This window comes from Malania oleifera, chromosome 9, assembly GCF_029873635.1.
Source record: "Malania oleifera isolate guangnan ecotype guangnan chromosome 9, ASM2987363v1, whole genome shotgun sequence".
Lineage (NCBI taxonomy): Eukaryota > Viridiplantae > Streptophyta > Magnoliopsida > Santalales > Ximeniaceae > Malania > Malania oleifera.
The window spans coordinates 86,445,856-86,517,944 of NC_080425.1; the positions used below are offsets into that span (position 1 = coordinate 86,445,856).

At 36.6% G+C, this 72,089-nt stretch overlaps 3 protein-coding genes across 3 annotated transcripts; 2 read left to right on the top strand and 1 right to left on the bottom strand.

Annotated features, from left to right (window-relative positions):
* Window positions 1-12,418: 12,418 nt before the first annotated feature.
* On the top strand, window positions 12,419-14,306 carry LOC131164300 (uncharacterized). Its single transcript, XM_058121392.1, has one exon. It carries the CDS (start codon window positions 12,656-12,658, stop codon window positions 13,829-13,831), a length of 1,176 nt encoding a protein of 391 aa, XP_057977375.1. The 5' UTR covers window positions 12,419-12,655; the 3' UTR covers window positions 13,832-14,306.
* A 14,390-nt stretch (window positions 14,307-28,696) lies between these two features.
* LOC131163749 (transcription initiation factor TFIID subunit 9) lies at window positions 28,697-31,692 on the top strand. The gene is made up of 3 exons (XM_058120456.1): window positions 28,697-29,182; window positions 30,269-30,546; window positions 31,218-31,692. Exons 2-3 carry the CDS (start codon window positions 30,289-30,291, stop codon window positions 31,488-31,490), a joined length of 531 nt encoding a protein of 176 aa, XP_057976439.1. The 5' UTR covers window positions 28,697-29,182; window positions 30,269-30,288; the 3' UTR covers window positions 31,491-31,692.
* A 270-nt stretch (window positions 31,693-31,962) lies between these two features.
* Window positions 31,963-37,093, bottom strand: LOC131163748 (probable GTP diphosphokinase RSH2, chloroplastic). The gene is made up of 6 exons (XM_058120455.1): window positions 35,928-37,093; window positions 35,652-35,837; window positions 33,965-34,425; window positions 33,371-33,529; window positions 32,945-33,296; window positions 31,963-32,488 (listed from the first exon to the last, which is right to left on the bottom strand). The coding sequence occupies exons 1-6, from the start codon at window positions 36,591-36,593 to the stop codon at window positions 32,174-32,176; spliced, it is 2,139 nt and encodes a 712-aa protein (XP_057976438.1). The 5' UTR covers window positions 36,594-37,093; the 3' UTR covers window positions 31,963-32,173.
* Window positions 37,094-72,089: the final 34,996 nt, after the last annotated feature.

Sequence of the window (72,089 nt, forward strand, 5' to 3'; positions counted from 1 at the left end):
AGTGCGTAAGGGGACCTCATCGACGAAAAAATACCGAGAAAAGAATTTGAGCTACTCTGAATTTCTTCAACGAAGGGTAAGATTCGTTGATGAAATTACTTAAGAACTCATTGACGAGATAACGTGGCTCGTCGACGAATCCCGCAATATAAATAGCCCTAAATTCATTTTTAATCATAGAAAATCAGCGCTGCTCTCTCTCTCTCTTTACCCCTACGGCTCCTCCCTCATCTCTCTTCGATTTCGGTCCCGTTAGTCACTGGATCGACGATCTGAGGCCACCACGATGCTCCTGACAAAGTTCTTTGCAAGTCTGCCGGAGCGGATCGTTGGTGAAATGAAGTTGGAATTCATCCCAAATCCAAGGTAAGGTCTTTTATTCAGTTTTTGGCATTCTAACAGTTGTAGGAAATGATGTAGGCCAAGAAATATTGATATTTTGTTATGAAAAATGTGGTTTACAGGGTGTTGAGTGGAGAACCTTATGGGTGTAGGACCCGTTACAAAAAAAGGGATTTTAGCAGAAATCAAGTAAGGGAAATATGCTATGCTGGGATTTTAAGAATATTAATAGAGTTTTCAAAAATACATATATACCAGTTATTATGCAGTTTCTACAAAACGAATGTTTTAATGTTGTGTGGTCTGAGTAGATATTTACCTGATGTAAAATTTATACAGTACTTCAGCATATCATGTTATATAGCATGTATATACAGTTATTGACAGATAGTTAACATACAGATTTATATAGATTTTATTCAATTCAGTATATCATAGTTTTTATAGAATGCTATGTTTTCTTGAATACCATAACACACAGTTTATAAAGACAGATTATACATTTATAGCATCGAGATGCTACAGTTACTCCAATTTTACAGTATTTACAATACATAATTATAGCGTTATGATTATTTTGGAAACGTAATGAAGGTATATATATATATATATATATATATATATATGTGTGTGTGTGTGTGTATGTATATGTACTTATATTGTATCAGATCCCTATGGAGTTATTACAGACAGATTCAGTTTACAGGGCACGATACCATTGCTATATACAGATAGAGTGCAACCACATATCTCAGATAGTGTGTAGGTACCGTCTAATCGTGCTCGAAATGGATGCAGCTCCCTAGTACGCTGGGTAGAGGGGGGTCGGTTAGACGAGGTAGCAGCTAGTCCCGCGCTTAGGAGTGGATGCAGTTTGGCCGAGTTGAGGTAGTGTAGAGTATGATGACTTACCTAGAGGGCCGACCAGGTTAAGTCCTGCCTACGGACCGCACAACCCTGTCATGAGAGGTCAAATCATGACATACAGAGTCCTAGGGAAAGAACATAATTATGTATATGTATACAATTTTATAGCTTTTATTGTATATAGTATGATGTAGCACTATGAATGATAGAAAGTTCAGATGATACAAATGTTTTAAGATATTAGACATGTGTTGTACAGAATTTCCAGATTATGTAGTTTTTAAATACTATTATTATTATTTTATGACTCGTTCGCCACACACTAGTAATAGCATATTTCTACTTACTGAGCGTCGTCTCACCCCATTACTTTACCATTTTTCAGGTGAGCCAACTAGGCGAGCAGATCAGGCTCGCGGATAGAGATCACTTGGTCACCCTAGTTATAGGGTATGTTTTGGTGTAGGGTTTTGTATTTTTGAGTAGTTGACATTGGAGAGAGAGATGTATTATGTAGCTATGACGGAAAATACTGAATTCTGGTATTGTATATACATGTATATGTGATTATGTGATTTATGTTTTCCGTTGCATAGGGGTGCCCATTACATGCAGATATTGGAGTAATATAAAAAAAAATGGTGAAAATTTTGAGGATGTTAGCTCTGGTAATCCAACAGACCTTACCAGAAAAGATTAAGGTTGCACAGATGGAAGATGCATAGCTAGTGAAGATTATGGGTAAGGTACAGAGTGGACTGAAGGGAGACTTTAACATATCTGACGATGGAGTTTTGAGATTCCAAACTAGATTGTGTGTGACCAATGACAAAGATATCAAAAGAACAATCTTGGAAGAAGCTCATCGATCTCTTTATACAGTGCATCCAGGAAGCATGAAGATGTATCGGGACTTGAGAGAGTCTTTTTAGTGGAATAACATGAAGAGGGAGATTACACAATTTGTGGAACAATGACTTGCTTGTCAGGAAGTAAAGGCTGAGCATCAGAGCATCAGAGACTAGCAGGACCACTGCAACCACTCCACATTCCCGAGTGGAAATGGGAGCACATCTCCATGGATTTTGTAATTCGGCTACCTCCAGCACTCCATGGACAAAATGTCATTTGGGTGGTTGTTGATCATCTAACGAAGACTGCTCACTTTATTCCAATCAAAGGTAACTACTCTATGACCAAGCTTGTAGAATTATATGTTCAAGAGACAGTTATACTACATGGCGTGCCTGTGTCTATCATATCAGATCGAGATCCACGATTCACATCACAATTCTGGAAGAGTTTGCAAAGAGCCTTGGGATCACGACTTACTTTTGGCACGATATTTCATCCTTAAACTGATGGACACTCGGAGAGAACCATTCAGATATTGGAGGATATGTTGAGAGCTTGTGTACTGGATTTCAAAGGAAGTTGGATTCAGTATCTGCCATTAGTTGAGTTCGCCTATAACAATAGTTATCAATCCAGCATAAAGATGGCACCATATGAAGCGTTATATGGTCGAAAGTGCCGATCCCCATTATATTGGGATGAGGTTGGTGAATGACGAATTTTAGGTCCTAAGATTATACAAAGGATCTCTGAGAAAATTAAGCTCATCCGGGACAAAATAAAAACTACTCAAAGTCGGCAAAAGAGCTATGCAAATACCCATCGAGGTGAGTTGGAGTTTGAAGTGGGGGATAATATATTTTTAAAAGTCGTTCTCAGCATAGATACGTGAAACACATCATAGATCCTCGAAAGTACCGGAGGTAATGCAACTCTATAGGCTACTGGACCCACTTGCTCAAGTATCTCAAATGGTCCGATATACCTCGGGCTCAACTTGCCCTTCCTGCCGAATCTCATTACTCCCTTCATCGGAGTGATACGCAAAAATACCTTACCTCCCACTTCGAACTCTAACTCATGGCGGCGAACATCCGTGTAACTCTTCTGCGACTTTGAGCTGATCTAATCCTCTCCCAGATCAAACCCACCTTCTCAGACGCCTGCTGCACAAGTTCAGATCCTAAAACCTGACGTTCACCGACCTCATCCCAATACAAAGGAGATCGACACGTCCGACCATACAAAGCCTCGAACGGTGCCATCCCTATACTAGCTTGGAAGTTGTTGTTAGAGGCAAACTCCACTAGTGGCAGAAACTGAATCCAACTACCACCGAAGTCCAATACGCAAGCCCATAACATATCCTTCAAGATCTGTATCATCCTCTCCAAATTTTCATTAGTCTGGGGGTGGAACGTTGTACTGAAAGTAAGCTTCATCCCCAATGCCTCCTGCAAGCTCTTCCAAAATCGAGAAGTAAACCTCGCATCCCAATCTAAAACAATGGACACTGTTACCCCGTGCATTCTCACAATCTCATGCACATACATATCAGCTAGCCTACTCAAAGGATAGCTAACTTTCATCGGTATGAAGTGAGCAGATTTCGTCAACCTGTCCACAATTACCCAAATAGCATTCTGTCCGTGAAGCGTTGTCGGTAATCTGGTAATAAAGTCCATGGAAATATGCTCCCATTTCCACACCGGAATAGGCAAAGGCTACAACGGCCCTGCCGGCTTCTGATGTTCAGCTTTCACCAGCTGACACGTCAGACACTACTCTACAAACCGGGCAATATCCCTCTTCATACCACTCCACCAGAAGGACTCGCGCAAATCCCGATACATCTTCATACTACCCGGATGTACCGTATATAAAGAACGATGTGCTTCCTCCAGAATCGTCCTTCTGATCTCATCGTCATTTGGAACACACAGTCTGATCCCAAATCTCAATACACCTATGTCAGAGATGTTAAAATCCGCAGCCAAACCCCGCTGCACTTTCCCCACAATCCCAACTAATTCTGCATCATTTGCCTGCGCGGCTTTAATATGTTCAAACAAGGTTGGCTGAATCACCAAGCTAGAAATGAAAGCCTGATGATCACCAAACACCATTTCCATGCCAAGACTTTCTAGATCTCGTTTGACATGATGCTGGTCTACAACTGTAGATACTGCTGCATGTTTTGACTTCCGACTTAACGCATCAGCTACCACGTTAGCCTTCCTTGGATGGTAACTAATCGTGCCATCGTAGTCCTTAATCAACTCTAACCATCGCCTCTGCCTCATATTCAACTCCTTCTGCGTGAAAAAGTACCTGAGGCTTTTGTGATCCGTGAAGATCTCACACTGCACCTCGTACAGATAGTGTCGCCTGATCTTCGGTGCATACAACACGGTAGTTAACTCTAGATCATGCGTAGGGTAATTCTTCTTATACTCTTTCAATTGTCGAGAAGCATACGCCACTACCTTACCCTGCTGCATAAGCACACATCCCAAACCCTTTAGAGACGCGTCGCTATAAATCACATATCCACCATTCCCCGAAGGAATGGTCAACACTAGAGCAGTAATCAGCCGATGCTTCAACTCCTGAAAGCACTGCTCGCAATCACTAGTCCACTCAAACTGAACTCCCTTCCTGGTTAATCGTGTTAGAGGTTCAGACAGTTTAGAGAAACCCTTTATGAACCGACGATAATATCCTGCCAGTCCCAGAAAACTCCGAACCTCATGCACACTCTTCGGTCTAACCTAGTCAACCACAACTTCGATTTTACTAGGATCAATAGAGATATAACCTTCAGACACCACATAGCCTAAGAACGCGACCCGATTCAACCAGAACTCACACTTCTTCAGCTTAGCATACAACCTCTTCTCTCGTAGAATTTGTAGTACTAACCTCAAATGGTCCACATGCTCTTCCGTACTTCTCGAGTATACCAGAATGTCATCAATAAACACCACTACAAACCGATCCAAGTACTCATGGAAGACCCTGTTTATCAGATCCATGAACACTCCCGGCGCATTCGTCAACCTAAAAGGCATGACTAAGAACTCATAGTGACCATATATGGTTCGGAAAGTAGTTTTCGCTACATCCTCTGCTTTAACCCTCACCTGATGATATCCTGACCGCAAATCGATCTTCAAAAAGACCTGCATCCCCTGCAATTGGTCAAAGAGATCATCTATACGAGGCAAAGGATAACGGTTCTTCACCGTCACTTTGTTGATCTCACGGTAATCAACGCACATCCACATCGACCCGTCCTTCTTCTTCACAAATAGTATTGGAGCTCCCCAGGGCAAAACACTAGGTCGAATGAATCCCCTGTCCAGTAATTCCTGCAATTGCTCCTTTAACTCTCAAAGTTCTGCTGGAGCCATCCGGTACGGAGCTTTAGAGATCGGTGCCTTACCAGGCAACAACTCTATCGCAAACTCCACCTCATGGTCCAGAGGTAAACCTGGTAAATCATCTGGAAACACATCCAAAAATTCGCTGACTACCCGAATGTCCTCGAGTCTCAACTCATCCCGCGGTGATTCCTCCACACAAGCTAAGTACCCTTGACATCCGTCCAAGAGTAGTCTCCTCGCCTGTAATGCCGATAAGATCTGTGGCGTCGGATGCACACGCGATCCCACGAACTCATACTCCTGCTTCTCAGGAGGTCTAAACACTACTACCTTCTTACGACAATCGATCACCGCATAGCTGGAGAAAAATCAATCCCTTCCCAGTATGACGTCAAAACCCGACATGTCGTATACCACAAGATTTGCCGGAGCAGCCTCTCCTGAATCACAATTGGGCAGTTTTCCAACATCTTACTACAAATCGTTACACTCTCAGTCGGCATAATCACAGACAACATCTCATTCATCACACAAATTTCTACCTCACACAACTTCACAAAACTAACAAATATGAACGAATGGGTTGCCCCCGAATCAAATAAAACAACAGCTCTATTCGAAAGCAATAACATGGTACCTGTCACCACGTTCCTAGCGTGTTCCGCATCTGCTAGAGTAAGTGAATATACCCTCGCCGAAGCCATTGCCGGAGCCGTGGTTGCCTGATAATTCTCCCGAGGCACCTGATTACTCCCACAGTTCTAACTCTGTGTAGGCATAATCCTCCTCTGTTCTTGAGAACTCTTCGCCATCTGACCCGTTTGGCCACAGTTGTAGCAGACACCCCATAATGGCTGGCATTTGCCATCATTCCATTTACGAAACTTTGCACACGGTGCGGAAGATGGATCCCCCTAAGAACTCAGCCGCTCGGTGTTCTACTGATACCTGGAGCTGTAACTCTTCTTCTTCTTCCACAGTCCCTGCCGAGGACCATTATGAGGACTAGAAGATACTTGCCTCTTCCCCTGTACCTATACTAGCTCATCTCCTCGAAGGTCGGTCTAGACTATGGTGGCTTTATCCACCAGAACAGAAAACTCACGGATCTGCAACATCCCCACAAGACGGCAGATGTCTTTCCTCAGACCCTTCTCAAATCGTCAAGCCTTCTCGTGCTCATTTGGAACTAAATATGGTGCAAATCGAGATAACTTAATATATCTGGAAGCATATATCTGCACTGACAAAGTCCCCTGCGTCACTCCTGAAAACTCATCAGCCTTCGCATCCCGAGTGGAGATCGGAAAGTATGTCTCGAAGAATACCTCCTTGAAACGGCCCCACGTCATATCAGATGGACCAGCTCTCTGCCTCTCAAGCAAACTCACCGCCGTCCACCATCGCCCTGCCTCCCCAGTCAACTAGAAGGTAGCATACAAGACCTTTTGCTTCTCAGTGCAGTGGAGGACTCCCAAAATCCTCTCAGTCTTCTTGACTCAGTCCTTTGCTACAATCGGATTAGGTCCTCCCGTAAATGTCGGAGGGTGCATGCGTGTGAACCTCTCAATGGTACACCCCGCATCAATAGGAGAGCTCTCGCGTCTCCTAACACTCTGCCCAATCTCTCAAATCACCTATCTCGCTATACTACGAGACACAGAAGGAGACTCATCACTTGCCGTCTCCTCGAAGCCACTCTCCAAGTTATTATCCTTGGGCTCCATACTGAAAACAGAATAGGAATCGGTTAGAATCCCTACAAAACATACAGTTAACACAATTATCTACACTAATCGTGTTAACTACTTTCTGCCAGGTCTAAGTTTGTCCTATCACACCGACACGAAAGCCATCAATGATCTGCCCTACTTTTACTGGAATCGTCATCCCAGGAAAAAAAACATGGAATATCGTCGACAATTCCTGGTTTAGCAACCGAACAACCTTTAACCAACTCTACCCATATCCATATCCTATACTCTGGTATGTACACATCAATACTCCTAACCAAGTCTACAAGACCTAACAACCTGGTTAGCTCTAATACCAAACTGTCACGCCCCAGGGGTGAATTAAGTAACCTAACCTGTCCAATATAAAACATACATGATACCATATATAAGAGAGTCCGACCCCGTAGGGTAATGGATGCCCTATATACATACATACACATGTCCATACTCATCAACATATGCAGCAGAATACAGTCTTTCTTTACATCAAATTGTACCATACCAGAGTTTATACCATACAAGATTATACATCCCTACACACACCATACATACTACGGGCGTCTGCAAAATCGATCACGACAACCCGGTTACAAAATTCGTACCTATCAGGTACTAACAGTAGCTAAACACACCCCCGCTTCCGAATGATAGGATGTTAGTTTCGGCTACCCGAAGGACCTGAAAAACATTTGTATATATTCGAGGTGAGACACCTCTCAGTAAGGGAGAAAACAGGTTATATCAGTGTGTGGCATACCAGTGTCATTTTCATACTTCATAACATATACATACGATACAGTTTGAAACAATACGTACAGTTTCAAAACAATTTCCATACATTTCCATACAGTTCCAGTATTTTTACAAACCCATTCCAGTTCATCCATACCATACTCAAATACATACGTACATACATACATACAGTCAGTGTCGTCACACTATTCGCAACTACACTAGGTCACCTTATCTCATAGCGATTACATTGCCACATACGCAACTACGCTGCGACGATCAAGGCCCAATGGTGAATCCATTGCTACATACGCAACTACACAAGGTCACCCAGTCTCACAGCGGTTACGTTTCTACACATGTAACTACAAAGATCTCTGACTCAGGCCCAATAGTGAATCAATTGCTACATACGCAACTACACAAGGTCACCTGGTCTAACCCCGATTACATTACCATGTGACAACTACGCTGCGTCGACCTAGGCCCACTGTGAATCCATTGCAACATACGGTGTAGATCACACCTTCGGTGACCAGCCAAACCATACTGGTGATATTTCACACCTTGGATATAGAGCCAGCCGCTCTCGGTGTATGGTAATTAGCCGCCACTAGCTGATTTCACAAAACCTGGAATCATTTTGGGAACTCACGTCCCTATACATTTCAGCGTACAATAATAAACCGCCACATAGCTGTTTTACAAATACCTGGAACATTTACATACATACACACATACCACACTTATTTGGTTTACGGCAAATCCTATCGTTTACAATTTCAAGTATACAGTTTATGCAAATATGGATTACGGTCATCTCAATAATACAGTTTAAAGCAAACAAACAATTTTCCAAACAAACAAGAGATGATACCCGAAATCCCCCATTTTCCAGAAAACTGTAACCCAAAAATCCCGTGTTTTTACCTAATAGATTTCTCCAGATAAGTAGCCAAAATGTACATACGATCGTAGCCTACAGGCTTACCGATCCCGATTTCAAAAATGAACTTATATAAACAGAATCTCCTTACCTCAACCCGAAACCAAATCACGAACTCTACGGCCCTCAAAACTACAAACCGAGACTCCGAAATCTACAAACCACAGTACTAAACATGCTTATGATCCATACTACTATACATATTCCAAATCAGAAATGAAAACCAAGCCTTACCTCGACTTTGACCTGAAACTCGAAAACGCTCGAACCAAGATTCCGATCCACAAAAGTTGTAAAGAATCCTTCCACGATCATCGTGGTAACCTCAGATTTCTGATTCTATTAACAACCGACGAGGAAATATAGAGAGAGAGAGTAGAGAGAGTTTAGAGAGAGAGAGAGAGAAACTTAGTGAAGAAGAAAAGGGAAAACTCCTTTTATACCCCCTTTTACCCACCCGGTTTTCATCGATGAAAAGTAACTTCGTCAACGAAAAATCCAAGATTTCATCGTGGATGTCAGCAGCCTTGTCGACGAAGTCTGATATTTAAAATTTTCTAGACCTCTCGGCTTCTCTTCATCGATGAACCTCTGAATTTCATTGATGAAAAGTCTACTACCTTCGTCGACGAAATCTGCAGAAATCCATTTTATATTTTTCGGGTTCTTACATGCACGATACCATTGCTATATGTCTATGGTCTTCGTGATCATGATATTTGTGTTAACGTCGCTGTACGGAGTGGTGTGAGATTGGATGGTCGATGTGGTTTTAAGAAGTGTGTGATCGCCCCTAGTGCACGGACCAGGTTTGACAGACTCATCGAACTTACAGATTGTATGATTGACTTGGCAGTGGTCAGCCAACCATTGTCAGGTCCCGCCTTCAGGCCACACAACCCAGTCATGTGGGGGTAATACATGACAACAGCCAGCTAACCTACCAAGAATGTTTTTATGTTATTATTATTATATGAGATGAGATTTGTTTATGAAAATGCAGCTTGTTCTACCATGATTTGGTATATGTATGTTTTCCCAGATTTCGACAAAACAGTTACTGAATATATTATGTATGATATATGTAGAGCACAAAATACTCATGTTGCCACACACTGGTATTAGTTATTTCCCTTATTGAGAGGTGTCTCACCTCAAAATTTTATAAATTTTTCAGGAGCCCTAGATAGGAGAGCGGGAAAAACCCCGCTGATCTAGTGCTGTTTATTTGCTCTTTTTGAAGGGTAAGTTTTGTAGGGACAGTTAGATTTTATGGGAAATGTCTCTAGGTTTTATTTTTGAGATGTATATATGGAAATATAGTGGATGTAGTGACTCTGGTAGTTATGGTATGTGATGGATGTTTCAGTATTTATTATATTATAGTTGTATGTTTCCTGCTGCTTAGGCTTCCGATTGTGTTATGATGTATCCCTAGTACCCATGGGTCCAGGTGGATTATGATCTGTTGAGTTGGGTTATGAGATATGTGATAATATATTTTATAAAAATAAAAAGAAGTAAAAATTAAGCAGGTCGTCACAGATATAATTGGTCCTGCTAGTCCAGTGACAGCTGTTTGGATAACAAGAAGCAATAGTCGATCTTGACGAATCCAAATTATATACTTTTGATCATTAACTGGTGAGCATGGATAAGTTTTATTTACAAATCCTATGAGATTATACCCACGAAGAAGATTTATCATCTGGGAGTTCTACATTGAATAGTTTCGACCGCTTAAAGTTTGGAAGTAATGAGTGTGGATATATTGATTGAGACAACATGAATATTTCTGTGGCAAATATAACTGTAATTTTATTGGATTCCGCCATAATTAAAAGATGGGAGAAGATAGGCTAGTTGTACGAATATATTAGAATACAAGAGTTGGGTTTTATTAAGGGAGAAATTTTGGAAGAGGACAAATGACTGGAAAAGTGAATGAGGAGACAGGTGCAGGGCCCGCAACTTTAGGAAGAGAGTATTTAATGGATGAGTTGAATTATTGAATTGGAAGTGGAGCTAGAATTGTTGAAATGGAAGTGGGGCTTGAATTGATAAATTGGAGAGGTAGGAAAGTATTTAATATATGGAATGGTGTTGGGAGAAGTATTTAATTGGATGTGGGGCTTGAATTATTGACTTGGAGATGCTCAAGAATATTTAATTGAAAGTATTTAATATATGGAGGGGTGTCAGGAGAAATATTTAATTGGAATAGGGGCTTGATTTATTGAATTGGAGATGCTCAAGATGGTGGTGTCAGAGAGATGTTGAATTGGACCTTGAAATGTTTGAATTTGAGATGAGGGCTGTGCTACACAGCTGCGGCAGAGAGTTGCCGGGGAAGACGCCGTAGGTGTTGTTGTTGCAGCCGGGGCGGGGGGCGGAGAAGCAGTCGTCGCCGCAGCTATTGGCTCTGGCGAGGGAGCACTGGTCGGAGCGACAACGAGCAGGGTGGTAGGAGGAAGAGACGTAGTTTTGGTCGCAGTCAACCCAGAGGAACTTGCCGCCGAGATCAAGGACGAGAGACAAACCACGAATTTTCTATGGAAGCTGAAGGCGGAAGCAAGCTGGGAGGGAGGTGCAATGCGGGTGCTGCCCATCTGTGAAATGTTGCTTCGAAAGGAAGAAAATTAGTACACTTTATCAGTTTCTGTGCGGCCCATCTGGCAAAATTTCCCTAGTGACCAGTCTTTAAGCTCTGTGAAGGAACTCAAAGAAGCATACCTTCAATTCAGTAGCTAGCAGCAATTACTAGTTGAAGGAGGAGGGAAATGCAGATTTTCCCAGAAAGTGTGAGGAAAATCTGGAATGATTGGGAGCTGCGGGTGCTGGTTCTTCTCAGCCTCTTTTTGCAAATCATTCTCATCACCTTCGGGAATTGGCGAAAGAACAGCGTTAGAAATTGGATTAGGATTGTTCTCTGGTTGGCATACTTGTCGGCAGACTGGGTTGCAACTGTTTCACTTGGCATCCTCTGTAATAACCAAGGCGATTCTGACTCACTGAGTCCCGATAACGTGATGATGGCTTTTTGGGCTCCATTTCTTCTAGTGCACCTTGGCGGCCCCGACACGATCACTGCCTACTCCTTAGAAGATAATGAGCTATGGCTGAGGCATTTCCTTGGACTAGTCGTTCAGGTTGGAGTGGCATTTTACATCTTTCTTAGGTCTTGGACAACTAGCAGTTATCACCTCATGTTGGTAGCCATTCCAGTGTTTATTGCTGGAATGACCAAATATGGAGAGAGAACATGGGTTCTTCGATCTGCAAGCTATGATCATTTTGGAGATTCATTGCTTCCCCATCACAACCGTAGTGATCTCAGAATCACCAGGCATAAGTTGCCCCCGCCAAGTTCAAATAGTCCTGAGTTTGCAGAAGAGGAATACAAGCGGGACTCACGCATCAAAGATAAAGTTTTGAGACACAGTAGAACTAATGAAACCAAAATCTAACGGGATGCTTTTTACTTCTTCAACATTTTCAAGCGTCTCTATGCAAATCTCGTTTTTTCGGCCAGTGAGATCCAAGAAAGCAGGGATTTTTTCATCAATCAGTCTTCATCAGAAGAAGTCTTCAAAGTGATCAAACTTGAGCTTGGATTTTTGTATGATGTTTTATACACAAAGGCATCGGTAGTTTGTTCTGTTGTTGGCGGCCTACTTCGTTGTCTCAGCTTTTTTTCTACTGTTTCAGCATTTGTTGGCTTCTTGATAATTGAGAAGCACAGCAAATCTAGAATCAACGTAAGCATAAGTTACACATTGTTGGTCGGAGCAATGATTTTAGAAATCTACGCAATCATCTTGCTACTTTCTTCAGATTGGACATTGCTCTGGTTGAGTAAGAATCGCAATCCATATTTGAACCTGATATTTGAAGCCATATATTCCCTTAGATTAGCCATTAGTGATAAGTGGTCTGTTTCCATGGCACAATTCAATTTGATAAATTTTTGCTTGAGACATAGGCCACCCAAGTTCCACAATTGCTTTGGCTTTTGGAAACGGGTGGAGAAGCAGCAACACATTTATTTAGAAGATGTCTCAACTGATATGAGAGGGCTCATCTTCAATTATCTCCTAGAGAAAGCTAAACTTGAAGGTGCTGAAGAATTAAGGGAACAAAGAGGCGACGGCATAATTGGGTTGTCCCCCAATCTTTTTAAGCTGAAATGGAGTGTTGCAGAGGTGGATTTTGATGAAAGCATTCTTCTTTGGCACATGGCTACTGATCTTTGCCATTATTATGACTTCAGTAACTCTGAGGATGCTATTCACAATCCTTATATTAAAATGAGTAAATTATTATCTGACTACATGTTATACCTACTGGTAATGTGTCCTTTCATGTTGCCCAAGGGGGTTGGACAGATCAGATTTGATCTCACTGCTCGACAGGCAGAAGGTTATTTTAAACTCAAAGATATAGGTGTTGGTAGTTCTAGAAATGAAGCTTGCAAAATATTGATTGAAGAGGATGATGAAGACCCACCACCTTCTATGATATTGGACGGATGTAAGCTTGCTAAATTATTACAGTCTGAGCCAAAGGTAGTGATAGAAACGGATTATGTTTCAGAGGAATGGGAGAAATGGAAAATAATATGCCATGTATGGGTGGAGATGCTATGTTTCGCAGCAAATCAATGTGAATGGAGATACCATGCTCAGCAGCTTGGACGAGGAGGAGAGCTACTAACTCATGTCAGTCTTCTCATGGCACATTTTGGGCTTACTGACCAAATGAGAAATGCTACAGGAGGAACTGCAGAAGACACTGCAGGAGACACTATAGAAGGCATTTCAAGCCGTTCACGCAGGATTCAAACCTTCCTTTCTTTCATTGATGAGAAAGAGGAGGAGATTAAAGAGATGGCAAAGAGACGTCAAAAGCATCGTACCAATTCAAGACAGGAATCAGACTCTGAGGTCGGTCATTCAATACCCCACTAACAAGATATGCTCTTATTTTTATCCAATCGCATAATCTCTTCCCATGTCTGAATTACTAAAATGATTCAAAAGTAAGTTTAATTCATTGACAGATTGTCAGGATGAAATGATCACCTCGATTTAGTATTTGGGTTCCTCAGACATCTACGTTTAAATCTCAGTAGACAGTAGCCATGTTTGATGACCAGGAGACACTATGTCTATGACTCTGGATTCATGAATGATGGGGTATCCCATCACCTACACACATGGTGGCTTCCAATCCATGAAGCTTGGAAGTGTGCATTTACTTTTCAAGGATTATCCTTTTTTCTTTTTTTTTTGGGAGAGTTAATAATGGTTCTTTATCATTGTTGAAGAAGTGTCCAGAATACTTTTTTATTTTTTGGAAATGTCTGCTTAGCAGCCAATGAAAATCAGAGCAGAGTTTTCATGTAGGGAGGAGAATGAAGAACTTCACAAAATTCATAGCTTCGAGGACGGAATGCTTCGTATTAATTATATGTAAGGCCCACAAATCTTCAAAATTCACTGCTCCAAAATGCATAGCTCTGGGAGATTATATGTAATTTTATCTCATGCACGGAGGTTGCAACTTTTTCAGTTCAGCCAATTATATAGCTCTTCCCCCTCTACTAGTGTTGATAATTCTTCTTGCCCATGAAAGTCAAATATTGTTGATGCTACTTGTTGTGAATAAACTTGGATTTGCACCACGGAAATTAAACACAGCAACCAATGAAGAACAAATATGGAACACTTACACGCAATATATTTGAAAGCAAAAACAATAACACGAAAATTTACATGGTTCGGCAATGCCTACATCCACGGGAGCAATCGACAAAGTTTTCACTATATAAGTATCAAAGAACATACATTACAATACATCTTACAATGATCTTCTTCATCTAGAATATACCTAGAATGGAATATTTATAAATAATTTGGAGGTTTACCTCCAAACACCCAACCACATATGTTCGGATTCAAAATTTGAAATCAATCTCGCTACCCCGAGCCAAACCGTTGATGGTTTAGACAGAATAAAAATATTGCCCCTGTTGCATTGCTGCACTCTGATTTTCATTCATGCTTTCCCTTAAAATGTGAGCCACAATTCACAAAAAACTCTAACTTGGCAAACATATGCCCCTTAGGAGAAATCGAAAAATATGAACTCGCTGCTCCACCTTGACCTTGGAATATTAGGTTAGGTCCGTCTCCCTTCTAGCACTTGGAGACATGAAATAAGTCCAAGCAATGCTTGAACTTTTCAATAATAACCAGTTTTGTCAAGATGTCTGTTGTATTTCCAGATGTGTGAACCTTCTCCAATACAAGTTCACCTGAAGTAATCAATTCCCAGACCCTGTAGAACCTTACATCAATATGCTTGGTTCTAACATGGTACACTTGATTCTTCACCAAGTAAAAAATATTCTGATTGCCATAATGCAACACAACTCCACCTTGTTGTATACCCAGCTCCTTGACCAAACCTCCTTTGTAGCATCGATAACTGTCATATATTCAGATTCAGTTGTAGACAAAGTCACCAAGGATTGTACCATAGACCTCCAACATATAGGTCCTCCCACAATGGTGAATACATAACCCGTTGTAGACCTTTTGACATCCATATCCTTACATAATCAGCATCAACAAACCCCACAACTGATGGACTATCCTGTTGTATGCCGAACATGATGCAATGACTAGAAGTACCCTATAAGTATATGAAAATCCATCTTCTGTAACCTATACTGATCATATAGGAATCAAATCTTTTGTACCATTGCCTCAGAGACTGTTTCAGCCCGTAAAAAGACTTCTTCAATTTGCAAACTAAGTGCTCTTACTCGGGTTCATTGAATCCCTCTGGTTGTATCATATAAATCTGTTTCTCCAAGTCACCATGGAGAAATGTCATCTTCACATCCATTTGTTCCAAATACATATCATAATGAGCTACTAATCCCAACACTACCCTAATGGAAGTGTGTCGGACCACAAGTTAAAAGATTTCAATATAACCGATTCCTTTTCCCTATGAGTACCCCTTTGCCACTAACAGTGTCTTCAAAATCTCTCATTCCTTTTCTGAAATTGCTTTCTTCTTCATATATACCCATTTGCAGCCTATCAATCTCTTCCAATTTGGAAGCTCCACCAACTCTCAAGTTTGATTTTTATGCAGCGACTTCATTTCCTCAATCATAGCACCCATCCACCTACTTTTCTCCTGGCCATGCACTGCCTCTTGAAAAGTAGTTGAATCATTGCAATTGGTAATGAAAGCATAAGATACCAACTCTTCAAACCTATACCTTAGCGGTGGTATGATAGTGTGTCTGGATCTTCGTATAGAAATATTGTCGACTTACTAGTTTCCCGAGGTTGAACTCCTTGCAACTAGAGGACCAAGATCACTATCATTGCCCTGAGTGTCTAACTCCGCCTGCACAACATGTTCATCTTTGCTCCAATATTCTGGCTCCTGTTTCTCTTCATCAAATTATTGAGTACGCTTCACCATAGCTTTCTTTTCGAAAACTACATCCCTATTGATCACCAACTTGTTTGCTATTGGATCCCACAGCTTGAACTCTTTCACACCCTTTTGATATCCCAAAAAGATGCAGCGTCTAGACTTTGTGTTAAGTTTTGATCTCTCCTCACTAGACACATGAACATAGGCTAGACAATTGAATACCTTCAATCCAGAATAATCTACTGCATTTTCCGTCCATAACTCTTTTGCCACTTTTCCCTCTAGTGATGCCCTCGGTGATCAGTTTACCAAGAAATAAGTCATACTAACTATCCTAACCCAGAAGTTCTTTGATAGCCCTACAAGCCTGATACACCGAGCTTTTCAACTAGAGTTCGGTTCATCCTTTCAGCCACACCGTTTTGATGAGGTGTCCGACAAAAAGTGAAATGTCTCTTAATGCTCTGTTGCTCACAAAACTCCATGAACCTAGAATCAGCGTACTCAGTCCCATTGTCTAATCTAAGACATTTGATTCTCCTCCTAGTCTAGTTTTCTACTTTAACTTTTCACAACTTAAACCTAGAAAACGTATCAGACTTGTGCGGCCTAAAGTATACCCAAACTTTTCGTGAGTAGTCGTCAACAAAGCTCACAAAATAAACATGTCCTCCTCGTGATGCTACTCTGACAGGCCCCCAAACATTAGAATATATGTAATCAAGAATACCTTCCGTCTTATGAATAGCTGATTTGAATTGCGCCCTATTTTGCTTTCCAAGAACACAAAACTTGCAAAAATTCATCTTACATGTTTTCATACCTTTCAAAAGTTTCCTCTTGTGAAGTTCTTTCATATCATGTTCACCCATATGCCCATGCTGCATATGCCACAAAACGATTTCATCAAATTCATAATCTACGGTTGCAGCTCCACCTACAACAATAGTTCCCTACAGTGTATAAATATTTCCATCTAACTTTTGCCCTTTCATCATTGTCAGATTAACTTTGCACACCTTCATAATCCCACTTTCAGACTTGTAATTGAATCCATTACAATCCAAAGTGCCAAGTGAAATGAGACTTTTCCGTAGGTCTAGTATGTGTCTAACATTACTCAAGGTTCTTATCCTATGTCAATGATTTTAGAAGACACATCATTGCCCATAAGAACTGAATATGAATTTACTAACATGTAAGTTTTGAACCACTCCTTATTTAGAATCATTTGGTAAGAACATGCCGAGTCTAGGATCCACGAGTCCGTGAGGCGATCTCACCCCGACGAAACTGAAAATACATCACCATTACTACAAACTAAATTTTCTTCTTGAACTAAATTTGCTGATTTTAAAGTCCCTTCAAGCTTTTTAGCGTTTCCTTTCTTCCAATCCGAATACTTCAGTTTTAATGTGCTCTTTTTTGTCGCACTTATAACACTGGATATCCTTTTTCTTCTTAGATTAAGCTCAAGATTTTTGACTTGATCCAATTCTAAATTTTTCCCTTCCACGATCATGGTTAGTTTTCGCCACAAGTCCTTCTCCGTGTGAATTTTCATCGCATACTTTTATCCTTTGATGAAACCCCAACAACGCACTTGTCACCTCTTCCAAATTTAGGATCTCTTTCCCCCATGTAAGAGTGGTAACTAGGTTCTCATACGTGTAAGTCACTAGCAAGGAATTCAGTAGCATCAACACCTTATCATCCTTTTCGAATTTCACATCAACCAGCATTAAATTACTTATGATTTGATTAAATGCGTTAATGTGTTAGATAAAGTTTGAACCACCCACCATATTAAGCCAATAAAGACGCTGCTTAAGAAAAAGTTTCTTAGTAAGGGATTTGGACATGTACCGGCTTTTAAGCTTTTGCCAAACAGCCGCAGGAGAATCTTCCTCTATGATATGATAAAGCACTTCATCGGCCAAACACAATCGTATTGCAGCAATAGTCTTTGCCTCTAATTATTTCCAATTAGTCTCATCCATACCTTCTGGTTGAACGCCATACAAGGCCTTCTCCATCCCTTGCTACACTAGAAAATCTTTCACTCTTCTCTGCCATAAACCAAAGTTACTAGTTCCATCAAATTTGACAACGTCAAATTTTGCAGACGAAGTACCCAATGCCATAACAACAAGTGCTCTGATACCAATTGTTGTGAATAAACTCAGATTTGCACGGCGGAAATTAAACGCAGTAACCAATGAAGAACAAATATGGAACACACACACGTAGTATATCTAAAAGCAAGAACAACAACGCAAATATTTACGTGGTTCGGCAATGCCTACATCCATGGGAGCAATCGACAAAATTTTCACTATATACGTGTCAAAGAACACACACTACAATACATCTTACAATGATCTTGTTCATCTAGAATATACCCAGAATTGGTATATTTATAAACATTTCAGAGGTTTCCCTCCAAACACCCAACCACATTAACGTTCAGATTCAAAATTTGCAATTAGCCTCGCTGCCCTGAGCCAAACCGCCCACGGTTTGGGCCAAACTGTCAATGATTTCGGACAGAATAGAAATACTGAAAATATCTAATTCAGATATTTAAAACATCCACGCAATTGTATAAGTACTGAAAATAAAGAGGGTAAGGGAAAGAGAGAATGAAACCGGGATTTTTACAAGGTTCGGCTTATACCCAGCTTATGTCTTCGCCTTTGGTAAACCACCAAAGGATCCACTAAACTTGTTCCTTTAATGGACGGAATAAACCTTTACAACACTCCTTGGTCAAGGTTAGAGCCCGCCTTCTCCAAACGATGTACCCTCGTTCGGTCACTCCTTACTTAGGCTAGAGCTCGCCTCTCTAAGCAATATCCCCTTACTTAGCCAACGATCTAAACAATCTTTAGAATCGTAAATCTAAAAAATACAAATCAAATAAATGTGTACAAGGAATTTGCTCACACAATGAGCTGATTAGTACAATAGTTCAGCACTATAATATACTTTAAAGTAAATAACAATATGGAATTTAACTTGTAGCTCAAGAAAGTATATCATCGATTAATTCTTTCAATGATTGAAAGATTTGGAATTTGTAGTACAAGATTGGTGATTGAATTAGCAAGACCTTAGCAAATTTCAAAGACAAGATGAGAGTGAAAGAGCCTTTAAGTGTTGAGAGCAATTGAGAGAATTTTTGAATGCTGATTTTGATTCTTGGTTCTTGGTTAATTAATTCAATGATCTTTGAGGCTTATTTATAGATGTAGACAAGTATTTAACTTGTTCCCCAAGTGACTTGGAGTATCCCCCAAGTTTTCACAAAGTTTGAGCCCCAAGCAACCTCATTTAAAAATTTAACCGTTATGAAAATTTCAAAACAGCCGCGTGACAGTTGAGTGTCCATTTTTGGCAATTAGTTGTCTAGTTAAATTAAAGGAAAAGCAAGGTGGCAGTTGCCTATCTAAACATGGACAGGCGTCTCAAAATGCACAAACAATCGTCTGTCATGCTATCAACTTTAAGCACCCTTCAGTCTTTTTATCATAACTTTTTCTGTGTAACTCCAAATTTGATGTTCTTGCTGTCAAATGAAAGCTAAGAGAAAATCCTAAAACTTTCATGTTGAATACATTTTAAAATAAAGATTTTTTGATGGAGAAAAATGTACATAATGCGGATGTATAAAAATTGACAGTAATTGAGAAATCATCTTTTTGGTGTTTTTCATTCCAAAAATGATTTTAACCTTTTTGAAATAATTTTTAACCTTATAAAAATATTTTTCAAGTATGTTAAAAGGTATCTAGGTCCAATAAATTAACCTAAGAGTTTCATGTATCCATATCGAAATTATTTGAAGTACTTACATGAAATTTCCTAAACTCTTTCGAATTTTCAATTATTGAATTCCTTGAAGCTTTTATACTTGTTTCATCTTTCTTTGAGCTTTCATCAAGTTCGCTTTAATCCTCATATTCTAATGATCTTCAAACTTTATCCTTAAATCCATTTTTGAATCCATGCTTTAAGCTTCATATTGATTATCCTTCTTTGAAATATAAGCTTTCATGAATTCTTTAACTTTACATTCATCATTAAATCCTGAAAATACATCACTTAAACAAAGCGTGTTAAGTTCTACTTATTTGTTAGCATCAAAACAGGATATTAAGCATTGCAAGGCCAACACTTTGCACTTCCATTTGAACCATCTTGCCCTTCTCAATTGCCTGGGAATTTTTTCTAGACCCACCTGCATGCATTCCCTCATCAATGAGGACCGGTGAGGACTACCCTCCTCTAAAACCTGTTTTCCTTTATCCACAACTAACTTTACCTCCTTTTCAATTTCCTTATTATCAGACACAATAATAGGATCCACTTCCACATTTCTACTTGCACCTTCATTTAAATTCTTGTCTTTCCTTCCCACCTCCTTCTAAGCTTTTACCTTCCCTATCTCATCTTTAATCATCAAGTCATTCTTACTAACTGTTTTCGCTTTAACACGATCACCCAACCTACAAGCAACCTCTGTATGGCCTTGACGGAAACACTTTTTACAATAAAACTCTGCTTCTCATGCACCACTTCCTGTCAAACATGGTGTTTTTGACCTACCACCAATAGGAAGCCACGAACCGGCTCCTCCTGCAAATCCACTTCCACACAAATTCTCACCCCCATAGCATGAGTTCTATATAACGTGACATTATCCATTCTAAGAAACTTTCCAAACCTTGTAGCAAAAATTTAAAGACAATCTAGTCTATACAAGAGCAACGACAATCCTGGTAGGAAGATCCATTGAGGAGCAATGGATGATTCTTTTTTAACATAAAAAACAATCGTCCTGTTGAACAAGTAGATCTAACAACCAACCACAACCCGTCCCTCCTTCACCCATACGTGCAAATAATCTTTCTCATTAGCCAAGTGTAGCAACACATGATATTCATCAATAAAGCTAATCATCAACACCTCACTAAAACCTCACGTCTTAACAATCCAAAGCCTTAGCACATCAATTGACGATCTCTTCAATAATAATTTCAGAACAAGTGCAAACTTTAGATCCTCAATCGCTCTATCCATCTCGACATCCGAAAGGACAAAACCTAATTCCCCATTAATGATCTCAAGCTTCCTTAATGGTAATCGAAATTTGGATTGAGGCACGGGTCATTGAAGTGCCTACGCAAAAGTACGTCTACCGCCCAACTCATTGTTTTCCTTCTCAACCATCTTTCCATCCCGTACAAGCATCCAACCCATTCACCTTTGAAGATATCAAGTTAATAATTTGAATAAAAAATCTGGTTTGTGTTTTGGAATTTTTTTTTCTTTTTTTTGAGTTTGAAAATATGTTTTGGGCTCGAAACTAATTACGAGAGAATAGAGAGAAACTATAAGTAATAAGACGAGAAAGTCCGTATACGTGTGCAGTAGGGTCGGCGGCTTTGACTGTAGGCGGTGGCGGTGGGCTCGCAAAGCTCCTACTTCAGCGAAGCTAACAAGGCTGGCTGAAGAGGATGAATACGTACTGTAAATCACAATGTTCAGCGTTGAGGATGCCGATTGTCGACCGACCGTCGCCATCGCCATCACCGACATACTGCGAACTGCTTCGCCCCAGCGTCAACCCTCTTTTCCCCTTTCCTTAGGTCACACTCACGCCATGCTTCAGTTCACGCCCATGTATAGCAAATGCTACCTGTAAAGCAAACAATGGCCGGCGGAAAATTTAAAATGAAGGATGTCGATTGTCAACTTACTGTAACTGTCGCCGTCACCGACGTATTGCGAGCTGCTTCGCCGCAGCGTCAACCCTAGTTTTTTCTCTCAGACATCTTCTTAGAGAAAATACATGTTCGGTTTGCGTAATGTAACCCACGCTTGCCTGTATTTAGATAAGGCCTAAACTTTTAAAAAAAAAAATCACCGTTACAAGAAATGCATATAGCCCTAATGGATCCTCCAAAGGTATAAGCATGAGGAAAAAAAAAAAGAAGAAGAAAATATGAACTATTTTTTTTTTTGTAATCAAAGAATCACAAATCAATTAACAAACTTTTATTTTATATGACATCAATCATTATTTTTTTCTTAATCCTCAATCATATTTCATTCATCATAATATTTGAAATAGGTAAGAAATACAAATATATATATATATATATATATAAATATATTCTCTTCTCTTTTTATTTTCTCCTCCAAGACTCTTCATTCAAACATAGACTAAATATTTTCCCACATATAAAAATATGGCTCAAATTCTTGGTCAAACGTTGCTAACAAATGATTTTTGTCTACAACTTGAAAGCAACCCTTTGAGTGGACGAAAAATTAAATAAGAAGAGGCAGGAAGATATCTACAAGATTTCCAATTTTCATTTCTTTTCCAATGTCTATCCACAATATATAAAGCAAATCTCTGAGCCAAAGTTGCTAATGCATCCATAGAAGTTCCCCACCTGCCTCACATATAAGATAAATACTTACAAGTACACTGAGCTTTTATATAAATGTTTAAACTATTCTTAATTCTCTTTATTTTTTATTGTTCCACTGTCTTTCGTTTGTAAGCATAGCAGCTAGGTTAGAAAGGATTATAAGGGACTTCTTTGGGTCGGGAGGGATCATCTTGTGAGTTGGGAGATTGTTTTGTACTCAGGTGAAAATATTGTTCTTCGGGTAAGTGGTTATAGCATTTTCATTTAGAAACCAATCTTCTTTAGCGTGTGTAAAGTTAACAAGAGTGAATTTGGTTTGCACGTAAGGGGATGATAATATTGGAAATTGAGTTTCTCACAAAAATTCATGATATTTTATGTAATGACCCCGGAATTTAAATAATTAGAAAATATAATAAATGAAATAGACTAATGGATAATGAAGGAAAAAGGAAAGAAATTAGAAGGAAAAGCAGGCCTCGTCGACGAATGTCCTGTATTCGTCGACGAGTGTCCTTTTAAGTTCGTTGACGAAGTCTGTTTCTCGTCGACAAAGGAATCCCGAGAGAATATATTTAGAACTCTGAATTTCGCCGACGAAGGTATCTTCTCGTCAGCGAAGTCTCTATAGCGCCTTGTCGATGAATCGACGTGTCTCGTCGACGAAGCCTTGAGTATAAATAGGCTCTTTCTTCATTTTCAGCGCAAAACCTCAGGAATTCTCTTCTTCTCTCTCTAAAATACGGTTTTCCCACCTTCTCTCTTTGATTTTGGGCCGATTTTGACCCAGTTTGACGATCCGGAACCACTAGAAGGTTTGTGGGATCATTCTCTTCAAAGCTGTAACAGCTGATCGTTGGGTTGTGAGGTTTGGGAAACATCCCAAAATCAGGGTAAGTTAGTTATTTGGGGATTTTCTTAAAGAATATTGTTATTTGGAGTTTAAGAAGTAGTAAATAAGTATTTCCTTTAAGATTTAAGTTAATTGGAATTTATTTTAATTAAGTTAGGATTTTTGGATTCAGGGTCCAGGTGAACGCCGTGTGGGTATCAATTCGGGGATCCTACAAGCGTAGTTGAAAGTCAGGTAAGGGGGAAATTTATATATTAAATCAGGTTTTTCATGAATTAAAATGTATTATGTGTTACTTTTATATATATGTTTATATATGGGTTTAAAATGCCAGCCATGAAATTATGTTTTCTGAGCTTAGGAATGTTTATATAGTTATGTATATATAAAAGTAAACGAATGGAAGTGGAAAGAAATTTTTCTAAGTAATTAATTAAGAAATGAAATGTATTTTCAATATATCAATGTTAATTATGGGTTGGCTTATTTTGTGAGAAATGTATATGAATTTTACTGTTAAAACTGTGTGTCATGATATTCTGTGCAAATATATGTTAGATATATGAGATGCAGGTTAAGTAAGTAAAGCTTATGAATAAAATATGATATAGACAATGTTGTTTGTGTATGTTAAATGCAACCATGTAAATGTAAGATAACTGAAAGACAGTCATGTTAGCAGATTCAAACGCATTTTTATGTGAAAACTAACTGATGATAACTAAAGACCGGCTGTACTACGAAGTAATGAAATGAAATGTTATGCAAGGAAATGATGATGAAATGACAATGAGATGAAATGACAAATGTGAACGATACGAATGGGAAAGAGTCTTTTAAAGTGAAACAAAATGTAAAGTTAAGTTATGAACATAAATGAATGTGTATGAATGTATAATGACAGAAATGAATGATGTATTATGATATTAGAAGTATGTATGTACGTAGAACATATTACGATTGGGTAAGGCAAACTCTTTGCTTGAGGGCTTATTGAGAAAGGCGAGTGCACTAGTAGCTTCAGATGTGGCAGTAGCTGCATAACGTACTAGGGCAGAGGGAACCTATTTATATAGGCGGGTAGATTTTCCTATCCTTAGGGCCTTTGCCGGTAAACTATTGTTGAATGCGTGAGTACGAGATTAATCTAACACTTGAGGGCTTACTGAATAAGGTAAGTGCCCTGGTATGTTTTAATTGTGACCTTAGGGTTACCTATGTATCATAACAGAGAGATGCTACTTGTATGAGCGGGTAATCACCCCTATTCTTGAGTAATCTTGTAGGTTAAATTTCTGCATGTGTTTGATTAGGTTCAAAATACAATTTCCAAGTTATGTTAATGATTTGCAAATGTAATTGAAATGATTTTTATATACCTCATGTTAGTAACATGCTGTTTTAATATGTATATTTCTTTCCTTACTGAGATGTGTCTCACCCAAATATGAATGTTTCTTTTTCAGGACATCCTCGAGGTCGGGCTTAGGAGCTTGAGGGTTTTAGCATTTTTTAGGATTGTAAAAGAGAAATGGTATATTATGATAAACATTGGGGATGTAAATATTCTATGTTTTATGTTTTTTATGTTTAAAGGTTATTGAGTAGAGAATGGAATGGTTGTGAATATACTGGAATGTTTTGGAGATGTATGTATCTATGGAAAATGCAAGTGATGGATAAATTTTATGGACTTCTAGTTAGGATATAGCAAACTCTGGTATTATGGAATGTTGGTATTGTAGAACTATGTTTATGGAGATTATGTTTATATTTTCCGCTGCATATGTTATGAAATATGGATTATCACGTTTTATCAAGTATAACGTGCCGAACTAGGGTTTATGGGTTTGGGGCGTTACATTTATCAGAAACGGAGCAAAATGCGACAATTCGCGTTGACATTTCGCGAGCAATTTGAAGGTGAGTTCTATTCTTTTCTGTGCGTAAATTTTTTCATGAGCTACGTGGTCAATTCGCCTCATGAGGTGTTTGTGTTGTTTGGATTTCTCAACTTTTTTCCCCCTTCATGCTTCACTCTTTCCCCCCCCCCCCCCCCCCCCCCCTCTTTTTTTGAATGTGGTGTGGATGTGATGAAATGGGTATGGCGAGCTACTTGCCATGGTGGGGATCTGCAGGGTAAAAACTTAAATGAAAATAAGAGTATATATTCATTATATTGCATCCGATTTTCACAATGCAGCCTCCTTGATTCACCTTTTTTTTTTTGGTGATAATACCCTTTCCGAACGTTGCTCGCTACTAAAGATCATATGGTTGATTGAAAGGGGAAAATTTTTTTTTTGTGTACCCAATTTCTAATTCCAAATGTAATTTTGAGAAGTAGGCGAAAGCTTCACACTGCCAACCCTATTACTTACCTCGTCTTACCTTAGTTACCTCCTCTTGATGGATGGGCTCAATTTATTTTTCCCAAGGTATCCCAAATCTCATAACATTTGTCAAAGTGATTGTGCTATGAATAAAAATGCAACATTCGGTTGGCATATAATATTTTTTTCTCTAGTGTCTTGGAATTCTCTACCACTCATGGATTGAAGAATTGTATAAAATATGTCCAATTATGGATTTTGATATTGATGCACATTAATTACAAACAACAACAACAACAACAACAACAACAAAACCACAAACCACAATCAAACCTCAAATCCGGTGGAATTAGTTACATGAATCCTTTTTCTGCTCATTCTGCACGGTCTAGTGTGATATCATTTTTGAAGGCTTGTCAAAACCTTATTTACTATCTTAGTCCAAGTTGTTCGAGGTCTAACCTCTCCCTCTTGCTACCACTAACACCGACAAGCGTACTCCTGACTAATGTGTCATGTGATCTATGTTGCAAGGGCACAAACTATCGTAATTTCCACTCCCTTATCTTCTACACGTGCTACGCCTAACTTACAACAAATATGTTCATTCTTTAATTTATCTTTTAGAGTTATACTATTCATCCACTTTAGCATTCTCATTTGAGCAACTTTCAATTTTTGGATATGTTGTTTTTTAGTTGTCCAATATTCTAATTCATATAGCATAGCTAGTATAGTCGCCCTATAAAAATTTCTTTTTAATTTTTAAGGTTGTTCTACAATCACACAACATGCCCAAAGCATCTCTCTAGTTTCTCCTTCAGCTTGCATAATAATTCCAAGGTATCAAATTCTATTAGTGCTATTAATTTCTTAACCATCAAGTTTAATCTGTTCTTCAATATTCCTACTATCATGATTTGTAGTGTCTTATTTCTACTTATCCTAAAACTCTAGGTTCCTAAACTTCTCTCCCTAATTACAATTAGATTTTATTCCATCCCTATTTTTTATTAATTAAGACAATATTATTTGCCCATTCATTGTGGAACCTCATTTTGGATATTCCTAGTGGCTAGTAGAACTTACATCACTAATGCAAAAAGATAAGATCTAGAGCAGATCATGCACACCTATTGTGATTGAAATTTGTGAGCCTCTCCATTTGTACTCTAATGCTAGTTAATATATATCATACATATCCTAAATGAGTATACTTGTTGCATATTCTGATTTTTTAGAATCCATCATAGAACTTCCTTAGTTTCTTATCATAAGCTTTTTCCAAGCCAATAAGAACCATGTGTAAGTCCCCCTTCTTTTCCCCTTTTTTTCTTTGATTTTTTTTTTTATTAATCTTGTTAAAATATACATAGCTTCCTTCGTCAACCTTGGTGGCATAAAATCAACTTTGGTATCTGGAAACCCTCATTTCTAGGCTTAATCTTTGTCTATCAATTATTATTTTTCCCAGATATGACTCATTAGTTGAATTACTCAATAGGTATTAAAATTTTGTATACCTTCCTAATTTTTATATATAGGTATGAAAGTGTTTTTTTCTCCATTCATGCCATTTTGATAGTTCTTATAATTGTGTAAGTAAATTAGTTAGTCAAATAATTCAATTATCTTTTGGAATTTCCAAACTTCAATTTGATGTCATCCCATTCTATAGATTTTTCATTTTTCATTTTTTTTTAATACAAACTTAACTTCATTAATCCTAATTTTGCAGACAAATATCAGAATTTTAGTCTTTTCCTCATTTTTCAATTATAAGATTTTCATTAAATAACTTACTAATGTAACTTTGTCATTTTAATTCATATCAATCAACTTAAAATGGGTCAATATGGGTGAGCAATTAGATTGAATTATGATTTGGGGATTTATTCATCATTTGATGAATCTAGAAATTAATTTTGAAAGATATTAAGGCTAGGAAGCACCGGTACGGACACGGGAACGAGTACAGATAGATAGGGGTGAGCATAATTCGGGGAAACCTAAATTAACCAACAGAAATTAGTCGGTTTGGTTCGGTTAAGAACACATGATCCGTCGGTTTGGTTATGATTTTACAAAATTCGGTTAATCGGTTAAGAGGAATGTTAATTCGGTTAACCGAAATAACTAATTCAATAATTAATTAAATTTTAAATATAAATTAGTATATGTTAATTTGTTAATATGTTAATTAGTATATGCTAATTTGTTAATATGTTAATTAGTATATATTAATTTGTTAATATGTTAATTAGTATTTGGTAAAAAATTTACAATTATATAATGTTTTTATTAATTAATTTTAAATTAATTCGATTAAATTTGGTTAATCGAATTACTCGAAAAGGTAATTTAGCCAGGTTCAATTGAGTGACGCCCCTCTATTCGGTCAATTCGGTTAACAATTTTCATTAATAAAAAATTTCAGTTGACTTGGTTAATTAACCAAATTTGACCGAACGCAACGTTTGGTCACCCCTACAGATAGATACACAATGAAACAAATATGGTAATTTTGTAAAAAATAAGGATACAATACGACCGGGATACATTAGTTAATTAATATTAGAAATATATGTATTTACGAATGTTTTTCCTTTTAAATGAAATGTATTGCCGAGGTGATATTATGTATTGCCGAGGTGATATTATGTATTTATGGTAACAGGCTAACAGCAAACTCGCGCACATATATTCATGTATATATAGAATTATTTATGCATCTAAATATCCGAGGGCTCAGATCCATGACATTGCGTGCACTGGGCTGGTGTTCTGCCCAGCCCCATGGCCAAACAGCAGCTGGGCCCAGGCCCATATGGCCAAGTTAAGGGTATTTTTGCAATAGTAATCCAAGTATTTAAATGGAGTAGAGGGATATTTTGGTCAATTAATGATCAAGATTTTTTCCCCAGTTCGTGATGCCATCTCCTTTGGCAGCAGATGGAGAAGGATAGAGGGACTTGCAGCTGTGGGTGGGTTGCGTTGTTCTCCGATCATCAAGCATGTGCCAGCCGTTGAGTTTGGGAGGGAGGTTCGAAGGTCACAAGATCTAGGGTAAGTTAGTCGTTTCCATCTTCTCCTTCTGGGCTGCAATTTCTGGCGACAGAGACTGGGAGGGAGGTTCAAAGGTCGCGAGCGAGAGCTAGGGTTCGGTAGAAGTTCGTGTTTGTGTTCGCGTTCGTCTTCTTATTAGTATCCGTGTTTCCTAGCATTAAGGTAAATTGATAGCTTTATTGGTTAATGGTTATGGAAAAAATTGATAACTTTTCATGCTTGTCAGATTAGTGCAATTGAAGCTCTTGCGATATTTCTTGAATCAAATTCTTCAATTTTGAGGTGATTCAATATGATTTTGGTTTCCAAGTATAGCATCTTGATCATCATTATCGTCCTCATCCTCATCCTCATCATCATTTCGTTGTCATTGTCATCATCGTCGCCATCCCCATCATTAATTTCTTTTTCTTCTTCTCCTTCTCGTCCTCCTCCTTGAAGTGATTGAAATTTTTAAATCAAGGGATCAATGAAAAATGTTTAATCAAACTTGAACTTGTTTGTTACTTTTCAGGTGTTTAGGTTGGCCAATGGTAACAAATCTCAAATAGTTCCAAATTTTCAGAATGTATTCAAATTGATGTTAAGGCTATGGGAGGGGCAGGGGTATACCTAGAATAAATTGAATCAAGGTGGTAAATAATGATTCGAACAACATTTTAACTTTCTGGCTGTATTGCTTTAGATTGTGTGGATTGGCAGGAAAATATTCATGTAGCTCTACTATGCTTTGAACTGCCAATTTGTCAATTAAATTAAATATATTTTAGCCATTCCGAAATTACAACCAACACCTATGAACTTCAAATAATTCTTCAAAGTATTTTTGAAATTTATGAGTTATTCAAAACAAATAAAGAATGACGACACTTAGAATGGACTGCAATTTTATTCTCAAGCTGTCAACTGCTTGATTTCATTGTTCTTCCTATTTATTGGGCTGAATTTGGAAAATTTTTTGAATTTTTGGCCTACTAGGTCAAATTCATTTGAAAAACCCAAATTGAAGGCCCATTTTTTCCCCAAAATTTTGTCAAATATATTGAAGTTACAATCAAATCTTTCTCGGTTTATTTTGTCGTATTCAAGTCTTGAGGTTTGAATCTAGTACCAAATTTTCAGAATTTTCACGAATATGTGATGATTTCAAAAGTATGCCTGGTTATAGCGTTGTTTTTGCCATGCCTTGAGGATAGCAATTTTGGGAACTGTACATTTTAATAACTGATTTACTTGTTTATTATCCAGGTGAAAGGGCCAGCATAAATATGGCAGAAGGAGATGAGGATTTGCCGAGGGATGCAAAGATTGTGAAATCACTTCTAAAATCAATGGGTGTTGACGACTACGAACCTCGTGTTGTACACCAATTTCTAGAACTATGGTATCGCTATGTTGTTGACGTATTGACAGATGCACAAGTCTACTCAGAGCATGCTGGCAAGGCAACAATAGACTGTGATGATGTGAAGCTTGCTATTCAATCGAAAGTCAATTTCAGCTTCTCTCAACCCCCACCACGAGAGGTAGCATATATATATATTTCTTAATGTGCTATTCTTTTGGATTTTAAACCTGTAATATGCTTTTCTCCTATGCAATATTATTTGGTCTCCAGAGTTTAATGCATGGGCGGCTATGCTTTTATTATGCATCCAATTTAACTTGTCTCTATGGAAAATTGAGTTAAATTCTGTAGAGCTTAATAAAATTTTTGAGAACACCTGTAAGAGGCATTAATGTTTTAGATATCAGGACTTCAACTATGGGTTTAGCAATGGTGGAATTTGCTAATATTGGTGGGAGGGTTTGGGCAGTTGGGCCTTTGACTGATTTTGGGCTAAGTAGCAACCTGATGTTGGAACGTTTTTGGTTTTTGCTGTATATGGGGGACAAACAACTCTATGTATAGATACCCTCTGAATTGCTGCATCTTATTTGTACATATTATTGAACCATGTAACCTTCTCCTTTTCTTTTTTTCCCGTTCTTTTACTTGTATCATGTGTTATATTGCTAGGGATTTTAGATGATGGTTGTGCTCATAAACCATCCTTGCAGTTTCTTTCCTGATTTCAGAATCTTGTTCTTAGCTCTGAAAATAATTTCAGAATGGTTCAGAAACTGAATTTGTGGTTGCATTTGTCAGTTTTTGCTCGAGTGGTAGAATGGTTGATAACATATTAACATTCATCAGGTCCTACTAGAGCTAGCTAGGAACAGGAACAAGATCCCATTGCCAAAGTCAATAGCAGGGCCTGGAATCCCACTCCCACCTGAACAAGACACATTGATCAGCCCCAACTACCAACTTGTGATCCCAAAGAAACAAACTGCTCAGCCTATGGAAGAAACAGAGGAAGATGAAGAAAGTGTTGACCCCAACTTGTCTCAAGAGCATAAGACAGATTTGCTGCAGCACACTCATCAAAGGATCTCCTTTCCTCTTGGAGCTAAACGCCCGAGGTGAGAGAATTTTCAACCAAGGGCCTTTGGAGAAACACGCTCTTGGCAGTAACTTCGATGCCAGGAGAGGCAAGAGGGGAGATGGATGATTTATTAGACTTATATTGCTATTTACCATGTAATGATGAGAATACTTATTGACAGTTTTTGTATTGAGGAATTGAAACAGTTGAATGCTTATGCTGATAGCATAATTCTTTTGGACATGTACTCTGCTTAAATTTTAACTGACGCATATACAAGCTTGCAGTTCTCTCAGGAAACTAGTGAAGTTTTGGTGGGCGATACGAACTCACCATACGCATTCCATGTGACAATTTACCCTAATTTCTTTTTTGCGCTGGGTAATGAGGGGGAGGGCGGAGAGGACAAATAAGTTGCGTCGGTAAAATAGATAAGTGGACAAAATAATTTTTCTGTAGAAGATGCATGGATACGTACTGCAAGGCCAAAACAACCTGGAAGCACAGACATCCTTTAAACATAAAACTTTGGACCTTCCGTTGAATGCAGTTAGTCATTGTTTCCCCAAAGACCACAAAGCTGTTCTGTACAATTCCCATTCTTGTTTTTTTCTTCCCTTTTTTGGGTTTTGAAAGGGTGTGAAGAGTACAAATAATCGTCACATATATACAATAATTGACCGGCACTTGATGCTGTACTACAAATAGGACAGCCAAACAATGGTCAACTTCTCCACCCAGCCAGACCACCAGCTGCAGCAGCAGGCCCTGTGCTTGATATGGTCAGGCCCCGATCATACATTCGCTGGATCTCTTCCCTACACTCAATCAGGGATTTATCAGGTATGGGTGGGGTTAGCTCCACAACGTCACCCATTTTCAACTTGCAGGAGGGATCGGTAACCAGCTTGTGATTGAGCCTTGGCCTCAATTCTTCCTTCATGGGCAACCCGTCAGGAGTCCATCTGGAGCTCCCCCTCCCAGCCCTCTCCAGCAGATTCATCACTGTTGAGTTTGCGGGGACCTCCTGTACGGACATCTGAAGCACACAATAAGAAAGATTAGGTTAAAATTGCATCCTCACCCAAAGAATCCAATAGCCAAAATGGAATGCAGAGCCAAGACATCATTGTTGACAATATGAATAATTGTAATCAGTTGTTGGGTATAGAAGATCAGTGCATGTGGGAGTCCATGCAACAACAATTTGCATTGCATTGCCAGTTACCATATACTCTAGTTCAACGCAAGTTAAAATTGAAATAAGTGGCATAAATATATATATATATATATATATATAAAATAAGTGTACACACACACACACACCATCACTTCAACAAGTTTGAATCAAATTCAAGACAGCATAAACCAAAATGAATTCCATTTAGATATTAGGTGAAACCACAGGGTCTACCTTGATAATTTTTGACATCTTAACTAGAAAGTGACTGATGGAAGGTAAGCCAAAACAAAAAATTGAGTTTCAAAAATATACCTTATCATTTTCAATCATGATGACAAAGATAGGTCCATCATCGCCGCAGCTAAGTTTATAAGAATACGGACAGCCATCAGAATGGGAAGGGAATGAGCAGGGAGGCTTCATGGAATCACTATAACCAATAGATGATGGATCTCTGCTCATCGTCTCACACTGCCAGGTGACAACCCATCTGGCCCACTCAACCATCTGAAGCACAAATGAAGAATGTATACAATCACCTTCCTTGTACCTCCAATGAGCTGCAAACCCAAACTCAGCTTGTAAATGCATCTCTTTCGTCCGGATCTGAACTTCAAGGGGAACCATGCCTTCACCCACGACCACTGTATGAAGAGATTGGTACCTATAAAGTACAACTAAAGTTAAAAGGAATGATTAATTGGCAGTATCACACTTGTGAACTATGACCTTACATACCCATTAAACTTTGGGTGATTTATGTAGTCCTTGAGCTTTCCAGGTACTTCAGACCACAATTGATGAACAATTCTCAATGCTTTATAACAGTCTTCCTCATTTTCAACAATGAGTCGAAGTCCATGAATATCATGGATTTCATCCATGGTCAGCTTCTTTCTGCACAACAACAATCACCTCTATCTGTGTGAATGTAATAGCAGATAATAAGCCACAGTGCAGATATTAATCATTGTGCAAAGATTTTCAACAAAACAATCATGATTTAGATAACAAGGCAATAAGGATGCTAAGGGTGACTACTATTAGAAAAACTGCAATTCATAAATATCAAGAATTAGCAATATTGCAAATTTTTTTTTCGAAATTCAGTCAAGTTTCACACAACTGGGTATGTTGAAAATGTTGATTTTAGAGCATTTTTAATAGATGAAAATTTGGCTTTTGTAACTAGAACCAGCTAACATATCAAAGTCCATGACCTAGTAACCTATTGGTTGGGCTCACTAGCAAGTCATAACACCTAATATCAACATTACAGATGCAAATTCAATCAAATTCATTGAGAGAGAGAGAGAGAGAGAGAGTGTGTACTTTAACATTTTGCAGTAAATGCTATATAAGGTTTTGTGCCGCCCGTAAAGGCCGTGGTATGCAATTGCTCCATCTTTAAGAGCATGCTCTAGCTTCTCTATAGCAGAAGTAATCATTGCCTCATCAAAGGACTTCACAAGCTTGGAGGATAACTCAGTGTGCTGGTCTGGGTTAAGATGCCTGAAGCACAAGTTCTCTAGCTGCTCCTTCCAACTAGAAATTCCTAAACGGTTTGCCAAGGGTACAAAAATCTCCAATGTTTCTTTAGCAAACCTCTGTTGCTTCGCCACAGGTAATGCCTCCAATGTTGTCATATTATGTAATCGATCTGCCAATTTTATGAGGACAGCCCTGGCATCTGCCATTGCAAGAAACATGGTGTGCAATCGATCTGCCTCCACAGTTTTATTTGCTGTATTGTTCTCTCGTGCAAGCTTGCTGAATTGACTTAGCTTGGACACCTATACAAATTGCACAACATTGGGACAGTCAAAAATGCCATTCTTTGAAGCCTTGGGGGTTTATTTCTGTTCCTTACTCCTAGTAAATTACATATCTGAGCATGCAACCTCAACAAATACAATAAAAAAAATTAGAGAGCGCATACTTGCACCACACTTCAAGCCTCCCAAGTTCTAGTTAGTGGGTATATGAGAAACTAAATGATACAACAGGGAAATTGAAGTCATTAAAACATGAAATATTACTATATTCCTAAATAAGACACGTATTTGGCATTCAACTCATCTCCAAAATGTAACTAAAAATAAGTATAGTTTTTCATGTAAACAAAACAGAAGAAATACAAAATACTGAGACAATCAAAATACTCATATCAGTTAGAAGCCTACATCAGGAAATTTTGCTTTTAAAAGAATAAAAGATGAAAAGGTATTACAAAACAAAGATGGAATGCATTGATTAATTCATCAACGAAGGAACTTGTAAAGAAGGTAAAAAATCACAAGACAGAGTCAAACTTTATCATTTGTTGCTATGGAAAACTATGGAGTCATACTTACAATCCACACTCAGTTCAATGCAAATATAAACTTGGTTTGTTGCTATGGAAAACTATGGAGTCATACTTACAATCCACACTCAATTCAATGCAAATATAAACTTGGTTTGTGCTATGGAAAACTATGGAGTCATACTTACAATGCACATTCAATTCAATGCAAATACAAACTTGGTATTCTCTTCCTATCCAACAGAACAAAACTAATTAACTAAGACAGACTAAAAATATTTATCTGGTAGCAGCACTGTCACACAAACCAACCATGCAAGGGCGACATCCAATGAAACACAATTTCATAAATAAAGGAAGTAACTCTCATATTCAGTCAGACACCCAGCATCAAGGAAAACGAACATAGATACTACATCTCAGCATTATCTACCCAGTTCAAATCCAATAACTACAGAATCGACTAAAAATGGCATACAGAAAATCAAATGAAAGCTGTACAAGGCAGCTCATGCAGTAAGTTAAGCACATACAAACACAAAGCTTGCAGATATTCAAATCACCCCATTCAAGGGATAATTCCCTCTCGTTTCTTACATAGATATTCAAATCCGGTGTTAGGTAGTAACCATCTGCTAATTGTCAAAGCTGAACTAACCCAAAAAAAGGGTCCAAACAACACAAATAACTTGCGCATTAATTGAACCCTCTTACCCCTTCAACCAAATCAGCAACCCCAGCTCCGAAAGTCCTGAAAATGTAGTCATAACTCGTAAAAGAATCGTCAAGCGTGTCGTGCAATAAGCCTGCAGCGACTACAGTGGAATTAGCACCAATTAGTGCCAGCAGAACTGCCGTTTCCACACAATGCTGCAAATAAGGATCCCCGCTTGCTCGCATCTACAGAAACGAAACACAAAACCTTTCCATCTGAATAAACTCACTCCCAAATACAGTATGAAATTCGCATTAAAATTTAACTCAATTTACCTGTCCTCTATGCGCCTTTTCAGCTTCATAAAAAGCCTTAACAACAAAATCATCGCAAAACATCTTATGCCTCAACTGGGCACCCGAAAGCAAATCTTTAGCATATGGATCAGAAATTGTTTCCACAACATTATCATCCATGTTAAAAGTGAGCTCATCCACCAGAACAGAAGAAGAATCCATCTCGATCGCGCTACCACCGTGCATCTGAAAGCTCGGGGAGTCATAATCAATACACGATCCCAAAGCGTTTCGCACAAACCCATTGAACAACCCATGACTACTGCTGCACGATACGGGGCCTTGGAGCACCGATACCGGACTCTGATCCCTCTTCGAGGAAGACCCAAAAGACGGGTGCGGGGAATAGCTAAAAGAGCTACTCAATTCGTCCCCTCTGTCGTGCCACAGCAATCCCAACTCTTCTCCGCCATTAGCGAAGCTCGACGAGGACGAGACGTGCCTCACCGTAGAAGAAGAGAACAAGCACGAGAGGCCACCGATCATCGGCTTCTGAGACGAGGATGCCGCAGGGGACGACGAAGACGACGGCCGCGAATTCACTTCAAAGTCGTACGGCGAGTGTGAGTTGATCTGGCAAGGGTGCGGCGTCGAGCACACGCTGCTCGGGGGACTAGCATATAATGCTATAGTTGAGACCGCCATGGCAAAGGGGCCGAGGATTTCCCTCTTTCAGACTGCTCAATTCAGATTCAGATCGACGCCTCGCAAATTAAGGACAAATATGAAAAACCCAATGAGGAGGGGAGTGATTCAAACTCACAAGAAATTGCTTCCTAGCAATAGATCCAATCAAATCAAAGAATGAAAGATGCCCTAGAAATGAAGAAAAGCAAACGAAAAATCAAAGAGGCGTGCCGGTAGAAGAAACTGAACCTACAGTATTTACAGATTTATTCTCAGTTTTTGGACCCAGAAAATTGAGAAAATTCTCTGAATTTGGGTGAAAGCGAAATGGGTCGGAGAAATTTACAAAACCCAAGTCCAAGTTTCGACGCCAGAGAGTTGAAGAAGCTTGGAATTGCCGAGAGAGAGAGGGGCTGAGGGCGTGTTGGTCTTTTTCAATTTTTGTTTCTCTGAATCTAACAAGCCACGCAAAACGAACGGTGAAATGACAGGAATGACCTCGAAAGTACAAAGACGATAGAGCCCATTAGCCCATGCCCGTCCAATTATAGGTAATTGCACTTTGACTTCTTTCTTCTTTCTCTGAATAGCTATATTTGGAGATTAACCTATTGGGTGCGATTAGGCTTTCGCTTGAAATTAAATAAGTACGGTTAATAATTAAAAAAAATTATATTAAAGACATAATAAACTAAATACATTTTAGTCAATTATTATTTTTTTAAAAAGTTTACTATTTTAATTTATTTTTAGAAATAAGTTTGGCTTAAAAAATATTTCTAAAAATTAATAATTTTTAAATTATTCAAAGACGTTGATAAAAAAAATACTTATCATTAAATATAAAGTGATGTTATCTTTAAAACTATTAATGTTGTAATAAAATTAGTGATTGCTTAAATGTATTTTCTTATTATAATTCATTTATTTGATACTCACTAATCAACATAATTACTCATCTTATTCTCGTGATTTGTATACTTAATTTATTTTATATATTGTTTAAAAATAATATTAAATATTTATATTCTCTTTCTTATTTATTTATTCTATTAGTTAAAAAAATACACTTATTACAAGTTATTTTTATAATTGTATTTAAAAATTATGTGTAATAATTTTTATTTTAAAACTCAAATTAGTCTTCAAAACTTTCCATTATTTTCTCAATTCCCGTAATTCTTTAAAAATAATAAATTAAAAAATGTAAGAAAATTTAAATAATTTTTTAAAGTTTCTAAATAATAAAGTTTAAATTTTAAAATATAAAATAGATACAATATATGCGTCCAAAACCAATATATTTTATATTTGAATTTGATGAACTTGCTTTACGATAAAGGCAAGAGGGTGTTCGTATTATATAATAATAATAATAATCATTTTAGATATTTTTTTTATTAATTTATTTATACTGTGGTGTTAAAATTAAAATTAATAATTAATAATTCTGGGAGTGGATGTGATCTGCCTTTTAGGGTTTTTGAAGTTAAAGGAGATGGTGGGGGGAGGGCCCCACAGAGTGATCAGCTTTATCAGGCGCATGGCGTGTAAGTTGGGGACACTATAATTATATGATATTATATGTTCTCATGATCTCATCCATTATGCTGTACCTATCTTCACTTTTACTCATTAAAATATTATATATATTAGTTAATACATCTTCTAGAATGACTCTTCCTTATGTGACTCTTCCGCCTCGTGCATTCTTCTTTATGGAAATTTGAATTGTAAGTTATAGATATGGGTATAAAAGTAATTTAGCAAAATATTTTAAATTTAATTTTTTCTATAAATTTGAATTTCGTGATCTTGCCTAAATGGCAAATTTAAAAATGTGAATTGTAGCCTAATTAATATTACATAAAAAATGAAGAAGTCTCTACGGGCATGATGCAGTGGAAAGCCATTAGCAAGTAAGGAGCATCGGGAGTTTAATTCTCGATAGATGCACTAACGAGCTAACGGTACCTGTGGATGGTGAGAGTTTACTTTGTGAGCTAACGGGAATCGTGGATGGTGAGAGGTTGCTCTGTGAGCCAGTGGATGGTGAGAATTCTCTGTGAGCCAGCGAGGATCGTGAATGCTAATGGAGATGTCTCCCGAGGGTCGGGTTGGCCGAACGTCTAACTGATGCACAAAAATCGTGTCCGTATTTCAAACTTTATCTTTATCAGCGAGACCTTAGGGTAAAGAATGTTGATCCATAGGTTTGGTACCAGACTAGGGGGTCCGAATTGTTCGTTGGTGGATGAAGTTCCTATATAATATATAAAAAAAAAGGAAGAAAACATGAAAGAGAAAAATAAAGCACATATTATATTGAATAATATAATAAAAAGGAGAAAAATGTAATGGAAAGAGACATGTTTAAAAAAAAAAAAAGGAAAGAAAACTAAAGATGTGAAAGAGGTTAAGATTCTGTTTAGAACTTGAAAAATACAAAGTAAAGGAAAGAAAATATAAATATTAAGGAATTCACATTTTTAAGATTGGTTACTAAGAAAAATAAAAAAGAAAATAAAAAATACACCTAATCTATGAATAATATTTTGATTTTATGGATCATTAATATTCGATTTTTTTAAATTTTTAATCATATTAAATAAAATTATTTTCAATGATATTTAATGTAGAAAGAAATATAATAGAAAATGAGTTTTTCTCTCTTTCAGACTTCCTTTCCTTTCTCTAAGTAAAATCCTAAATCAAAACACATTCTATAGGAAGGAATGTGTTTGGATCAAGAATTTTACTTGGGAAAAGTAAAGTAAAGAAAAGAAAAATAAGAAAGAAACTCATTTTTCTATTCTTCCTTTATATTTTTATTTTTTATTAAATAAAATAAAAAATAAAAATTTATTTTAATACTATTAACTATTGAAAAAATAAATATTAATTATATGTAAAATCATAATTTTGCTTATAGATTTGATATATATTTTAATTTTTTCTCACTTTTTTCGATAACTAAACATGAAAATTTGGATTTCTAGATCTAAATAAAACCAAAAGAAAAAGAAAAATTTGTGAGAGTGCCTAATAATTATTTTTAGCATACATCTCAAAAAAATGTATGTTGAATAGTATGTTCATATTTCACCTTTATATATAAATATTAAATTATTTTAAAAATAAAATTAAATACTTCAAAAATTGTAAGCTGAAATGTTTGATATTCCCTAAGTCAGTCCTATTTTCTATTATAGTTCACATAAATTTTTTTTAAAATAGATATTATAAATACATTTTAACTCAATAGCTCAAGAAAATGAATTACTTTATGTATACTATTTTAATGCAAAGACTAAGATTACATAAATTGAATAATTTAAAAATTGCTAAAAATTGAAAATACTTCATTTAAATAGAATATTAATAAAACATCCCACATAAGTGAATTTAATTATGTATATATCTATATATATATATTTGAATTTATTATTTCAAAAATATTCAAATAGGGCTTTCCCATACGCAAAAAAAAATGATGGTAAGAAATTATTTTAATTAATCCAAGCCTTATATATATATATATATATATATATATATATATGGAATTACAGATATCAGGAGGGGTATTATTGGCAAATGGAAATGGTAGGGGTACAAGATTGAATGAATCTTTGAGAAGCTCGCTCACTCTCTAGGAAATCCCTGTAACACATGATAAGGACACCCCCTGACTTTAATGCACTGACTTGTTCCCTTCTGCCAGCCGGACTCGTATTAGCCACCGCTCTGCAATTAGGATTCCAAATCCATTAATCATCATTAATGCTAAATAATGATTTTTAAAATTTATGATATTAACATTTATTTAACAAATTATTTTATCAAAATTTTGGACCATATTTTTTAAAATATTCTTGCTCAATATTTATAAAAGTATCTACATGTATATTTATAAATGATAAAGTAATATTTTTAAAATTAATAAGTCATGTTAATAGGAAATATAGCATAGGTTAATTAATGATGCATAGACAGAGTGTAAAATATTTTTTAAAAATTTAAGTAATAAGTTGATATGTTGAGAATTGAAAACATGTTTATAGAAATAGTGCATTGATTTCCAAATAGAAAAGAAATTATTATAGTTTTCAAATTACAATATTTTCATTTAAATAATCGTTAAATAGGAAATTAATCTAAAAAAATATGAGAAAAAGTTTTAAATAAATAAAGAAATTATAATAGGTAAAAACTTACAAAGAAAGCTCAAAATGAACTTTTGTAACATACAAATAAATATACTTATATATAATTAATAATCTAATTAAGATAAAAACTTGTCACAAACTATCATGTTAAAGTATCAATTTTGTGAGATATATATTTTTATAACAGCAAAAGTAAAAAAAGAAAGAGAAATAATAAAAAATATATATATAATATTTATTTTTTTATGCATTGAATTTCACTTCTTCTAATATCATGCTTATCAAGAGTTAAATCTACTAATCACATATTTTTCGTGAAAATAATAGGTGGAGGAATAACATGCTGACGAGCATTGCCGGCGGAATTTGCCACGTGGTCAGCATGAAAAGTTGACACGGAAGCAACAACGTCGGCATATATGGACGGCTGCGGGGGCGGGGGAGGGGCAGAGGGAGAGGGCGACCGTCGGAGGCGTCACATTCGGAGCACGTGGTGTGATTGAGTATGGAGTAGGCAACTCCTACCCCGGCCACTTGGTAGCTAGTTGCGACGGCCACCAGTTGATGAGTTCAGTCATCAGCGCCGCGCAGTGGCTGTTGACTCTTCTTGTGTCCAGACCGATCTCCAGATCATATAGGCATATATGCACGCCCCTTGGACCGTGGGTGGGCTCTTGTCTTGTGCGCTGCTTGTGTTCAATGAGTCATAAAAATTAAAGAAACCCTAAACCCTTTTTTTCCTTTTGCTTATATGTAGGTAGGGGCGAGTTAGATGAACAGTCCTGTCCGTGTCCCACTTGAAAGAAACTAGGTTACAAATATATACATGCAAAGAATTTAATTAGCAAGGTGTGAACAGATGACATAAACTGTTTTGCTATTTATGATTTTACTTTTCTTAAATAATTATTTTTATATGATAGTGTTTGTTTGAATCCCTCAAGTGTATCGACTAATTTACAAAAATAACAATTTTTTTTCTACATCTCCGTATTTTAAAAATTCTATAAATTACTTTTAATTAATTCATGGAGTGCATATTCAAATATTTCTAAAAATAAAATAATAATGTTATAGGTATTTAATGGATTATAAAAAAAAAAGTAACATCATTATAAAATAAATTATAGTATAAAATCTTTATAGGACTGATCAAATACAATAAATTAACTCTTTGCAGTTTGCATTATCATTTATTTAAAAATGACTATACTTTCTTGTGTGTGTGTGTGCGCGCGCGCATGAGAGAGGGAAAGAGAGATAACTATGACGCATATATACTAACAAGGGAGAGAATCATGGACCTACCTTTAGTTTTGAGAAAAGGATGCTAACCGCACTTTAGGTTTTAAAAATCTCAGGAACCTTTCTTAAGATTTTAAAAATTTAATAAATTTCTCTTGAAATTTGTCAAAAACACAGTAAACCTCCTTATATCTTAAAAAATATAAAGATTTTGAACTTCAAAAATCAAATATTGTTAGGAGAGGTTTTTAAAAGTTATAAAACATTAGAGAAAGTCCTTGAAATTTTTGCAACTTCAAAAAATATCAATGTCTTTGTCCGATAAAAAGTTCATTTATCCTATTAATTAGTATGAACTCTATCAATTTATGGACGCGTGGGTTCTAATTGGGATGGAAGTTGCTTATTGAGAGTATAGGAATGCAAGCATGTGGGTCAGTACGTGGTGCAGTCCACATATTCCAAACGAGTGGAGTAGTGTGGAACGCCCTCACACTACATGTGCAATGTGCACGTCAAGCCATAGCGTGTAGCGTGACCTTTGCGTGCTCAAACCCTGCACGCTTGCTCACAACGTACGCCTCTACATGCATGGCTAGCCATGATCAATAGCTTAAACTAATTTTGGTATGTATCAATAGAGCCTTGTCTTGCTCTAAGATGAGACAAATCAATATAAAAGTTGGAGAATAGAGAGAAAATTACTAGTACAATATAAGGAAGAGATGAACCAATGATACATCCCTAGTGTTACAATGAGCTATTAGAGTTCTTATCAATTTACATGGTACAATTTTAAAAAATGGAGACTGCACCTTTTGGGAGCACTAATAAAGTAGTTATTCTTAAGAAAAGGATGAAATGTGATTTAAAAAAAAACCAATGAAAGTTGTGTAGAAATGTAATAATTTTGAAATAAATCACTCATGTAAAATAAATTGTATTAAATTAGTTTAGCTTAGGTGATAAACTCAAAAATTTCCCTATCAAATGACTAAAGTTCGAGTACTGAGGGTTATGATTTTATATTTGAGATAATACCTTAATATTTTAGTGAAGAAAGATAAAGGGACGAATCCATTATCTTGGTGGATTAGTCAGAGCATTTAAAATTTTATAATGATAATATGTTTTTAATTTATGTAAGTTATCAAGTCATTGTACTGCAACAATCCTATTTTTAAAAAAATCTTAGGATGATTTTTATAATTTATTTGTAAATCTCATGTATCGTACTTGTAACGCGGTATTCCTCCGATATAAGTTAGGGCTATCAATAAAATTGAGGTTTCATTAAAGAGAAAAAAAAATCCTATTTTTAAGAATAGAAACATATCCTCAAGGGGCAAAATTTATAAGAAATCAATCTTGATAAAGCCTCTGTGTTGGAATTATTGGCTGTTGTTTCCACCATTGAAGAAGCTCGTAGAACACAGTAACTGAAGAAAAGAAACTCGAAGAAGGTAACAATGGAGAACAAGAAGCTCTGATACCATATAAGAAATCAATCTTGATGAAGAAAACTGATTTCATTCAATGAATAAAAAATAACAATACAAAATGTATATATATACATTTAGCTTAACAGATTCATGTATGAATCTGGTGAAAGAATAAAAACTAATTAACTAAATAAAACAAAAATGCAATCAGTTTCTGTTGAAAATTAAACTTGACTCGTCGGCAGTCGTTTCTATTGACATTGGAGATTGGCAGGCAACCTACTCCACCTACCAGCCCACCTCCGTTGAAGTTTAATTCTCCCCATTGTTGATTATATTGTTGTATGATTTACTATAAATAGATGTGTGTGTGCACAATGAAGTGTGTGGTGTGTTGAGAGTGTAAAGCCAGTGAGCATGAGAGAGAGTTTAAATTTGAAGTTCTCTGTATCCATTTTGATATTGAAATATATTGTTATTGTGCATTTATTCTCACTGAGTTTCAATCACAACCAGTGACTGAGCATTCCTCTCCACCCATTAGTGGTATCAGAGTGTCCAAGTATGCCGAAATTCGCCAAGGTGAACAGAAAAGAAATTCAATTTTCTTCCTAATTTTGAGGTTCTTCAAAATCCAAAATTGAGCCTACGATTATAAAATTCACATCGAGATGATTCCAAAGGTGAAAACCACATCTCAAACGAACTGCGAGAGCCTCCACATGCACTCCCACACGCCGCCAAAGACTTCAGCGTCAAAGGCACAGGCTGCACACGCCGACGACGATGCTAACCGCCGGCGACACTCGCCCTTGCACTCTGCATGTGTCTTCCTCGCCCAGTTGGCAAGACTCGACCTAGCCATCGACCTACAACTCGGCTCAGCAACCCGCGACCCGCAACCAAGATCAATACTCGAGACCTGACCCGCATCCGATCCGCGTCCCAGCCGCTGACACGCGGCACACGCAGACGCTGCCACGTGTCCTAATGGTAAGCATAACGCCGTTAAATGAACGTTAAGTTGAACCGGCCAGTTTAAAAACCACCGAAAATCCCTACAGTTGGTTTAGTGACTTTTGGACCGGTTCTTTGCAACCCAAAATTGGTTCCTAAGGTTTTTCGACCTTATGAAAATATTGGTGGCATCATATTTGCCAAAATTAGTCCTTATTTCTTTGTTTTTATATATTAAATTCGATGGCTAATGGTACTACCCAAGCGGTCATTCCAAAATTGACCCGGGAGAATTATGACAATTAGTCTTAGGATGTCATGGACATTGTTGAAGATGGGTACAGAGAAAGCCCGTCAAAAGAAGCCAAAGCAGCTATGTCTGATGCTCAAAGAACAATTCTGTGAGCCAATCGAAAGAAGGATTGCATGGCGAAGTCCATAATCTACCAAGGCCTTAATGAGGCCACGTTTGAAATCATCGCCTCCGCCAAGACATCCAAAGAAGTTTGGGACTCTCTCCATCGAACAGACAAAGGTGCAGATAAAGTGAAAAAGATTTGTCTTCAGACATTGCGAGGTGAGTTCGAATCTATAAAAATGAAGTCTACTGAATCTATTGCTGGCTACTATACAAGAATAATGGTAGTATCAAATCAATTGAGAAGAAATGGTGAGACTCTCAATGACGAGAGAATTTGTGAGAAAATTTTGCAATCTTTAGATTCAAAATATGATTATATAGTCATAACCCTAGAAGAAACAAAGATTTGGAAACAATGTCCGTAGAAGAACTTGTGAGCTCACTCCAAGCCCATGACCAAAAAGTCAACAGAATGAGTGATGATAAAGCACTAGAGCAAGCCCTCCAAACGAAGTTATACCTCATTGCAGATAGTGACTCACTCGAAAAATGAGCAACTCGAAAGCTATCCCAAGTATAGGAGCTACGTCGTGTAATATTAAGCCCAAGGGCTAGATCGTCTCCTCAGGAAATGCGTTTTAATCTCAAAATTTACGTTCTTCCAATGGAAATTATGTAAAAACCCCAAAAATAGAGATATAAAAAAAAATTAGTGAATTGATTTCCAAAAAAAAATTAAAAAATAAAAAATAAAAAAAATAAATAATTAATTAATTAAATTTTTAATTAATTAACTAATTAATTAATCGAATTTAAAAGAAAAAGAAAAAAAATTTAATTAAAATTTATTTTTATTTTTTTAAATAAAATATATTATTATTAATATTAATTAAATATATATTTATTATTATTATTATTATTATTATTACATCCTGAAGCTGGAAGCTTCAGGATTTCTTTTTCTTCTTCTTCTTCATCTTCTTCTTCTTTACTTTTCTTTTCTTTTCTTTTTGCTGCACCGCAGCTCCCTCTGAACACTCTCTCTTTCTCTCTAACTCACTTTCTCTCTCCCTCTCTCCTCGATTTCGCGACGGATTTTCGCCCGATCGAAAATCCGAAGATACCACTGGACTCTATTCGCTGCTGCCGTCATTTCTACCGAAGCGGATCGGTGATAGGAGCGGCGTAGGCATATTCCCTAGGGTAAGCGATTTCCTCCTTTTTCTTTAATTTCTTGCAAAATATAAGCCCAATTGACGAACGGACACCACCACGAGAATCTAGGGATGATTCTCTACAAGTCTAGTGGGACGGAATTCTCATGGGGGTGTCGGGCCAAAACTCCAAATTTGGGGTGCGGCGATTATTAAGGGGCTTATTTTTAATTAATTAGCATTAATTTAGAAATGCTAAAATATTAAGCATCTGCAACTGAAATAGGATTTCCAAAATTTAGGGCTCGGGTGAGCGCCGCAGGTGTAATTTTGGGACCCGTAGGCAAAATTTGAAAAATTAAGTAGGGATATTAAATAATAGTTTAAATATTAATTTGAGGTATATGGAGCCTAAGGAAGGCTAGATGAGTATTATTTTGGAGAAATAGATTAATTAATCTGGGGAAAAATGTAAATTTCAGGAATTAAATTTCGGGCGCCAAGGGCGTGAAATTTTGGGTCCTAAGGAATTTCTTAATAGTCAGGTAAGGGAATAAACTAAAACAGTAATTTTTCATACAAATTATTATTGATTATGAGTAAATTTATTTTCAGAAAAGCATATGTTATATTGTGTATTACGCATGAAATGTACGATTGGGAAAATACTGCTATGATGATTAAAATGTATATGTATGTATGAGATGTAAATAATTCACGTTTTTAGAATATGAAGTATGACTTTTAACAGCATATGTGTGGCATGAATATTATTTTATGTGAAATGTATTATGATGTGAAAGATTTTACGAACCAAGCATGATTTCAGGCATTTATGAAAATATGAGTTATGTTGTGATGGTTTTGACGATTGTGTGATAAATGAGGTATTTTCAGTATATATATACCTGAAACAATTTTGGCGCGAGGCCATATAGTTATGTTATCGGCACGAGGCCGTATTTATGTTTTTGGCGCGAGACCATATATTTATGTTATCGGCACGAGGCCGTATTTATGTTATCGGCACGAGGCCGTATTTATGTTATTGGCGCGAGGCCACGTATTTATATTTTCGGCACGAGGCCATATCTATGTTTTCGGCACGAGACCGTAATGATGTTACGTATGATCATGTATTATATGTTTTCACAACCAGGATGTTAGTTTAGTTCAGACCAGGAGTTCGGTACCGTAGCTATGGGTTCATTTTGGCACGAGGCCTTATTAGTGCTACCGTCCCACGAGGGGATGGGAGATGGATAGTCGATGTGGCTTTCAGTAGAGTGTGGACGTCCACCTGGCAGTCCGGACCAGGGTGTGGCGGGCTCATTGTACTTACAGACATATTTGATTCGGCAGTGGTCGGCCAGCCATTGTCAGGTCCCGCCTTCGGGCTGCACAACCCGTCATGGGGGGTAATACATGACACCAGCTAGCTAGTCATCCTGTGTTTATTTTTAGTACTACAGTTATAACAAATGATTTTATGTATGATATGAATTATTAACAGATGTGAAAATATATGTTTAACCAGTACGATATGATGATGTTTATGGAATTATGAAATGTACTATATACGTATAAATACATTAAATATTCATGTTGCCACACAGCTGTATTTAGTTTATTTTCCCTTACTGAGAAGTGTCTCACCCCCAATATTATTACATTTTTCAGGAGTCCCTGAGAGACCGGCGGGTCAAGGCCGCCGTTGAGATTAGTGAGATTATCCCGTGAGGAGGGTAAGATTTTGTACTAGGGTTAGAATTATTTTGTGTTTGACCCTAGAGATATTTTGATGTATGTGAGGATGTATAGAATGCTCTGGTATTATATTTTATGACTGGATGTTTGAGATTTTATGTGTACTGCTGCTAGGTTTTCCGTTGTGTATGACAGGTGTCCCCGCTACCCACGGGTTCGGGTTGACCATATTATTTATTATGTGATATTTTATGTTAAGAAATTGAGGGACGTTACAAATTAAAAATGCACTGAACTCAGTTCAGATTCAGGATTTTCAAGATTGCTGAGATTTATTCTAACCAATTGAAATAACAGACAATTTAAAAACTTAAAACTAACAAGTACTAAATTAACAAACTAAGATGGAAACCCTAATCTACTCAAAGATACATTGAGACATGCGCTAATTAAAGATGGCAACTTCGAACACGTAACTAAAACATGCAAGAATGGAAACTCTAATCTACCTAAGGAAACATCGAAACACGCTCTACTTAAAAATGGTAACATTAATCATGGAATTAAAGAGTGTAATGGAGACTCAATCAGATTCAATGCATACAATAAAAACCAAGACTTTAACACAAATCAAGAACTCGAACCAAAACTTAGTACTTTAAACACTTCAACAATATTCAGACGATATAAAAATACGAACTTTAACATGAAAGAACCTAAACTAAATTAAACCGCAATTAAAAACTAAATTTTTAAGAAAAGAAGACAACTAGTTTAATAAAAACATTATTTATTTATTTTTATTTTTTTTGCAAAAAAATTAAAACAGAATTTAAATTAAAGGACAAATAAATAAAAGACAAACAATTTAAATCCTTTGCTTCAGAGCAAGATAAATAAAAAAATAAAATTAACCCTCAATAAAATTACTTAAATAAGGATTCAATACTAAAGTGTGTTAACAAATTTAATGAAGAAATAATCTAAAACAAAAAGCATTAACCAGCTGTAATAAAGCAGAGAAATTAAAAGAAAGAGAAAGAGAAAGAGAAAGAAGATTGGAGGGAGCCTCAGGTGGAGCAGAAGTCTTCTCGGGTTGCTAGAAGGAGGAATTGCAGGGGAGCTGTGCTGCTGCTACAGGATCGGGTGGTTGGGAGTTTGTTGGTTGCAGCAGCTGCTGCTGGTGAAGGGCTCGGGCTGCTGTTTGCTGGTATTCTGCTTCGTGGGCTGTTGCAGCGGCTGTAAATAGGCCGAGAAGCCTGCTGGAAATTGCCAAGAAGGGCTGCTACGCTCTGCTGTGGTGGCTGCTGTGCAGAGGGCTGAGGAGGACTGCTATGGTCTGCTGTCCGAGAGGAGGCTTGCTGTGCTGGTGTTGAAGCTGGCGAGGAAGATTAAGAGAGGAAGTGGGAGAGATAGAGGAGAGAGAGAGCTTAGAGAGAGGGAGAAGAAGAGATTAGCTGGGAAAAATAAGAGTGAGAGGAAGAATACGTAGGAGAAAATAAAACAGAGAATGCAAAGACAAGAAGAAGAAAAGGAAAAAGAAAGAGAAGAGAGTAGAAGAGATGGTGCGCAGGGCACGATTGGGAAATAGGGGAAGAGAAGAATAAATAGAGATTGGAGAAGAAAGCCCTAGACCCGGATCCAGCCAACTTGACCTGGCAACTTGCCCCGAATTGTTGTACTTTTTTTTTTTTTCATTTTTTTCATTCTCTATTCATCGCAAATCTGACCCTTCTTGAGCCCGTATCTCATAAAACTCAAAACATGAAAGTTGTAGATGATCCTTTTCTCTTTCTCTAAAAATTTGAATCATCTAGATCGGAGCTCAGACGGAAAAGTTATGCACAAAATACGAACAGGTGTCGGTTTTTGTTCCCGGGAATTTTCCTGCGACAAAAAATTACCAAAACTTCATAAATACTGCAATAAAGTTCAAGAATAATGATTTTGGCACTTTATTAAAATATTGGACAATTTTGGACATTTAATTAAAAATATAAACCGTAAAACCCGGGTTAAGATGCCCAATTACACAGTTTTGACCCGTAATCAGATAGATACGAGAAAGGGGGACGTCACAGCAAGGAAGAGGACGAGGCCGAGGATCTCGTGGAAGAAATTCTGAAAACTTTGACTCCAGAGGAGGTAGCAGAGGCGGAAGAGGTCCCACTAGAGGAGGACGAAATCAACAAAACTATGTCCTACGAGGCAGAGGATAAAGAAGAAGAGGAGGGTACAATAACCACTCGAATGTAGACAAAAGAAACATTCAATGCTACAACTGTCATAAATACGGATACTATAGCAATGAGTGTTGGGGGTGACAATAAGAAAAGGTTAGCGAGGAGACTAACCTTGCCGAAACTGAACATGCAGATGGAGAATAGTTGATTTTGATGGCACACAATTCAACTCCCCAGGACCAAAGCATTTGGTACCATGATTCTGGAGCTAGAAACCATATGACTGGTAGAAAGAACCTACTTTTTGAACTTGATGAGAAAGTTCAGGGGGAGATCTCTTTCGGCGATAATTCTAAAATCCCAGTCCGAGGGAGAGGAGATGTTTTGATCAAACAGAAGTCCGGATATCATGCTTACATCTCCAACGTCTATTACGTGCCAGATATGAAGACTAACATACTTTGTCTCGGACAGCTCGTGGAGGGAGGCTATCGAATTAGCCTCAATGATAAGCAAATGGTGATAATAGACGCTTGAGGAAAGCTTGTTACTCGAGTTCAAATGGAAAAGAATCGAATGTTTAGACTCGCCATCCAACATGATACGCCAAGGTGTTTGAGCACTATCATCAAAGACAAAGACTGGCTATGGCATCTAAGGTATAGGCATCTAAATTTTGAAAGTTTAAAACAATTGGGAAGCAAGAAGATGGTGAAAGGCTTACCCAATATCCACCATCCAAATGTAATATGTGAAAGTTGTATTCTAAACAAACAACACAGAAACAACTTTGGAAAACAAGCAGACTGGAGATCTACCATGTCGCTCCAGTCAATACACACAGATGTGTGTGGTCCACTAAGACCATTTTCAAGTGGACAGAATCGATACTTCCTCACCTTCATCGATGACTACAACAAGAAGACCTGGGTCTACTTCCTGAAAAGAAAGTCAGAGGTGTTTGACAAGTTCAAAGAGTTCAAAGCTCTTGTGGAGAAATAGAGTGGCTATCGCATCAAGTCACTTCGGTCAGACCAAGGAGGAGAGTACAAAGATGAATCTTTCCTAGAATTCCTTAGGCAACAAGGGATTCAAACACAGTTTACACCGACCTACACTCCCCAACTGAATGGTGTAACCGAAAGGAAGAACCGCACAATCCTTAACATAGCCAGGAGCATGTTAAAGGATAAGAATGTGCCCAAGAGTTTTTGGGCAGAAGCAGTGTCATGTGCAGTTTATCTGCTCAATCGGTGTCCTACGAAGAGTCTTGATACAAAGACACCATATAAAGCCTGGAGTACTCACAAGCCCAGTGTGAGTCATCTTAGGGTGTTTGGCTCCATAGCCTACGCCAAGATCCCAGAAGCAAGAAGGACAAAGCTAGATGATAAAGGAGAGAAGTGTATCCTTGTTGGATACGGCGATAGCACCATGGGATATCGACTCTACAATCCCATCAACAAGAAAGTCTTTCATAGTCGGGATGTCATATTTGAAGAAAATGAATCTTGGAAATGGGACCAGGCTGAATGTTCCAAAGATGCGGAATTGACACTTGAAGGAGAAGAACCTACACAGACAAGAGAAATGGCTATTGAGCCACAAGTTCCAGAGCTACATACACCTCCATATGGTTCATCACAGAGGAATGAAACTCCATCACCAATAGAGCGTGAAATCTCAGACATGAGACCTAGAGAAGCTCGAAATCTAGCCAACCTGTATGAAACTACAGAACCAATAGAAGAGTATGTTACTCTATATTGTCTGTTGTTGACTAGAGACCCAGTTAGCTTTGAGGAAGCTAATGAAGAAGACAAATGGAGAAAAGCGATGGATGACGAGATTCAATCCATAGAGAAAAATAAGACTTGGGAGTTGACAAATCTCTCGAAGGGCCACAAAATCATTGGTGTGAAATGGGTATACAAGACCAAGAAGAATGCTCAAGGAGAAGTTCAAAGATACAAAACAAGACTTGTCACCAAAGGCTACAAGCAAAAATAAGGGATTGATTATGGAGAAATCTTTGCCCCGATTTCCAGACTTGAAACCATTAGATTACTAATTTCACTTTCAGCACAAAATGGATGGAAGATTTACCAGCTAGATGTGAAATCAACATTTCTGAACGATTTTCTGGAAGAAGAGATTTATATCGATCAACCACCTAGATATGTAAAGAAGGGCAAAGAAGATAGAGTGTACAAATTGAAGAAAGCACTTTATGGCTTGAAGCAGGCACCTCGTGCGTGGAACATAAGGATTGATGACTACTTCCAGAAGAATGGATTTGAGAAGTGTCGCTACGAGCATGCGCTATACATAAAGATGGAGACAGATGGAAGCATGCTGATAGCCTGCCTATATGTTGATGATCTGATCTTCACAGGTACAATCTAGAGATGTTTGCCGCTTTCAAGAGGAACATGATCAAAGAATTTGAAATGGCGGATATTGGCCAGATAACTCACTTCCTTGGCATAGAAGTCATGCAAAGTGAGAAGGGAATCTTCATCTCCCAGAGCCACTATGCAAAAGAAATACTGAATAAGTTTGGGATGGAAAAATGCAATCTTGTGACAACTCCGGTTGAAACTGGATTGGAATTGAGAAAGAATGAGGAAGGAGATGTTGACCCCACATATTTCAAGAGTCTGGTTGGAAGCTTGAGGTATTTGACGTGCACCAGACCAGATATACTCTATGGAGTTGGACTTGTCAACAGGCACATGGAGACTCCTGACTAGTCCCATCCGAATGCAGCAAAAAGGATACTCCGATTTGTCAAGGGTACCATCACCGATGGTATGTTTTATTCATCAAGAGGTGATTGCAGACTTATCGGCTATTCAGATAGTGATTGGGGAAGAGATCTTGATGAAAGAAAAAGCACGACGGGATTCATATTTTTCATGGGAGATACAGTGTTTACATGGTCTTCGAAGAAGCAACCCATTATAACATTGTCATCATGTGAAGCTGAGTATGTTGCTGCCAGCTTAGCTGTTTGTCATGGTATATGAATTAGGAATGTACTGAAGTATTTGATATTTTTTCAAGATAACCCCACATAAGTCTATATCGACAACAGATCAGCAATTGCACTTGCGAAAAATCCAGTTTACCATGAAAGAAGCAAACATATTGATACTCGGTATCATTTTATCCGGGAGCATGTCAAGAATAAAGAAGTGGAGTTGATATCTTGCAGAACGTATAATCAAATTGCTGATATTTTCACGAAACCACTCAGACATGATATTTTTGCAAGACTGAAGACAATGCTCAGAATGACAAAACTAGGAGAGTCAAGTTTAAGGGGGGATGTTGAAAATTAAACTTGACTCGTCGACAGCCGTTTCTATTGACATTGGAGATTGGTAGGCAACCTACTCCACCTACCAACCCACTTCCGTTGAAGTTTAATTCCCACCATTGTTGATTATATTGTTGTATGATTTACTATAAATAGATTTGTGTGTGTGTGCAATGAAGTGTGTGGTGTGTTGAGAGTGTAAAGTCAGTAAGTGTGAGAGAGAGTTTTAATTTGAAGTTCTATGTATCCATTTTGAGATTGAAATATATTGTTATTGTGCATTTATTTTCATTGAGTTTTAGTCACAACCAATGACTGAGTGTTCCTCTCTACCCATCGTTTTCTGTTGCTGCTATACGAATGAAGCTATTAGGTGAGTTTTCTGTTAGGCTGCTGTTGCACCAGATATACTACTGTTGCTACTGCTGTTATTAAAGTGAGGCTGGCTTTTCATCTTTAGCTGAGGCAGAGTATAGAGCTATGACTGTAGCAACTTATGAAATTGTGTGGATTCTTTATTTGCTAAAGGATTTGTAGATTAGACATGATAGAGAAGCAGTATTGTTTTGTGATAGTCAATCAGCCTTGCATATAGGATCCAATCCAGTTTTTCATGAAAAGACCAAACATATAGAGATTGATTGTCACATTGTAAGGGACAATGTCTTGGCTAAAGTAATTAAACTGAATCATGGGAGAACTCATTGTCAAGTGGCAGATTTATTAACCAAAGCATTGGGTTATAAACAATTTTCAGAATTGTTATCCAAGATGGGACTGATTAACATTTGTTCCTCATCAATCCATCTTTAGGGGGAGTATGAAAAGCCAGTCTCAGTTTAATAACAGTAGCAGCAACAGTAGTATATCTGGTGCAGCAGCAGCCTAACAACAAACTCACATAACAGCTTTATTTGTATAGCAGCAATAGAAAACTCATTGTATTTTTTTTTTAGTTAGTTAATTAGTTTTTATTCTTTCACCAGATTCATACATGAATCTGTTAAGATGAATGTATATATATACTGTAACGACCCGAATTTAAATTGGAAATTTGAGTAATAAAGAGAGAGGGAAATAGAGACAAAAATAGAAGGAGGTCGTAGACTTCGTCGACAACAATGCATTTGGGGAATAAAATAATTTTTAAGAAACTACCTGAATTCATCGACGAACACAGGGTTTCATCGACAAAGGCTTAAAGGATTTCGTCGACGAACACAGGGCTTCGTCGACGAAGAATTACCGAGAGGGGTTCCGGAGCCGACTGAATTTCCTCGACAAAGATTGGATTTCGTCGACGAAATTTGTGAAGAACTCGTCAACGAATTCCGCTGCCTATAAATATGAAAAATCTGATTGTTTATTCATTTTTCACGCTCCTCTCTCTCTCTCTCTCTCCTCTCTCTCCTCTTCGGCCCTCTCACTCTCTCTCTTCGATTTTGGGCTGGTTTTATGCCGGATCGAAGATCTGAGGCTACCACGACACTCCTAGCGAAGTTCCTTACAAGTTTGCCGAAGCGGATCGTTGGGGAAACGAAGAGGTAAAACTTTTTAAGCGAAATTAGACTTCATAGTAGTTATAGAAATTGACGTACGCATGAAAATACTAATATTTAATACTGGGAGTTTTGAGTTTCAGGGTGTTGATTAGGAACTCATACGGGGGTTAGTCTAGGATATTTGAGGGCTTTCTCAGTAGTCAGGTAAGGGAGTAAACTAAAGCAGTTCTTTTCCATGCAATTATTATTGATTGTGAGTAAATTCATTTTCAGAAAAACATATGATATATTCATTTATTATGAATGAAACGTACGATTGGGAAAATACTACTATGATGCTTAAAAAGTATATGCATGTATGAGATGTCAGAAAATCATGATTTTAAAATATGAAGTATGACTTTTAATAAAGCATGTGTGGCATGAATATTATTTTATATAAAATGAGATATGATATGAATGCTTTTACGAGTAAAATGCAATTTTAGGTATTTTGGAAAGATGGGTTATGTTATATTGAGTTGACGAATATATGATAAATGAGTTATTTTCAAATGTAAATACCTGAAATGTATTTGGCGCGAGGCCATATATATGTTATCGGCACGAGACCGTATTTATATGATTTTGGCTCGAGGCCATGTATTTATGCTATCGGCGCGAGGTCATATTTACTATGATTTTGGCACGAGGCCATACGTATGATTTCGGCACGAGGCCGTATCTATGCTTTCGGCACGAGGTCGTAATGATGTTATGTATGATCATGTATTATATGTTATCACAACCAAAATGTTAGTTTAGTTCAGACCAGGAGCTCATTACCGTAGCTATGGGTAGATCAAATTTGGCATGAGGCCGTATTAGTGCTAATCATCCCACGAGGGGATGGGAGATGGATAGTCGATGTGGCTTTCAGTAAAGTGTGGACATCCACCTGAAAGTCCGGACCAGGGTGTGGCGGGCCCATTGTTCTTACAGACATATTTGATTCGATAGTGGTCAACCAGCCATTGTCGGGTTCCCCCTTCGGGCTGCACAGCCCGTCATGGGAGGTAATACATGACATTAGCTAGCTATTCATCCTGAATTTGTTTCAGTATTACGAGTTATAACAGATGTTTATGTATGTTATGATTTATTAACGAATATGAAAATATATGATTATCCAGCATGATATTATGATTATTCCCAGAGTTATGAAATGTACTGTATATGTATAAGCGCTTTAAATATTCATATTGCCACACAACTGTATTTAGTTTACTTTTCCTTACTGAGAAGTGTCTCACCCCCCAACATTAATATATTTTTCAGGAAACTCAGAGAGACCAGCGGGTCAGGGCCGCCGTTGAGTGATTGGTGCTTCCCTACTAGAAGGGTAAGCCCTGAGCTAGGATTATGAGATTTTTGTTGTATAGTCCTAGTGTTATTTTGACTTTTTGGAGATTATACACATGGACAGTATATTGATGTTAATAGAAAGTTCTGGTATTATATTTTATGGATGGATGTATGAATTTTCATGTTTACTGCTATTAAGTTTTTCGCTGTGCGGGTTCGGATTGACCATTAATTTATTATGTGATATTTTATGTTTATAAATTAAGGGACGTTACATATACATTTTGTATTGTTATTTTTATTTATCGAATGAAATTAGTTTTCTTCATCAAGATTGATTTCTTATAAAATTCGTATTTCTTGTTTTCTTCTCCTCACCTTATTAAGCTGGCGCGAATGAATGAAAAATCATGATGTGCCCTAGCTTAGAACGTAGCCCATGCAATGATCTTTTACACCATAATCTCTGCCATCATTCCAAAATAAAAAATAAAAATGAATGAAGCAAATGCAAGTTTTTCACTTTGTGTGAGAGCATAGATTCGGGAGTTTAGGTTTTAATTGGTTTGAATTTAGATAAAATATAACACTGATTATATTTCATTTGCATTTGAAAATGTGATTCCATTCATTAAATTATAAATTTTGTGAATTTGAAAATGGGAGTTGAAGTTGAAAAGTTGACACGGAAGCATCAACGTCGGCATAAATGGCAGCGGGGGAGAGGGCGACAGTCGGAGGCGTCACATTCGGAGCACCTGGTGTGAATGAGAATGGACTGGGCGACTCCTACCCCGGTCCACTTGGTAGCTTGTTGCGACGGCCACCAGCTGATGAGAGTTCAGTCATCAGTGCCGCGCGGTGGCTGTCGACTCTTCTTGTGTTCAGACCGATCTCCAGACCATATGGGCATACATGCACGCCCCTTGGACCGTGGGCTCTTGTCTTGCGCGCTGCTTGTGTTCAATGAGTCATAAAAATTAAAGAAACCCTAAACCCTAATGAAACGTTGGGTCTTTTTTTCCTTCTGCTTATTAGTTGGTAGGCATGAGTTAGATGAACAGTCCTATCAGTGTCCCACTTGAAAGAAACTAGGCTACAAATACATACATGCAAAGAATTCAATTAGCTAGGTGTGAGCAGATGACATAAATTGTTTTGCTATTTATGAAATTATTTTTCTTAAATAATTATTTTTATATGATAGTGTTTGTCTGAATCCTTTAAGGTATTTGACTAATTCTTTTAAAAAAAAAATAACAATTTTTTCTTTCTACATCTTCATATTAAAACAAATTTATAAATTGCTTTTAACTAATTCATAGAGTGCATATTCAAATATTCTTAAAAAATGAAATAATAATGTTATAGGTATTTAATGGATTATAAAAAAAAGTAACATCATTATAAAATAAATTACAATATAAAATCTTTACTAATTAATCTATAACACAAGATAAATAATAGAACTGAACACAATAAATTAATTCTTTGCGTTATCATTTATTTAAAAATGGCTATACTTTATTGTATGTGTGTGTGTGTGTGTTGCGCTGTGTGAGAGAGAGAAAGAGGGATAATTATGACCCATATATATTAACAAGGGCAACAAATACTGACCTACTTTGAATTTTGAGAAAAAAATGCTAACCGCCCTTTAGGATTTAAAAATCAGAGAAACCTTTCTTCGGATTTTAAAAATTTTACAAATCTCCCTTGAGTTTGACAAAATCATAGTAAACCTCCTTATGTCTTAAAAAATAAAGATTTTGAGTCCCAAAAATCAAATATTGTTAGGAGAAGTCTTTAAAAATTATGAAACCTCAGCATGAAATTTATTAAGCTCCAAAAAATATCAATGCCTATTTCTGGAAAAAGTCATTTATACTATTAGAACTCTATCAATTTATGCACGTGATGGAAGTGGCTTATTTAGAGCAGAGGAATGCACGCACGTGGGTCAGTATACGTGGTGCAGCCCACATATTCCAAACGAGTGGAGTGCTGTGGAACGCCCTCACGCTGCACGTGCCTTGTGCACGTCAAGCCATAGCCTGTAGCGTGACCTTTGCGTGCTCAAACCCTGCACGCTTGCTCACTACGCACGCCCCTACTAGCATGGCCGATCAATTTTGGAGCTCCCCATATTTTAGTATCTATAAATATGGCTCCCACTCCTCTCTCACATTGCAGCTGTGCATATATCAATAATAATTAATTATATGTTTAAATATTTATCACATGATAAAAAGACATAAATTAAAGATTAATTATGTAATATGTGAGATTCTATAAAATTTTAATATGCCAAACATCAAGATAGTAGCAGTACGCCCCAAGCTTTTCTGCTATGCACTCATGCTACATATGTTGAAAAATAGTTTTTATTTTTATTTTTTTATTGTACTTAACCACAATGATATAAAAGATAGTTTGTGAACTTAGGAAAAAATAAATACTAAGTAATATAGTAAAAGTTACAAGTTGAAGCACAAATTTTGTTGTCTTAAACTCAATTTTGCTTCTTTCTTAATATAGCAAGTACTCAATATTATTCAATATTTAGGATACAGGAATCTTATCCTGCTTTAACATGAAAAAAAAATTCGACATAAAAATTGGAGAATAGAGAGAAAATTGATAGCATAATATAAGGAAGAGAGGAGCAAATGATATACTCCTAGTGTTGCAATGAACTACTAGAATTCTTATGAACTTACATAGTACGAGCACTAATAAAATAGCTATTAAGAAGAGGATGAAACGTGATAAAAAAATAATAAAATTTATATAGAAATGTAATAATTTTGAAACAAATCATTTGTGCAAAAAAAAAAAAAGAAAAAAAAATTATTTTAACTTAGTGTAGCTCAGGTGGTAAACCCAAAAAAACATGAACAGGAATGAAGCAAATGCAAGCTTTTCACTTTGTGTGCGGGCATAAATTGGAAAGTTTAAATTTTAATTGGTTTGAATTCAGATAAAATATAACATATATTATATTTAATTTATATTTGAAAATGTGATTCCATGCATTAAATTAGATTTTTTTGTGAATTTGATTAGCATATAAATAAAATTTATTTATCCAAATTCTTACAAATATAAATTCTAAATCCAAGAATTTAAGCTCTGTGTGACAATTATATTTCAAATCCACCTGAATCAAACCTATGACTTCTATACATTTTTCTTAATTTTTTTTTGTAATTATTTCTATACATATCAATTAGTTCACGAGCCAATGACGTCTTTTCTTTAATTTTTATTTGGTAGATAAGTATGAGATTCAAATCCTTAATTAACAAGAGTGCAAAATTATATGAAAATAGGGTTGTTTAAGAGTCAAAAATCTAACATGTAATATGCCCACTATGAAATTCAGAATTTAGATTTGTATTTAAGGGGATTTGAATGAATTTTCACATAATTTGATATTACATAATGCTCAAATGCAGTGTAAATCCAAATCCTCTTCAAGGTTAAACATATGTCCTATGAACTTTTTAAATTAAGTTTGGCTTTACAATAATATATTGCTAACACTAAACACATGACACAATTTAAATACACTAGATAGGGATATGTGTGCTACACGTGGAGTAGATTTTACGCATTACAAATAATAACACACAAATTACATTAATAATTTACAATCTATAGTTAATTAAACTTCTTTAGTACGAATGATTACAACATTTACAACTTATATAATGTTATTGCTAGTATGAAAAGATGCATAATTCGTCTATTGACAATAATACTTTAAGCAATAAAAATCTAATTTCGCATCTCTTAATGCTCATCGTGATATATTGTTTGTAGATAATTGCATATAAAGAGACTTTGTATTGAATGGATTGTCACAAGTAATGTTTTGGAGTTTACTATTCTTTATAATTTATCACAGGCATAACACATTGTCCATAATCAGCTCATGCACCATTGCATTAAGTTGCTTAATTAATGACGTCAAATTCATACTCTCTAATGGATAAATTATAATATTATTATAACTATAATCTTCAAGAACAGTTACAATAGCATTTGTCATCGATCTTGTACTCTTTGGTCATGGTGTGTTTGGTCCGCACATAAGTTTTGACATTTATTAGAGGTTAATCATTTTATAATGTGGTTAAATCACTTGATATTGGTAATTTGAACAGTAGAACTCAAGGAAGTTTGGAAATAGAAAATAGATGTGTTCATATATTTGTACATGAGTACAATGAATGACGTCGAAGTCATTCATACTACAAAGAATTTTAGTTAGAATGCTCTAAAAATTCTTGTATCTTCTTTGGACTTGTGCTAATGAAAATCTTTAATTTAGTAATTGTAGTTGCCAATACTTTTCATTTGATCACATAATGACTCTTTTCAAGCCATACCACTTTAACTTGACGAGGGCACTAATTTCTTAGAAAAATATTTTGGATTAGAGAAGGAGAAAGAGATTAAGAGGAATTAATAATTGTAATACACACAAAAAAAAAAAAAAAACATCTTATTTCAAAATAGGCAAGGGTTCAAACTTTGTGTATAAAATTTGGTCCAATTTGTGATGATACAAAGAAATAACAATAGGATAGCAAATTTGTTAAACATCACAACACACAAATTGAACATGAGGTAATATTTTAACAACATGGAAAAATGAAAAAAGTCATTTGATACTTTTTGGGACATTATACCAACACTATCACAATTGAAAAATTATATATACACATTTAAATGAGCTTAGAGCAGTAAACTAAATCATTTAAAGTTCTATTATTCAAAGCCAACCCCTCCACACTTTGAAATATAAAAGGTCGATGATGCTTTTAATCCACCGGTTGAGATTGAAAATGCCTTCTGACAGTAGTGCAATTATTAAAAAGCGAAAATATTGATGACCGCTTCTTTGTGCAGAGAATCTTGAAAAGGTGAAATATTGACAGTCTGACTAGGAGGGGCCAAGTGGGACCCTTCACATGTCGACGAAGCAGCCAATATCATCTTCTTCGTCACTACTGCTACTGAGAGAGCAAAGTGACACTTTGAGAAGCTTTTTGTATTATGATTTTGAAGATACTGCTACAAGATGGGCTTAAGCTAATCTTTTTTAATTTAAAAAATCTATTTTTGAATAAGACTTTGTTGAAAACATTGTTGAACTGCAGAAAGGGTTATAGTGTTGCCGTTGGGAAAATTGGCCCACCATTTGACACTAAATTGACAAACGAAAAATATTTTTAAATATAAATATGTATTTACTAGTTAAAATATTGGAACTTTTATGTAGAAAGCAATGGAATTGAATTTTAAGAAAGGTGAAAAGAAGTATAAAATGGAAGATGAACTAACTCATGTTGTGTAGTTCATGTCCAATGTGAATTCTCAATTAATAAATTAAAAAAACCTTTAATTATATCTTAATGAGCCGACGGTTCGTAACTCTGGGTGAGCGACATCATAAAAAAGTCAAAACGTGAAACTAATTCTCCTGACGTGTTAACAGTTGGAGCACCAAGTGTGTGACCAAGGCCAATAAGGATCATCTAGGCCTGAGATGGATCCGAATAGGATCAAGGCGTGGGAGGTAAGATTAGTTCAGAGGCACGTGGAATACAATCTGAGGCACGTAAGGCGCCAGTGGTAAGACCAACTTGAGCAACTGTTAGGGAATTGGGCTTAGTCCCATAAGGGAGATCATTTTCGTTCAAGGGGGAGCGGTTGGAACTCACAAGTGAGGGGAAGATTGTTGAAAATTCCACTCGTGAGTTTGTCCCACATTGAAAAATTAGAGTGGATGATGGGTACTTATATATATGGTTTGACTCAATACCCAATAGGCTTAAACTTTTGGGTCAAGTTGGTGTTCACCCATGTGTATCAAGCCCACTCATGGGCTCCTCCAGTTCTAACACATATCTTGATTATTCAGAATGTGAAACAACTAACTCTTTTATTGATTTAGGAACATCATGCTTAACTTTGGTGTTTTTGGTTTATGATATAAAATCACTAAGTTTTTTTTTTTAAAGGAAAAAAGGAAAAAGAGTGGGCTTTTTAAAAAAAAAAAAAAAATCTAAGATGTGGTTGGCATAGTGTCATGCATATAGAAAAAAAACTACAACACTAATTAGGGTTTTGTTCATTCTAAATTCAAAAATTTTGGCCAATACATTAAACTCTTCAGGTAGTTTAGACTGTTTAATATTGTATTCTAGACCTTTGTGAAGAGAGCTTAGCGCTTGGTTAGCCGTAGAAATCTGTTTGGTCAGCCTGCTATGTTAGAAAGGTGGTCCCGTTAAGCACCCTTTGGCCTAACTGCAAGTTTAGATGGTTCATCCAACCTTCAGGATGAGTAAGTTTTTCAAAACTTTAATTAGATCCAATAGTAGTAACAGATATCAAGTGATTGATGAAAATAATTCCAAACTTGAAAATTTAGAAGCCAATCAAATAAATCAACCTTCCATTTCAATAGATAACGCGTAGAAAAATACCTCCAAAATTGGGATCTTCCCAATATCAAAACAAATCAAATTTATCAAAAAGGATCATTCGAATCCAAAGAAATTTCAATAATAAAAATTTCTGAAGGAATCATTCAATCAAAAATAATGCAGAAAGTATTCAACTTCTTTCTGAAGAAGACATTCACTTTCTAAAAAGAAAATTTAACTATGTTCATATTGGAGCAGTTTAAATAGCAGTCAAATCCCTTCATAGAAAATGATTAGATAGACCCATCTGCCTATGCCTAAGAGATCCAAGACATCATGATTTCAAATCTTCTCTGCCATGGTTAGTAGAAACTAATATGGGTCATGGACCAATATATACTTCAATTGTTTTCCAAATAATCTTCTAGATTGTGAAGATAATTCGATATACAAATCTCTAACGTTAGACATTCAAACTAAAAATTATAAAATAGATGAAGGTTCAAGAGTGTTAGTTGCCATATATAAAATATATTATAAAGCTATGTCAATAGCCATTAATGTATGATGTTTTACTTCAATCTCCAAAAGATTCGAATGTCTTATTTTAAGCCAACAGTGAATATTCAACCACAATGGTTCTAAGGAAACTTCCTTGGGAACAACTCACAAAAAATCTCTTCATGGAATTGGAGTCATCTCTAAATTCCCAAACTTAGTTAAAACAAGGAACCGGTCGTTATAGAAGAACCAGAAGAATCTATTATGATTGAATTTCTTAAAATTAACCAACTTTCAACATAAAAAAAACTCAATAAGTTCAGAATTTGAGTACACACCAGTTAGAAGAAGTTTAAAAAAAATTTTCAGTGTGAAATCAACAAGTGAATATTAATATCTCCACCAACATCTCCACCAATATCTCCTACTTCAACTTTACTTCAACTTCTCAAGTTATGCGAAGACATTAAAAATGAATTATAGCAAATTTGTTTATATATATAATTGACATTAAAAATGATATTTTTAAGCAAGCTAAAACTCTACATTGCCAAGTTATATGTCTATTATAATGTAAAAGAAAAAAATTGCTCTAAAGATTAAAATGAGTGCAAATGAAATAAAGATGTCGAAATGGATGCAAAAAAAAAAAAACACACACACACACACACATAATAGAAAAATGTGTAAATAATTTTAATAAACAAATTCATCCATTCTAAGTTAGAGGTTACATACTTGCACTACTATAAGGACAAGATAAGAGAAAGTCATATGATATATTATACATAAATATCTAAATACATGTATCATTATTTATGTCCACATCAATTCAAAAGGAATGCATAAATTATTATTTACTATTGACATTTAGTGGAAAAAACACGCTAATCTATTAATTTAGTATCTATTTTCCCAATTGATTAAAGCTTGTAATACTATTCAACAATCATTCCTTCACTAAGAAGTTATTACAAAAGGCATCCCTGATAGCACCTTCTACTAATTTGGAATTATATATTTTTGTGGATAATGTTAAACAATAGGTCCCCTTAATAGTTGTTAAACCTATGATCTTAACATGATTTGTCAAATTATTTAAAAAGTAACAACTTTGAAAAGATTGTATTGTTCATCTTGGATGTGAATTTTGATCCAATTATTTAGAAAAGAAAGTTAGAATTGATCTTTTATACCTAATAACTTGGTTTTATGCATTAAAAAATCACATAAAAATCTGAGCATCAAAGACCTAGTTGGCGCCAACTTTACCCAAAAAAATGTCTAAGATGTAATTTTCATATGTAATTATTCATTCACATAACCATATATATGATGCTATTTAAATATAATATTTTTTTTGTTGGACTCAGATTTTTTTTTAATAGATGATGGCTAGTTACTATGAATTAGGATATGAATGAACCATATAATAAAGTCAACACCAAGTTAATGATTATTCATAATTAATTTAGTTGTTGTGTTAAAAAAAAAAATGATGTGTATCGCCATTTAAGGTGTAATGTCTATATAAAATCTTAGGTAAAAGACACTCACCTCTCCTGAGATTTGGTAAAAAGATAAGGACGTTTCCTAAGGTTTCAAAAATTTCATTGATCACCCTTAAAATTTCAAAAATGATACATACCTCACTTGAGGTTTGCTAAAAAGATACAAACTTCCCTTCAAAAGATTTTTCTTTTTTGCAAAATATAAGGGAAGGTTTGTGTCTTTTTTACAAACCTGAGGGGAGGTTTTTGGAATTCTCGATACCTCAAGGGAAGTCTCTAAAATTTTTGAAACCTTAGGGGCAATCAATGTCTTTCTATCAAATCTTAAGGGAGGTTAATGTTTTTTACCCTAAAACTTTTTAACCCAACGTCTTGCAAGTGATTTTCACTTAAAAACTTTATATAGTTAGGAAACCATGTTTATTTGTCCAATCTTCTCAAAAGAACTTCAAAAGTATAAAAACATTTTAACAAATAATAACAAAATAAAATGTACACCTAACCTATGAAATTCAACTTTCATACAGCAAATTCAATAGTATAAAAATAAATTGCTATAGAATAACAAGAAAAAATAGGAAAAATCAAGTTATATTTTATTTTAATAAGCGAGCAAGTTCAAACTAGTGAAAACAAGCAAGACATACATTAAAGTGGGAAATAAAAGTTTTAAAAAATGTTGTTATTATAAGGAAAAAACAAGAAATGAGGCTAATAGATGACAAATTATATAGAAAAAATAGAGTGATAAATCTCACCTATGGAAGAGCTTAATGACAGAGACAATTAGAGAGAGAGAGAGTAGTCACAAAAAAATTACAACAAATTTCTTGAAATCAATAGTGGATAACTTGTAATTGATATTGTCACAAATTTTCAAATTCACATTATAGTCAGGTGAACCAAACATAGTGTCAGGAGAAGAATTATAAACATACATAGTCTTTGTTTTCGAGATATGTAATTCATCAATCCTAATGTTGTTTTATAGTAGGAGAGGGGGCAAAATCAAGTGGAAGATTGAGGATTGGGAGAGGAAAATGAAGGGAATTAAGAGCGTGGGAGAAGATAAATGGTTAAGGGACTATTTTTATATCAATTGCACACGTTAAGAATTTTAATAACATAGAAAGATTTAATGGTGATATTTGGAATATTTTATAATAACTTTTAATACAAACGGTAATGTGGATATTCATTTCACTTGGACCTGTTAGGAATTTAATAACATGAAAATGATTTAATGAGGGTAGATTGGACATAAAAGGAACTTAAAACCTAAATATAGAGCTCTTAGAGGACAATTTAAATATTTTGAAAGTTGTCACATACAGATTATCAAAATTTTCGTTTAGTCTTTTGGTAATAGTTTAATTATTGTAAATACTAAATTCCAAATACTAAGTTTAATGCACCTGGCACAATTTAAATATATTAATTTTTAATTTTACAAATGTCATTATTAGGCATATGGCATTTGGGCTCGAAAGGGCCAAAAGTTTTGACGTGAATCCATTTTAATGGGATTGAAGCTCCCGTGAAGGCCCAAAAACGAAAGCTCTCTGCTTTCGTACAGCCAGGATGTAGAAATGGGCTGCAATGCAATTTAGTCCTCAGTGGGCCTTATAAATTTGGGCTGGAGTATATTAGTGATACATGGGCCTTCATTGAAAGCCCATGAACTCTGTCCTATTGGGCGCAACTGGTGCGTCACACTTTATATGTTGTGTCCTATAATTATTAGGACGCTCTTTTAATACACACTACATCTGGTCTTGGCAAGCTATAAATTTTTTTCACTTATATCTCATTGGAACCATTTATAAAATAGTAGGTCCAAGATATCAAAACAAAAATGCATCAAAATACTATAATTGAGAGGATCACCTTCATGAAGGAAGAGAGCAAGACACTCATTCATAAAGAGGAATATTGTCCTTTGCTTGCTACTAGTGGGATGACTGTCATACGAGGTGGAATAAATTAGTTACCCATGAGATTAATGATTCACTCGAAAAATGAGTAGTTCGAAAGTTATCCCAAGTATAAAAGTTTAGTCGTGTAATAATTAGTCGAAAGACCATATCGTCTCCTCGGGGAATGCAGTCTAATCCAAATTTAGTGTAATTTTAAAAGAAAATAATAAAAGAAGAGTCACTGAACACAAATCAGATTTGGGTTCCTGAATTTTTTAGATTTTTGTAATGAAATTAAAATGAAACAAAACATAAACTATATTACTCAACTTAAATGCAGAAGATAATCATACGTTAATCATGCAAACAAGAAATAAAACTTACTTTCGAAATTTCAAATAAAAAACCTAAAGATGAAAACTTTATTACTCTACTTAAGCATTTAGACATAAAATTAAACACCAACTTAGAACTTGAACCTAACCCAATCAATAACGTAAACAAAAATTGAATTTAATTCGACGATGGTTTCACTGAAAACGAACTTGACTTTTCAACAACTTAAATAATAAATTAAACTACAATAATAACTAGGATCTCAACTAAACTAAACTCAAGATAAATTGAACTCAACAAAATATTTAAATTCTGAATGAAAATTTTAACAAAGATAAACCGAACTTAATAATGAAAATAATCTCAATCAAAACTAATTCCAATAATGATAATAAATAAAAAGAAAAGACAAACTGGGTTTAATAATGTAAATAACTCAACAAAGTTTAAATCCAACAAAGACTTTAAATAAAATAAAACTGAAAGTAACAAATAATAATTTAAACAATTTTTTTCAATGCAAGAGAGAGAGAGAGAGAGAGAGAGAGAGAGAATATGCAAGCCCGTAGTAGCTGAGGAGAGTCTTGCCGTGGCAGCACAGTAGGACCTCTCGGGTTCTCTGGGATATTCAGCACACAACAGCAATAAGTGAGGCAAGGCAGCAACAAGAGCAAGGAAGCAGGGGTTCTCGAGTTGGCAGCAGCAGCACAGTAGGAACGGGGCTTCGGCAAGGCTGTTCTCGAGTTGGTCTTCCACGCACAGACAACAGCAAATCAGAGGAGACAGCAGGGAGTTTAGAGGAACTCGAGATGCAGAGAGAAGAAAGAAAGAATAAAGAAAGAGAGAGTGAGAAGAACTGAGAGCTGAAACAGAGAGAAGAAAACGAGGGAGAGAAGAGGAGAGGGAAAGAAAAGAAAGGGCTGAGAGTTGAGGGAGACAGAGAGAAGATAAGGCGAAATAGAGAAGGAAAGAGACAAGAAAAGAGAAGAGAGAGAGAGAGACCAAGAAAGAGAGAGCTAAGAAAAGAAGACAAAGGAGAGAAGAGAGAAGAGATGAGAGAGAGAGAGAAACAGAGGAAGGAAGACTGAGGGAGAGAAGGGGGAAAACAGGTGAGGCAAAGAAGAAGGGACGAGAAAAGGAGTGAGGCGCTGATAAAAAGAGAACATGCTCCCTAGCAAAAAGGGTCATAACCCATTGGGTCACCCGGACCCACCCGTTTAAAACGGGTTTGGGCGGGTCACCCACCGGGTGACCCGTTAATTTGGATTCTTTATATCATATTCATATACATCACTCATTGTCCAGTGTCCGCCGACTCCACCCTAACCAAAAAACCCTAATCTCTTGGAGCCTTCGGCCTTCTATGCTTCACTCTCCTCTGGCTCTTCTCGGCCTTTGCCTTTCAGTGCTTCAGCTTCGCTCTCCTCTGGCTCTCAGCCTCTCGGCTCTCACTCTCTCAGCCTCTCTCACTCTCTCAACCTCTCATCTCAGTCCTCTCCTCTCAGTTCTAGGCTTCTAGCAGCTCAGCCATCGCCGTCACCCACACTGCACGCCATCGCCGTCACCTACGCCGCACGTCGTCGCCGTTGCCCACACCGCATGTTGTCGCTGTCACCTATGCCGCACGCTATCTGCCTAAGTGCCTATACAGCCCGTCCCCCTCCCTCTCACGACGACTCTCCCTCTCACTCTCAGTTCGGCGTGACAGCATCAACGGTCAATCTCCCTCTCTCGGTTCTCTCAGTCAATTAGACCCCGATCTACATCTTTTGTTTTCCCATTTCATATTTTTTTTTTTAAGATTCAACAAATAAAATAAGTATTTTAAAAAAATAATAAATTTAAAAAATTAAAATATGTAATTATTTATTAAACAGTTGACCCGTGACCCGCCTGTTTAATAAACGGGCGGGTTGGGGTTGAGATGTGTGTGACCCATTTAATGTTAACCTGTTTATGACCCCCCCCCGGTTGATGACTCGCCCAAACCCGACCCGCCCGCCCGTTTTTCCGCCCCTAATGCTCCCTTCTTGAAACACTACATGGCCCAGATACTCCACTTCAAAAAGTTTGCATGGCGGGGTCACATTAAAACCCAACCCACTCTTTTTTATTTATTTATTTGATTCTCATTCATGGCCAGCTTCATGCACAACCCACACACACACACACACCAAGCCCACGGTTGAAGCCCAACTTGCCCTAAGTCTATAGCTGCTTGAGTCTTTTTTGCATGGCAAGCTCAGTGCACTTTAATTTTAGCTTTAACATCCAAAAATTATCCTGCAATAGTAAAATATAAAAAATCCATAAATTATTGAATAAAAATTAATTATTATAATTTGAATGCAATGTTAAAAGATTGAACATAATTAGGCATTTAATAAAAAATATAATCTTTATTGCATAATTTTAAATACATAATTATGCAATTTAAACGCGTAATCACACCCCTCCAACTAACATTTTACTGATTTCTAACAAATAACGTGAATGCAATCAAATTAGGAGAGTAGCAACTAAAATTTCAATACTTGTGGAAACCACATGCCATAACGTTTTTCTAGTACTCGAGCAAGTCAAAAGTTAAGAAAGCCACCAAACCCTATCTACCTCCTCTTTCGCAAGAAACACAGTTGCATTTACTAAATGCAACAAGACTTTAAACCCCTAGGTCGATCGTAGTGAACGAATTGTAGTCTCGTGAAGGTTTCCAGGGCGACACCCACAAACACCAATTCCAATGAATATTAAATGAATGTATATGCAACACGAATATACCATTTCACATACATGAATATCACCAGATTACACACATGCTCGTACACAATTCACACAATTCTGAATCAATTCATTCATGCAAGTTTCATCATTACATAGTCGTTAAGAATAGTATACTCATATAAAGTTAACCAGCAATACAATTCAGAGTTAATATAGTCATATAAATTTGAGTATAAACAGGCGAAATCTCAAGGTATGTGTAATGTGTATGACTCGTTACACCCAATATACCAGTGGACACCTACAAAACGGTTGTTTTTACTCTGCCTAACTAGTATACCCTAAAAAACACTCAAAAAGGATGGGTTCACTCGCCATATGTGAGTAGGAGTGTCGCGATCAAACATCTCACATATTGCAAGGAACAAATGCTAAATGTATGGAATTGACTAGTCTAAAAAGGATATAGCCTATTTGTGAGGTGTCGGGTCTTTCACTTGAGCATCTTCTCACCTACTTGCCATATCCAATCAAGGCCACCCTAGATCAACTTATTCACAAACCAGGTGTGAATATATCTAAGACATTAAGCGGTTGAAGAGTCTTCATATATGGAGAATGTGTATCATGTCCCTGACTTTTTGTGGTAGTTGTGTGGAGTAGGTATTATTTTTTTTTTTTTCATTCTAGTGCAATTTTATTTCTCTTTTTCTTTCCTCTACTCATTCTTCAGTTTCTTTCTTTTCATGGTCGATTAGGACAATTATTACACTTCTTTTATTGTCTTCATATCACCCATGTGAATTAGGCTCAAATAGTAGTCCATGAGCTAAGTCTATTTTAAGGGGTGACTCAGTCTTCACATCTTGAGTAGGCTACAAGACCTAGGTTTTTATCTCCCCACTAGATGTCACCTCTAGGCTAGTGAGTAAAAAACTGAGACTAGTGTACAAAGAGTATCTAGAAAAAAAAATGGAAAGTTGAGTTTCATGAACTCTGAGCTAATGTGAAAAAAACTCAAAAGAACGATAAATGGCTCAATAGTACCCCCACAAGGTGTCAAAGTTGCCATAGGCGCTTTCTCAATGCTCACAAGGAACCCTAAGTGCTACAAGTCACGTGAACGTGTATTTTCAGTCTCATGAGATACCATGTAAATATAAGAATTTATATAGCCAGATTAACACGAATGAACTACTAGTCAACCTACACAGAATTACAATTCCTAGATTAGCCATATAAAGAGAAACTACACATAAATAACTCACTATACAACTTAAGTGTGTAACTCGTAGGTTATATGCAAGTATGTAAAGGGTATAAGTCAGTGTTAATCATAGCCTAATCGTCCATATTTAATTTTTTTTTCAATGAATTTTCTCATCCCCCCCCCCAGTAACTAAAGTGAAACATTGTCCTCAATGTGAAAGCATAGGAGATACAGAAGAGATGATAATGAGGGAAGTAGAGCGTACTTGGGTGGAGAAGTAAGGGAAAAGAAAAACTGAAACTAAGGAAAAATGTACTTGAAAATTAACTAAAAATAAAACAAGGTAAAACAAAATGAAAAGAAAGGAAAGAAAACATCACAGTCTGTTTGGCGGAGGCTCTGGAGGAATTTCATCTGGTGGGTGCAGGTTTATAAATTGAACCGGCAAGTCTCCAAGTTTGAGTTGCCACAATGAATCAGTCTTGTTACCTGCACAAAAGTTAGTCTCAAATAAATCAATATGTTCTAAGGTACCTGACAAAACATGTGCAGACTGTCTTCTTTGTTTTAACAAAAAAGGATCTTTATTCAGTATATTTTTTAGGAAATTCACTTCTTTAAGAACCGGTCTTTGAGGCAAAGTTGTTAGAGTAGTTACCTTTGGTTCTTCAGAAGCATCAACATTAAAATTTTTACATGGTTCCTTGAAAGCTAAATTCTCATCATTCTACTCACCCTCTTTATCGGGTGTACCAATCGCCTTACCTATAATGACCCCGACCCGCCACGTGGGCCTGGAATGCTACTTTAGTGACGTTTGTGTACCTAATACCTTATTCATCATATATAAAACACATATATGTAGCGAAAATAAAATACAAAATCCCCAAATTACATTACCATAGTTCTAACTATCTTTATACACAAATATATTCATTTTCACATAATTACATTCCACAAAACTAAACAAAAATAAAACTCTATCTACACACTATCTATATAAATTTACACCTCTAGCCCGCTAGACGCAATCTCTAGGATTACTTGAAAAGATAGTTTGTAAAGTAGGGGAGAGGCACAGCTCAATAAGGGAAAGACCAAGTTAATGTCAATGTGTGACCAGCATGTATTTAGTGTACAGAGAATAACCAATTCACTAAACACATAAACACATTTATGAATACATTCTTATTTTATACTCACACACACAATTAGCTGAGGATAGGGAAGATTACCCGCCTATACAAGTAGTTTTCCTTTGCTCTAATATCATTATTGCTACTAGGGCACTCGTCTTTCTCAGCAAGCTCTCGAAATTATCTTATTAATTATTCGTATTCACATAAATTAACAGATATGCATATAAGACACTCCCTGTGACAAACACGCCATTTACTTCCCCCATGGCACGGGTTGTGTGATTCGAAGGCTGGATTAATGTCCTGGGGGATCCACCTAGACAGTAGTCATCTATACTCTCCACTAACATACTTCGT

What these genes read in the sequence shown, in the direction of transcription:
- LOC131164300 (XM_058121392.1), top strand. Translation starts at nt 12,656, where the DNA reads ATGATTTTAGAAATCTACGCAATCATCTTGCTACTTTCTTCAGATTGG.
- LOC131163749 (XM_058120456.1), top strand. Translation starts at nt 30,289, where the DNA reads ATGGCAGAAGGAGATGAGGATTTGCCGAGGGATGCAAAGATTGTGAAA. An exon ending in CTCAACCCCCACCACGAGAG is followed by an intron (nt 30,547 to 31,217) that starts GTAGCATATATA and finishes AACATTCATCAG; the next exon opens with GTCCTACTAGAGCTAGCTAG.
- LOC131163748 (XM_058120455.1), bottom strand. Translation starts at nt 36,593, where the DNA reads ATGGCGGTCTCAACTATAGCATTATATGCTAGTCCCCCGAGCAGCGTG. An exon ending in AAAAGGCGCATAGAGGACAG is followed by an intron (nt 35,838 to 35,927) that starts GTAAATTGAGTT and finishes TCGTTTCTGTAG; the next exon opens with ATGCGAGCAAGCGGGGATCC. An exon ending in TTGCTGATTTGGTTGAAGGG is followed by an intron (nt 34,426 to 35,651) that starts GTAAGAGGGTTC and finishes CAATTTGTATAG; the next exon opens with GTGTCCAAGCTAAGTCAATT.